The sequence below is a fragment of the Quercus suber genome, unplaced genomic scaffold (genome assembly GCF_002906115.3).
Source record: "Quercus suber isolate HL8 unplaced genomic scaffold, Cork oak 2.0 scaffold_13, whole genome shotgun sequence".
Lineage (NCBI taxonomy): Eukaryota > Viridiplantae > Streptophyta > Magnoliopsida > Fagales > Fagaceae > Quercus > Quercus suber.
This window is the reverse complement of record NW_027069478.1, coordinates 986,790-1,058,878: the sequence shown is the minus strand read 5'-3', so window position 1 is coordinate 1,058,878 and position 72,089 is coordinate 986,790. Positions and strand designations below refer to the sequence as shown.

Below are 72,089 nucleotides of genomic sequence, written 5' to 3'. Positions count from 1 at the left end.
TGCTTCAAAAAAAAAAAGGATAAGGATAAGGGTTTTTTCTCTTTAAAAAAAAATTTAAGGTTTAAAAAAAAATCCAACTTAACGTGAAGGAGTGGGGAAAAAAAAAAGAGATCTTGCAAAAGAGATTTATTTTATTTTATTTTTATTTTTTATGATGCGATAACGATAATAATTTAAAATGTTGTGAAAATGTTATGGACATATCATTTCTCTATTTTTAAAGGTCAACACCTTCCATTTATCATAATTCAGGGTTGCTACATTTTTCGAAGCACAAAAATACATAAATATGTGATAAGATTTGTGTGACTTAAATAATTTTTTCGTATATAAATCTTATCATATCCCATTTCGCTTATTTGAAATTGGGTATTGTACATTTTAAAGTATAAACATTTCTGTCAAAGTAACAACCTAAAAATTTTCATAAATTATTCCATCAAAAGACCCATCAATCCCAATTGAAAGCATATATTGCTTATGTAAAGCTTACCCATCTAAAAAGGGCCAACACTACAAAAGAGAAAAAACCACAATTACAATATACAGATCACATGAATGAATACAAATATTTTGTACAATATCTTGTGTTCCACTTTATAATCTACCAATCATAATGTTCTTTGTTTTTTATTTTTATTTATTTATTTATTTATTTTATATTTTTTTTCATTTTAAACTTGACTTATCTATCTTCTAGAGCAACACACTCTCTACCTAAATTAAAACATTAGCATTCCATGCCTCAAAATCTTTTTAGCCGAACCTACATCAAATTTTATATTTGTTGGCACTACCACCTCCATCTACATTGAATCTCCCTCACCACCATAATACTGGGGAAAAAGAACCACAATAGGATTACCAAATCAGAAAATATATAATAAAACATTACTTAAGTGGAAAAATAAATTAGATATAGGATTAGGCTAGTGAATTTATTGAAATAAATAAATTCATTAAAACTTACACACCTGGTAAATTCTTTTGTGGACGCCCATCATAGGCTAGCCTTAGGTGAAGGATACTTGCACCACAAATTAATATGACTACAGTAAATTAGTAATAACATAAAAGATTTTAAAATGTTTTCTCAAGGCACAAACTTTGTGCCAAGTATCAATTCAACGCAATTTGGGTATATGTGTAATGTGGAAATATAAATAATATAAATGAAAATTACATCAAATCACAATCAAAATTTAATATAGGCAAAAATGTGTAATGTCTTAGACTTTAGTTTCAAAATAGATTATTGTTAGATTAAGGGTATTTTTGATATTTTTTGAAACCATAACAAATTTTCTGGATCCTTTTTAATATATAGAGATATATATTAGTTATTATGAAGACTTGAATCTCGATCCTTACCTTTTACTTCCCATAAGCATTTAAACTTATGTAGTGACCGTCATGCCCTTAGCACACGGTGGTATATTTTGGGAGTTTAAAAGGGAGATTATATTAATTGAGCTAAACCTTTAATGAGAATATAAGAACAAAGTCAACAAACAATGCCAACAGCATCTACATTAAGCACATGTAAAATATCCATCGGAGGAATAGACAACGATAGAAAAGCTTGGTCTTTGAGATTAGATTGTCATGACTTATAAAGTCTGGTTTTAAAATTAAAAATTAAAAATAAATATAGAAAAATAGCTCAATTTTAAACATTTAAACTCTAAAATCACCCACATAAGTCAAGCTAAAGATGTATAAACATAGTAACCGTGTAAATATACCTTGATCATTTCTATTATTAGTTGTAACATGAACAGTTCTATTACTAGTTAAAAAAAAAAAAAAAATGCATTGGGGGGGAGCCCAACCTTACGTAGTGGGCCTAGGGCCCTATTTGAAGATTACTGTGTGTCCGAAGAGAAGGAATCGGTTGAGATGGAGTCCATCTGGAAGAAAGATACTTGGAAATGAAGGAGGAGTACAATCCGAAGAGGTCACCAGTGGTCCGAAGAGGTCTTACTCCTCGGATACGAATAGTCTTGATCAATCAAACTCGTGGAAGGTCCGAATGATCTTCCTAGCAACCCCAATGATAAAGATAAGCTCTGGGTATGTTTGGAGACGATAAGAACGAAGAAATATCTAAAGGAAAAGCTGCTATCACCGTATTAAAAGCACTGCAGCAACTTTTCTGGTCTCATTTATGTGGAGAAGACCCCTGAACAGTGTAACCTCAGCTACCGCCACTCACAAAAAGCTAAAGAAGATACATGACGTGACATATACTCTAGTAGGTACACAGATGAAGAACAAGTGGACGATGGGGATGATGGGAAAGGATGCTATATAAAGAAGAAGAGCTCCTGATAAAGGGAGAGGAAAAAGACGATAACGAAGAAAAAAAGGCTTTACTGTAGCTCTAAGAACTGTAATCACTATTCAATTTATCATAAACCTATTCGAACTTCAATTTATTTCGTCTTTACGTATATCTTTATACTGGTTTATACTTGGAGGTTGTAATCAACCGTTGGTAATTCCATAATCAACTTAGCTCTATTACCCACGCTCTACAAATTTATTGTTTTGGACTTGGACCACAAATCCTAACCCCACAATCCAATTAATGGGAGCCCTTAAAGCATTTATTAATGTAGTATTTTAAGAAAATTTTGATATTACTTTCATGAAAAATATAAAAAGTTGTCAACAATATCATTTACCTTCATCCAATATTTCCTTTTTAAAACTATCTTACTCAAAAATTGATGGACAATGTTTGATACACTCCATCCACTATGTCCTCTTTAAAACTATTTTACTCAAAAATTGATGGACAATGTTTGACACGCTCCATCCACATATGTATAATCAATGATACGATGAATTTAACTTTTTCTAATAGCCATAAACTTGACAATTGGCATTATCTTCTTTTGGAATCCAATCTGACTCAATAATACTTGAAAATAGAAAAATATCTGAGTGGGGATCAACAATCTTTCTCCTCCAAACAGCCCATCATGTCTTTTATCTTTTAATATAATGCACCCAATAGGCCATGTGATGGAAATGCCTCCTTAGTCTAGGTGACCCTACCTCTTTATTACTTTTCCTTAGAGCATCCACATCAGTCCATGCAAAAATTTTATAAATTTATACATCTAAAACCTACTTTTTATATTTTACACACATACTTTTACAAAGCACTCACATCAGTTTGTCTATTATACATATCAATTTCTTAAAATAATCATTTTATTATTATTTTATTATATACCACTTCTTTAATATCTATATCTCCCTCATCTCAAATCTCTGCCCCTCTCTCATCCCAAACCCCCTGCCTTCACACACGCACACACCGTCACAAAGCCAAACCTCCATGGCTAGAGCTCCATGGCCATGGTTGAACATCACATAACCATCACAAAGGCACAAACCCACATAAATTAAACTCCTGCACAGCGAGAAGAACACCGATCTGAAACTCCGATCCAGTTACACTCTGATCCAACTACACTCCGATCCAAGCACGGCGCCGATCTGAAACTCCGATTCAAGCATAGTAAGAAGAACACCGATCCAAACACGCTGATCCAAGCACTCCGATACAAGCACGCTGATTTGAAACTCCGATCCAAGCACACTGATCCGCCACAAGCGCCGATCCACTCTCTCTGTCTCCGTCGGGGTGTCCGTGTGTGGGTGTGTTTTGTGGTGTCTGTGGTTGATTTTGTTGTTGATTTTTGATTTTTGTGGTTGATTTTTGATTTTGTCTGTGGGAGTGTGTGTTTCAGAGGAAGAGGAAGAAGCATGAGGGCATTGGTTTTGCGCAAATGGTGAAGAGAGAGAAAAAAAAGAAGTGAAAAAGAAAAAAGAAGTGAAAACGAAAAAAGAAGTTTTTATATTGTAAAATGATAATATTATTTTAATGTTTACACGAGCTACAATGCCTATGTAAATATATGACCAATTTTACACATTTTTACACCCACTGATGTGGGTGTTTTTTTACTCAAAATGTGTAAAATTTACACTGTAAATATATTTTAGAAGATTTTAGAGGATCTGATGTTGAATGCTTTTAACCTATCAACTTTCCCTACAAATGTATAATAACAACTCATATGAACAACTTGAGCAATAGTAAAACAAATCCACTGCTGGGGTTCATAGATCATGTAGGCAAAGTTCCGAAATGCTTGACTAATAACTACCCTATTATCCTGAGCCTATAAAGGGCAATCGAGTAGGGTCTTAAAATTAAATGCACTCTTTTCAATCAGATCCACTTCCCCTCTAGAAAGACAGGAGGCCCTAAAAATTGACGAACTCCCAACCATAATCTCCACCGCTGTGTCAATTTCCTTATGTTTCTTGTAGCCAACCACACACATATATTTATATATATATATATATATATATATAGAGCCCTAGTCCCTAAACAAAATGTGACCAAATTCACCGAAATATTAAAGAAAAGCAAAAAAACATGTAGTGGCCCTTACGTCTATGGTGTGTGGACCACTAGTTGTGGCTTATAATTATGTCATTTTCTTTCTTCTTCAAAATATAGGTCTGAAATAAAGTGTTAATGATTGGAATATATGAATTAACAACTGATTTGATGAGAGGGGCTACAATTAAGAATTCTCCGAAGAAGTTGCAATTTTATAATTGGGAAAACATTTTCTTACTCTGCAGCAGAAGAAAGCAATATATATATATATATGGTTCATATTGAACCTTTTGTTTAGTGGAAAAGGGGTGCAAATCTAGGGTCCAAAATAGGTCACCCATATTAATATTCAGCCACAGTGCAAATTTTTTTGTGGTGTTTATTAAGTGGGTCATTTCTTAGCATGTGCCATGTTATGGCACATGCAGACAAGCATTGGTGTTTGAAAGTACTTTTTTTTTTTTTTTTTTTTTTTTTTTTTTTGCACCTTGCGTGTGTTTCTTCATTCCTTCGCAATTTTCAAGTATATCATTCCTCACTTACATACTTATATTCTGCTTTCTTTAGATTTGGATTATGAAGAATTCTCACAATTCCAACATGGCATCAGGTCATCCTCCTCACCCATATATGTGGGGCCCAACACAGGTATAGACCAGTATCAGGGCAGTATAAGTTTCTATATGATTTGCAATAATTACTCTACTAGCTTTGTGCGTTGAGGAACAAAGTTATAAAACATCATTCTAGAATGGCTTTTGTTACTGAAACCCTTAGATGAAAGATGTTGTTATTTGCTAATTGTTTCAATAACCATGTTTCCCAGCATAGTGCTTCCCAAAATGAAAATGACTTGAGTTTCGCTAGTCATTTTGAAATAATAGATTATTGCAATGTAGATATGTTTGCAATAACTTGATATGAATTATTTTTAAATCTATTGCAATGACAAAAATATTAACATACAATAGCATATAAATTATTTTACAAACTATTTTAATGAAAAATATTGAGATAGCATTGCAATAACGATATCAATTATTTTACAATCTATTACAACAACAAATATTAAGATATCATTGCAATAACATAATATCAATTATTTTATAATCTATTATAATGAAAAATATAAAATAATTATCTATTATAAAAAAAATTCACATACGAGTGATTAGACACCATTTTAGGTTACTACAAATGGAAAAAGTAAGAGAAAATGCTTTCATACTACGATTAGGAAAAGGAAAAAGAAAAATAAAAAGAATAAGGGGAAGCGGAAGAAGCAAATTTATAGAGCATTTATAAGAAACATTGAGAGAAAAGAAAAGAAAGAAATTTGAGCAGAGAAGACTAAGAGAAAGAGAGACATAGCCAGTTAGAGAAGACTGAGAGAGAGAAGACTGACAAAACCTCTAGTTCTTGGTACTAAGCTCTCTCTTTCTCTTCCTTTTATAAGTTTGAAAATCTTATTAAGAGGAAGTGAGTCCTCATGTAAAAAAGAGTGATACAATCATACAATAATGGTTAAATGAATAAAATTAACCTTTTTATTATTATTTTATTCTATTTTTTGGGTAAAGATTTATAATTTGCATTTATTATAATTTGGGATTTCTACTTTTTCCAGTAAATAAATAAATAAAACCTAAGGTCACGTGTGTACTCAGAGGCTCTTCTATTTTTTGGGTAAAGATTTATAATTTGCATTTATTATAATTTGGGATTTATACTTTTTCCAATAAATAAATAAATAAAAACCTAAGGGTGTAATGAAATTTAAAAAAAAAAAATGAAAAAAAAGGAGGACAGAAGAAACAAATACATCGTGATGAAGTAAAAAAAAAAAAAATCCGTGGGGTGACTTTTGTAGATTGGAGGAGTTTTAAAACTAACAAAAAAGAGTAATCATATTTTATAGAGAGTTAATTAGTAGAAGTAGGAATTTAAATTAACGTAAAAGTAGGAGTTTATTAGAAACAGGAATGTGTAAAAGTATGAATTTATTATTTTTGTCAATTTACTATTTTAATCCAATTTTTAAGTTTTAGATAGGGGTTGTAGGGACTGGGTTTTATACACTATTCCTAAGGGATAAGTGGATTCTAGCCCAGCAAGCCCAATACAATAAATTTGTAGAGAATGGGTAGAAAAACTGAGTTTTGATGAGTGTAACAACAGTTGAAGATAATTTAAAGAAAGAATTAGTAAAACAAATGTGGACTTGGGCAAACAATTCAATCCTCGGCACTAATCCAAGGAACTTCAACTTATTATTTGTTGAGTGGCAATGGTTATGATTACAAAGTTAGTTCAAATTGCTACAATGTTTTCTCTGATAAAATCCCGATCCCTTTTCTCACTTTTTCCTTATATACTACTTTCCTCCTTCATCTCCACCATACACGTGCATGTCAAATTTGTTGTTGTTAGTTTTTGTCACATCAACCTCCTCCCAAAATTCTTAGGTAGTAGCTAAGTCTAAAAAGCCACTGTTCAGGTATCATTTCCACATTAATGCAGTCATAGTGTTAGTTGTGAAGCATTTAATGTGAAGGCAGCAGCTTTTCTTGGAATTGCTCTAACGCCATGCTTCAGTGTGCTTACTTGCTGTACTTATCTTTTTCCTTGGAGTACTTTGAAAGATTGTCTTTGCCAGTAAGTCACTTTACTTCTACCTCAGCCTTGGTTAGCCAAGAACAGAGTTGTCCTCGGCACGGTTTTCTGGGTTGCCATGATCACCACTATCTTCTTCATATGCGATTATGGGTCTCAACATGAGTTTCAGGCCCAGTACAGAAGGTGGATGCATATCACTGGACTCTATGACCCCACATGGGTATTTTTGACAGAAAAAAGAAAAAAAAAAGAAAAAAAAGCAATAACTAACTTTTTTTTTTTCTAATTTACTATTTTAACCTCATTTTTAAGTTGATGGTTAATTAATTTAAAGATATTTTTGACAAAAAAAAAAGTAATAACTAACTTTTTAAATCATCTTAATATATACAGATAATGTGTAAGTACCTGAGAGAGAAAAGAAGAGCTGCTTTCTAACTTGCGGCGATTGCATATGAACACAACATTCCTATTTCCATCTATTGCGGAGTTGAATGCAAACTGGAATAGTAACGAACTCTTTCCACTGCAAAAATTAAATTTTACGCATTTTATCAAATACAAAGTTCAAACTCAAAAAATCATAGATAAATAGAGAGCACTTACCAAGAAGGAGGTCCGGAGAGAAGCATAATTGGGTCTGGGTCTGAGTCGGACTTCTTGTGGCTATTGGGCTGCTCTATTTGGCTCGCCAAGAAGAATCTCTCTACCATTTTGCACAGAGTTTAGCTCAAACTCTCACAGCTCTTTCAGGGGTTTGTGTAGATAGTACCAAATCTTATTTATTTATTTATTTTATAAGTCTAGACTCTAGGCAAACAGAAGAATTATTGGGTTGGCCCGACAACCAAGATGACAGTATAATTGGCCCAAATATTTAAAGCTCGGGGTCTCAACAGAGCAATGGAAGGTTAATGGTTAATTTCGCATGTAATACTTGCGGATGACACTTTTATCTTAGCGAGTTTGGAGGAGCTCCTTCATCTTTGTTGTATCCTGCACTACTTTGAGGCAATTTCTGTGCTCAAAATTAGCTTGAGTATGAGTGAGATTGTCCTAGTGGGTACAGTTCATGATGTGAACAACTTAGCTAGGATCATGTTTTAAAAACTATACGGTCAAATAACCGTTTTTGGTCCCAGTTCCTGGTTCCCGGTTTTTCCTTTTTTTTTTTTTTTTTTTTTTTTTTTAAATTTTAATTTTAGTTCAGTTTTGACAGGTTTTAGGAGGTTTTATCAGACTGAATTGGTGTTCAGTTCCTAGTTGAACTAGTTTGACCAGTCGGGCTATTCGGTTTTTAAAACTATGGCTAGGATTTTGAATTGTTGTGTGGGTGCTTTTCCTATAACTTGTTTACTACACATGATTTATATATTTCTTTTTTCTTTCTTTTTTCGGTAATCCATGATATAATATTAAACTAGAAATTTACAAGTCTATTACAAAACATGCTAAATTTATATATTTCACCTTGCCGTTTTGGTTCCTATAATACGTTCTTACTGTATGAACGTGGAAACACCTGTTGGCACTTGTACTTCTATTTCAGCACAAAGTTTTGGTGGTTCAACACTATTCTTTCATATGCAAAGGTTTATTTTCAAAATAAGATTATGACTAATGAAGGAATTGATTTGGGAGGCGTTCTTTGAATATTTGGAATTTAGTCTTTTTATGTTTAATGTGGCTACTGAGAAAGGAGCGAAATAATTTGAAGATACAAATAGATTAAAGAATTAATTGAAATCATTGCTAATTCAAAATCCATTTGATTGGTCTTGTGTATGGGATCATGTAAACGTTGTGATATTCTTCGTGAAAAACATAGTTTTGAAGTTATAGAAGCACTAAAAAATAATGAAATTTCAACTGGTTGTGACTTGAATCAAGAAATGAGTCTAAAAAGACTTAGAGATACATGTTGGAGTTCTCATTATAGTGCACTTGTTAATCTTATTCACATGTTTCTTTTGTAATTGATGTGATTGAAACTATTATAGAAGATGGTTTAGATTTTGATCAGAGAGCAGAAGCAAATATCTTAATTGGTTTACTCCAAACATTTGAATTTGCGTTTGATTTACATCTGATGAAAGGTGTGCTTGGCATAAGTTATGAGTTGTCACAGGCATTACAACGAAAAGATCAAGATATTGGGAATGCTATGAAGTTGGTTGACATTTCAAAGCAACATTTACAGGTCATGAGAGATGATGGGTGGAACTCTTTGCTAGAGGAGGTTTTTGCATTTTGTACGAAAAATAATATTGATGTCCCTGATATGAATGATTTATATCAACCTCGGTCATGACGAAAAGGTCAAAACATGAAAAATTGACATCATTATCAAGTGGAGCTTTTTTATACTATTATAGATATGCAACTTTAGGAACTTAATAGTCGTTTTGAAAATTCTAAATTATTACTTTGTGTTGCGTGTTTGAACCCAGATAACTTATTTTCAACATTCAACAAGGAGAAATTGATTTGGCTTGCTCAGTTTTATCCAAGTGATTTTTCAACAATTCAAGTTTCTTTCTTTAATTAACCAACTTGAGACACACATCCATGATATGCGGTCCACTGAAGAGTTTTTAGCACTTAGGGTCCGTTTGGTTCCCGTAAAATATTTTCCAGAAAATACCTATTTTTCGGAAATGCTATTTTCCGGAAAAGGAAAATATTTTTAAGTGTTTTGTTGTTTTATGAAAATTGGTGTGGAAAATATTTTCATGTGTTTGGTTCTATTAGAAAAATGTTATTTTCCTACAACAAATTCCGGCAACAACAACACAACAACAACAACAACAACAACCAGTTCATCAAAAAAAAAAAAAAACAACAACAGCAATCAAACTTAAAAAAAAAAAAAAAAAAACTGAGAGATCGACGATCTGGGTCGACGACAATCGACGATCGACGGTGCGGCGCGGTGCGAAGAGCGCTAGGTTCTGGGTTCGACGGCTTCTGGGTTCGCCGGTGGGAGATCGAAGGCGAGATCGCGATATCGAAGGCTAGATCGCGAGATCGCGCGGAGGTGATCGAAGGCGATCGCTGGGGAGATTGGCGGTAGTGCGATCGAAGGCGAGATCGGCGCGGTGCTCGGGGTTCGCCGGCGACGTCTCCGGCGTGTCTGGGTTCAATCCAGCGGTGCTGGTGCTCTCTTTCTCTCTTTCTCTCTCTCTGTCTTCATGCTCTCTCTTTCCCTCTATTTTTTGGAAGTCATTTGAAGTGAAAATGATTCCATAAATCATTTTCACCTTTGACTCACGGTCAACTGAAAATGATTTCCGGAAAATTGCTTTTTTCGGCGCAACCAAACACCCGAAAATATAGAAAACCATTTCCGGAAATGAATTTCACCCAATTCAAACGCAACCTTAAAGGAATTGGACAGCTTGCTAAAAAGATGGTAGAAATGAAAAATGATGTTTCATATCCATTGGTTTACTCATTAGTGACCTTGGTATTGATCTTACTAGTTACAATAACTACAGTTGAAAGAGCTTTTTCAGTAATGAACATAATTAAAAATCGATTATGCAATCAAATAAGAGATCAGTGGATGAATGATTGCTTAGTCACATATATTGAGAAAGATATATTTAAGATTATTGAGCATGAAGAAATAATGCAGCAATTTCAAACTATGAAAAATCGTCAAGGGCAATTGAGTAAATTAAGCTAGGTGTGAAAAAATAAATTAAAATTTACATTTTATGTTTGATTCCGTATGACAATTACATTAACATATAGTTGTTTATTTATTTTGTTATTAATATTGATTAATTTTTTTAGATTAATTTTTTACTTTCAATCTTGTCTTTTAATCTTACCCCGTGCTTATAATCATCATCGAGAATAAAGCAATAATAACATATAAATTATAACGATGTAACTCAAATTGATATTCTTGTAGTGTTTTTACTAAACTATGTGCCTAAACAGCAGGTAAAGTGGTATGTTTCCAAATCTAGATTCCTATTACCTTACTTACTCAATGAACAATATAGTGTTCCTCTCAAAAAATTAAATAGAAGAAGAATGTAGTGAATACAAGGAGTCAGTGAAGAGTACTCACTACTCACCTTGGTCATTATGCTAGCATGAGAATATTCAAATTCATTATGATATGTTGGATAATAATAAATTTAGTGAAACAAAATTTTTTACACTTTTTTTTTTATAATTACAGATAAAATTTTGTTATGATTAATCTATAGTGTGTGTATATATATATTATATCTAAAAACTTAAACGTAGCATTTGTTGTTGCTACACTTCTATTGAGCCACATCATCACTTAATTTCTTCCTCTTATTTTCTCTTTCTAAACTTTTATTCTCCCAATTCTTTAAAAAAAAAAAAAAAAATTTCTTCTCCCTAATGTCCACATTAACTATTTCACTTCCTTCAATCTTTCCGCTCACTCTTTAACTCTTTTTCTCCTCACTACTCTCTACTCTACCTCTTTATCTCGCCACTATTCTCTACTTTATTGTTACACTTCCTCATGATTTTCTCTTTCTTATATTTTGACTTTTCTTCTCCCTATTTTATTTTGTATAAATTTGATATCATTTCTCTCATTCAATTCATATTTTCCCCACCAAAAACTGTGAGTACTCTCTCTCTCTCTCTCTCTCTCTCTCTCTACTTTCTTGTGGATTTTTGTTCTTTCTTATAATTTTGATTAAGGTTGGTGGTTTTTATTATTATTTATAAATATGTGTTTTGGTATTGTGTTTTTTTTTTAATTTCTCATTACAAAATCTTCTCTTTCCCTTTTATAGTTTTGATTGAATTTTGATTTAGGTTAATAATAAATTTTTTTTTTTTGGAAATAGGAATTTGAGTTAGGTCAAAACACAATCTACATGGCTATTGTAGGGACAAGGCCCAAAACGGTATATTAGACCTTGGGCCTTATCCGAGAACGTTGAAATGTCCAAGGAGAGCCAAATAGTAGAGGGATTCTAGCTCAGTGCTTCATGAGTAAAAAAGAAGTAGAAGGTGGTCCGAGGAGGAATATCTCCTTGGCCATGAAGAACATTACTCCAATACATATTCCAACAACAAGAAAGACCTCAATAGACACCAGTGTCAGAAGCATGTTATATAAACATGCGAGAAGGAAGGAGACCCAAACATATCAAAGGAAAGGGTGCAACCTCCGCATTAAATGCACTGCAGTTACTTTTCTGGCCACATTTATGTGGAGAAAACTCCTGAACAGTGTTTTCTTGGTCACCGCAACTCACAGAGAGGCCAAAGGAGATGTCTGATGAGAGAAGTACTCAAGTAGCAACTCAAATTATCGATAAGTATAGAGTAAAGATTGTCCTAGAGGGACTATATAATAAGAGAGACCTTCCGTGAAGAAAGGGGAGAAAGGAACACTGTAACAACCAGAATTGCACTTGAAATCAGTTCCATTGATCTATGCAAATATTTGCCTCCTCGAACAATGCATTCATCCAATCTTACATGTTTTGTTCTTGCATGATTGTCCTTCAAATCCATCATAGCTGTTGTTAGATTCACTAAGGCCCAGTTCTTTGACCCACTCTCTATAAATTTTTTTTATTGGGCTCATTGACCCATAATTCCATACATATTAAGCTTGAGCTGTAAACCGTGCCCCTACAACTATGAATTTGAATATGCCTACCAACTTTTTGAGTAATAAATTATTATAAAGTCCCTTTTATTTCATTTTAATTTTGGTTAAGATAATATTGTAATTTGGTGATGAATTATTATGATGATCTCATTATTCCTTAAGAGATGAGAATTTTGAATAATAAATTTGAAACTTATAAAGTTTAGTTGTATATTAAAATATAACACACTACAATAGAAGTTAGAAAAATATAGTTCACCTTAAAAAAATATTACTCAAACATACAAAATATGACAGTATGACATATTTGTACTTTGTAGAGATAAAAAGATTAAAAAAAAAATTACTTGTAGAAATCTTTTGAAAAAATAAATAATACTTGAAGTAATTGTTACTTTTTATATATTACACTTCATTAGATAATATTTATATATTCTCATACATCATATATAAGCAAGCTCCATAAGATCTAGTTGAATAGATGATACGTCATAATCCTGGGTTAGCGACTCTTATATAATAAAAGTGATATCATAAATGAATCTACACGAAAATGAAGACGTTTTAATCACAACATAAAATCTGAATAAATTTGTGAAAAGTATTGAGAAACATAGAGTTTGCTTGACATTGTTACAATGACAGCTATTAGGTCTTGTTAGGGAGTATCCTAAAGGTACAAGTTAAAAATTAATAAATGTTCAATTATGAGTTATAATACATATTATTCAAAGAAGAAATATACTCATTAATGATTCTTTGGGTTACAACCACAAATTCATTATGTTGTGTGCATTTTCTATTTGTAACATTTTTAGATCTTTACCTTTTTAGTTTTTCAGTATTCCAATCTATAATCATTCTAAAACCCAAAAAAAAAAAAAAAAAAAAAATTTAATCTTTTCGACCCACTGTAATATCCTCCTTATCAATACAAGTTAATTTTCAATAACTTCTTACTCACTTTTGAAAAAATTATTAAATTGCTATTTTTATTATTCAAAGATACTGTTCAATAATTTGAGATAAGTGTTGGTAAACCAATTAAGATTAAAGAAGTTCTTATGTACGCCCCAAAAAAATTGAGAAGGAAATGTGTGTTTTACCTAGCATGTTTTACTTGTGTTTTTACAATTTGAAAACATGACTTTAAATCATGTTTTTTTTAGTTATAAATTATATATCTTTTTTTTTTTTTTTTTTTTCCTGTTGAGAGGACTTAAAAATTAAATCATAGTATATGATGATGCCAAAAAATCACCAGTGAGCCACACAATATTCGCACACTATGAATGTAACCTACACAACACAAGAAATGAGAAAGAGCTTAACAAAGAGCACCGATGTGGTGCCGGCCAAATACTCTCCGAATGTCAAGTTAGAATCTTTTACAACTCCAGAGTGTTAGAGAGGGTCAATTATGCGTACCTCGATTTGTGAGGGTATTGGTGCTTTTATAGTAGTCGAAAGTTGACCTCTTTTACTTGGAGTTGAAGTCATTTCCTTGTAGAAATCCTCTTGAGAAGTCCAAAATGTGATGGACAAATCTTTTGCTTATAGAGAAGATCCTCATTAATGCGCGCCGCTAATAGAATCCTCTTTCTGCTAAGATTCTATTTTCCTTAAGATACTATGGTGTGTGTCGCAAGTATTCTCATCTAGGGATTCTGCCTAACATGTGGCAAGCAGACCCGTCTAGGTTGTATCTGTTGACGATGGATCCGTCCCCAAAAATGTCTTGCACACAACGGGCCAGTCTGTCGTCAGCCCATGGATGAGGAACCGTCCAGCCCACTTTGCAAGGACCCGTCAATCTTATATTTCGCCTCTTCAATATATATAAAACAAGCGATGTGTAAAACAAGTTTAAAGTTTTTGCGAAATTGAAATAGACTAAACTATAATGTTGATCTCTATAATTAACCTATTGAGCGCTTTTAGTCTCTGAAGTTTCAAGTGAGCATTACTGGTTCTTGAAGTTTCAACAGTAAACATTAATAATCCTTCCATAAACTTCTGATAGTTTCTTTGTCTGTGTTTAACAGAATAATAATGTGGCAATTTTTAATGATGTGACAACTTTTTATCATTAAAAAATTACACATTAGCTTGATTCTCCCAAAATCAAGCCTAGTTCTATTTGGATCTTCCATTTAGTAACCAAACAAAACTACTACTTATAATCTCCAATCATTGATATCTGACGTTCTCAAATCAAACCCATTTCCATGTGGGTCTTTACGATGATTTTCTTTGCAACAAAACAGAAATAAAACTAATTATTCTTGGATCTTACATCAATTTTCTTAGCAATTCGCATCTTACAAGACTTACATTGACCTACTCGCTTCTCCAAGCTGTAGTACCACCCCACTCTCTCTAAAACAAAGAATTTAAAATTAAAACCCCAATTTGAATAAAAAAGAACAAATAACAAGAATAGGACCATATGCGATAAAATAAAAAAGACGGAGATACACTTTTGATCGTCCACTAGAAAATATATTATAAAGGGAGATGCCTTCCAAATGTTGATGTTAGACTAACTGATCTTGAAGATTCCAATGTTCTTCGGAGAATTATATGAGTTGCGGTTTTTCTTTCATTATCCTAATAATTATTACTACTATTATGTTAAATCTCTAAACCTGGAGAATGTTTTCAATATGTATTTGATTTTCAACAAGTACTACAGCTTGCCAAGCGGTGGGGAATCTAATAGCTAGAAACTAAGAAGGTAGGCGGTGGTAAATTTGGCAAGTCAGATCTCAACAATTGGAGAATGTTGGTAGAAGTTTTGTTAGTGTTTGGTTACCAAGAAAATTAACGCAAGATACAAATAGAATTGGGTTTGATTGGTGAACCAAGCTTAATCCTATTTTGATGTGTAATTTTTTAATGATAAAAAATTGTCACATCATTAATAAAATTACCATGTCATTGTTCGGTTAAACATATAGACAAAAAAACTAATGGAAATCAATGGAAAAACTAGGCTCATTATTAAAATTTCAGGAACCAATAGCACTCTCTCTCCCAAAAAAAAATAATAATAATAGTATTCACTTGAAACTTCTTGGACTAAAAATACTCAATAGGTAAATTTTAATGACCAACATTATAGTTTCTCCGTCAAATATGCAAATTTTAGAGTAGACACAAGTCTCATCTCTTCAAGTCTCTTCAACATCATGGTGAAGCGCAAGGTGAATGGAGCAAAAAACAAAAATTCCAATATGGGACCACAACCACGCCGTTATGTTGGGAATGCTCAGTGGAATATTGAAGGGTATTCAAGGGGTGAGCCGGCCAGGCTTTCAAGAGAGATCAGAAGGAAAAGTTCACCACCTAAGGTGAGGAATGGGGCCCAAGGTGCTTGTAGTGTCATGGAGTTGGAAGGTTTTAAAGAGTTAAAGGGCCTAACATTTCAAGTCTAAGCCCAACATTGTCTGAGAATGGGAAGAAGGTCATTACGATGGAAAAGGCAAAATTGGCTACTAAGCCCAGCCCACAAGCTTCAATTAAAGTAAGAAAGCTCTAGCCCGGTCTAGGACAAACTCCAATGTCGCTGACAGTAAGGGTAGTTCCCCTGTTCTTCAAGCCACCAACAACTCTCTGTGTTCCACATCGGTGCCAAACCTTGCTCCTCCCAATGGCAAGTCCAATCAGGAAGCAGCTACGGAAGCCCAACCCGCTATCATCGAAGTGGAGATTCCGAGGATCGCGCTTGTCGAAGCTCGCGAACATGATGGTGGAGACTTCGAGGTTCACGCCTATCAAAAACTGTGTGCATCCGAGCTGGGTCTGGAGATGGTTCGATCAACGGAGGTAGAGAGCGTGGTTGATGACGCCTCCGTGAACTGTAGCAGGTACTGAGGGCGAATTTGTTCTGGTGGTCCCTGCGTGGAAGAGCATGTGCAATCCGTTGTGGGTATGGTTATTGGAGGTACTGGGTATAAGTGCAACTCTGAAGATGGATTGGAAGCTAATAGGTGGGTTTTGAGGTAGTGGTAAAGATCCTATGTCCTGCTGATGAGTGTTTGACCCTTGCTCTTATATCCATTATGAATATTATTGCCTGGAATTGTAGAGGCGTGCAGAAGCCTACCTTTAAAAGTTATGTTAGAGAGTTGGTCCGCAATCATGATCTAGCTATTTTAATAGTGATGGAGACTCGGGTTAGGGGAGACAGAGCTAAGGAGATCACGGACAAGTTGCTGTTTGATGGAGATATTCACACCGATACAATTGCTTATGCGGGTGGTTTATAGCTGTTGTGGAATGAAGATAGAGTGGAGATATCCTAGTTAGCAAACACGGAGCAGGAAATTCATGTGATTGTTAAGGTACGGTCCTTTAACCTTTATTGGTTATTATCTACGATTTATACTAGTCCCAGGTGTGCTGAAAGGCAGGTTTTATGGGGTAATCTTAAGATGATGCTGAGGTTCATGATATGCCGTGGATTATGGCGGGTGATTTTAATGAGCCGCTAATGGAGGGAGATAAATTTGGAGGAAGGGGGTTGAGTGTAAATAAAGCTCTTCAGTTTAAGGAGTGTTTGGATGCCTGTAACATGATTGATTTAGGTTTCTCGGGTACACAGTTTACCTAGACTAACAGAAGGGAGATTCAGGCTCTTATACAGGAGAGGATTGATAGGTTTTCTGTTAACTCTCAATTGTGTCTGATGTATCCTTAGGCTCATGTGGTCCATCTCACAAGGTGCCATTCTAATCACTCTCGGTTTTGATGGAGTTGCAGCCTAGAGTCCATGAGAATAGGAGAAAATTATTTAAGCTTCAAACTTGTTGGCTGTCTAATTGCACCTTCCCTACCATTGTTAATCAGGCTTGGAGGCAGAGTATGGGTTTGGTGTAGGCTATTGAGACATTCACTAATGAGGCAACCATGTGGAACAAGAGCAGTTTGGTAATGTTTGCTAGGAAAAAGACTATCATGGCAAGGTTAAATGGCATCCAGAGAACTATGGCTGTGCAACCGTGGTTTTTCTTCTTAACCTGGAGAATGATCTCCTTAGGGACCTCGATACTGTACTAAATCAGGAAGATGAAATTTGGGCGTTAAAATCTAGAGTTAATTGGATGATTCAAGGGATAGGAATACGACTTTCTATNCTCCTAGGATTTCTGCTTGGCAGACTAGGTTATCAGAGGAAGAAAAATGTGGTATTAGTGGAGAGGTGTCAGAATAGGAAATTAAGGCCGCTTTATGGTCTGTAAAAGCCTTTAAGGCTCTTGGGCCGGATGGACTGCATGCGGGGTTTTTCCAAAGGTTCTGTCTTACTGTGGGTAGTTCAATTATCAATGAAGTAAAAAAAGTCTTTACTGATAGGAGAGTTCCGGAGTATCTTAATAGTACTCATATTGCCCTTATTCCTAAGATTCAAGGTCCAGAGACACTCAGTAATTATAGACCCATCAGCCTATGTAACACGGTGTATAAAATTGTGTCAAAAATTATTGTTGCCAGGTTAGGGCCGTTTCTGGACAAGCTCATCTCCCTGTGCCATTCAGCTTTTGTTCCGGGTAGAAAGGGTATTGATAATGCTATAATAGAGCAGGAAGTCATCCACTCTCTTAGTAAAAAGAAAGGGAAAGTTGGGTACATGGCTTTGAAGATTGACCTTGAGAAGGTGTATGATAAATTGGAGTGGAGTTTCATTCGAGATATGCTTATTAGAGTTAATTTGCCTACTGACCTGATCGATACTATCATGAGTTGTATGACAACGGTTTCTACTTCGATTGTCTTCAATGGGGAAGTGTTGGAGCCGATATACCCTTCAAGAGGGATAAGGCAAGGGGATCCCCTTTCTCCCTATCTATTCATTCTGTGCATGGATTTTCTTGGGCAGCTTACTGAGGAAAAATGTAGTGCTAAGCTTTGGAGTTCGATCAAAGTTGCTCAAAGAGGCCCCTCAGTATCCCATTTGATGTTTGCGGACGACTTGGTTCTGTTTCCCAAAGTAGATAATGATAACTGCTGCGCTGTAAGGGATGTGCTTGATGAGTTTTGCAAGATGTCAGGGCAAACAATCAGTGAAGCCAAGTTGAGGGTTTTCTTTTCTCCAAATGTTGATATGGATGATAGGGAGGCTTTTTGTGACATCCTTGGCTTTGCTTCCACTCCCTACCTAGGAAAGTATTTGGCTATTCCTATTAGACAGCCGGGCACGTCTTCTTGAGAGTATAATTTTATTCTTGACTGAGTAAAACAGAAATTAGCGGGTTGGAAAGCAAATTTGCTTTCTTTGGCAGGGCATGCGGTTCTTATCCAAGCCTCATCAGCGGCTATTCCTTCCTATGTAATGCAGTGTGCTACTCTTCCAGGAAGAGTTTTGGATGGTATAGATTGGGTGAACCGAAATTTTTTGTGGGGTACTACGGAGAATCAAAGGAAGATGCACTGGGTTGGGTGGCAAAAAGTTACTAGAGCTAAGGATGAAGGAGGCCTTGGTCTTTAAACGGCAAGAGGGAGGAACACTACTCTCCTTGCAAAACTGAATTGGAGGTTGCACACAGAGCAAGATATGCTTTGGGCTAGGGTATTAAAGCAAAAATACTATTCTGGTAGGAGAATAAGGGCCTTAAATGCAGATCGCTTTCTGTGCTCTCAGGTATGGACAGCTATGAATAGAGTAGGGAGGTTTTCAATAAAGGTAGTATGTGGCTGGTGGGTAGAGATAGTAATCAGAGTTTCTGGCTTGGAAATTGGATCAAAGGGGGTCCCATTCGTCATAGAATTCTAGGTCCTTTGACCCGTGAAGCTGAATTACTTGAGGTGAAGGATGTTTTGACTTACTCGGGTTAGGATTGGGGTCGTATTCCTTTTGTCCTGCCTGTGGACATTAAGAATTTGATCCTAGCTACTCCGGTGTCTATCACAAGCAGAGGGACTAACAGATTAGTTTGGGCTAGCAGTACCAGAGGTGGGTTCGATGTTAAAAGTGCTTATAAATTGGCTGATCATACTAATTATATGCCTTATTTGTCTACGGGGTGGATTTGGAGAATCAATACCTTACCTAGAATTGAAACCTTTATTTGGAGATGTGTGCATGATAGCATTGTGTTAAAGGCTACCTTGTTAGGTGGGGGAAGGGGGATGATGAATTATGCCCTATTTGTCAAGAAGATAAGGAATCAATCTTACATGCTCTACGAGATTGTGCTCGGGTTAGGGCTATTTGGTTGCAACTGGGTGTTAGATACACAAATCAAGCCTTTTGGAGTAGCGATCTTCAAGAGTGGTTACCTATGAATGGGAGTAAGGGCAGTAGGGCATTGTATGGTAGAAATCATTGGAGCATGCTTTTTTCCTTTACTATTTTGATGATTTGGAAAGATAGGAATCAGACGGTATTCTCTAGGAAACCTCAGAATCTGAAGCTCTTAACTGAAATTGAGAATCTATTCACTGAGTTCATGTACTGTGTTAGCTCTCCAAGGTGTCCCGTGCCAAGAGTGGTTGTTGCATGTCGCTGGGAGAAGCCTCCTAAGGGATGGATCAAGTTAAATACAGATGGGTGTGCGGCAAGTAGTACGGGCTTGGCTGGTTGTGGAGGAGTTGTGTGTGACAGTCATGGGGAGTGGATTTCTGGATTTTCAAGGCATATAGGGAGCACAAATAGTTTTGTGGCTGAATTATGGGGTTTAAGGGATGGATTATTGCTGTGTAGTAACTTGATGATTCCCTCTCTTATTGTAGAAATGGATGCTAAATCCATTGTGGATATTTTTTGTAAGACAGGTTATGTCAATGATGTGATCTCTCCCATCTTGGATGATTGCAAGTTGCTCATCACCAAGTTTCAGCTGGTGCATTTTAAACACTGTTTCTGTTAGTCGAATCAATGTGCAGACGAACTTGCAAGGTTAGGTGCTGCTCAAGACTTAGATTTTAGAATTTTTGAAAGTCCGCCTGTGGACGTTTTTGTGTTCTTTGAACAACGTAACAATGGTTTGTACTTTAACAGACTATGTCCTGTTTCTGTTGTTTCTCCTTAGTTTATGATATCATCTCTTTTACCAAAATTAAAAAATAAAAAATAAAGATTTTAAAATCATATACTTTTTATTGAAAATTAAAAAAGGAGTAAAAATTGTTAGTTACTTTTTTATTTTTCTATAAAAAATTTCTTAAAATAATTTACTAATATACACTCTAAGCTGTCAAATTGAAGTTAGTGACATGATTATGTATTGTTCCACATAATTTTACATATACTTTTAATGATAATTTTACTACTAACTTTTTATTAACAGATTTTTAATACACAGTTTTTGTCAATCAAACACATCTTTTGTTCTTATCAAAATTTTCTATTGAATTGTTTTTATCAATTTAATACATGTCTCGGTTTTGTATTTGTTATCAGTTATGTAATAATATAGTATTCTTATTATATTTTACAACTAAAATCCTACAAATCTTTTGTTCTTATCAACTAAAATGAATTTCCTTCTCAAAAAAAAAAAAAAAAACTAAAATGAATAAAAATCTATATTACATCATCCTGTTGAGACAAAATCAAACACGTCGATCTTCAAGTCGCGATGTGTTTATCTCCGTTGGATTTTGCTAAAAATCATATATCCTAAACATAAGGCGTCTTAAATGCCCCAGGCTTCCTATAAGCAATTCAAGCACCCCCCCCTCCCCCCCCCCCCCCCCCCCCCCTTCTTTTTCTTTTAAATTTTTTTATTTGGGTGGTTCTTAATTATTGAATTGAGGCTTCCATATTTTACTTGGAATAAATGCTCTATTTCTCAAATAGTTTTATGAATCTACTACAAAATCAAAGTGGCAATTTCCTTTGAAGATTGATCTGTTATGCCATGACCATCACCAAAGTTAATCACTTCGTCTTGAGTAACAATAATACACTAAAAACATAGTGTATAAAGCAGTGGCGTAACCAAGATTTGACCTTTAGCGCATCTCCAGCAGCTTCTTCAAATTTTTGTACTATTTGGAGAATGAACAGTGATATTTAATTTTTACATATTCACTTTTTCAAATACACTTCCAACAGATTCTCTATTCCATTCTTTATTTTATTTAAATATTATTTCTTCATTCATTCTTTATTATTTTTTTATCATCATTTATTCTTTTTTTAACAACTATATTTTATGAGATGTGTTACATCCACAACATTTTACGCAATACTTTCACAACAAATTTTATGTAAAAAGTTGTTACTAGTTCTAATTTGAATTCACTACTGAAATTATTTTTTTTCTCGCCAATATTAACTTATAACAACCTGTTACTTAAAATTTATTGTGAAAATATAGTGGTAGAATTTCTTAATTAGAATTTTTTATTCTTTCATGTCATTCCCCTCCAGACACGTGTCCTCCACCCCCTTCTTTTATTTCTTTTTCTCCTCTTCAAGAACGTTCCAGCAAAATCATTTCCTCTTCACATCAGAGAGAGAGAGAGGAGAGATCGGCCTGGGCTTCCACCGCCGCTTCGCTGCCACTCGTCATCCTCCCCACCACCAGGCTGGGTCAGATCAGCTTTGTCTCTCTTTTTTTTTTTTTTCTTTTTTTTTTAATCTTGTTCTGATTCAATTTGTTGTTACAATGGAGCTTAGATAGGCTTTCATGCTCTTGATCTGTTGTTTTTGTTTTGATTTTAGATTTGTTGTTCTAATTAAATTTGTATTTTTCCTTGTTCTTGATTTGTTATTGTGTTGGTGTTTTGATTGGGTTACTGTTTGAGAGAGAGAGATGAACAAAGAAGAGAGGAGGAAAGAGAAAGAATTTTTTTTATTCAGCCGGGTATTTTTTAAGATGAAATAATGGTTTGGAGTTGCTACAGTGTTCTCTAAATTAAGAGAATTACTGTAGCAACTTCAAAAATTTTTTTGGAGAATCTGTGCATTTAGAGAGCTGCTGGAGCGTGAACAGTGGCATTTGGTGCTCCAAATTTAGATATACAGGAGCTGTTGGAGATGCTCTTAGAGGGGCAAGATTTATAACTAATATACATATATGTCTCGTGCTTTGGAATCCTTATATTTTGATTTAACTCATATTGCATATTAAATGAAATTTTAGTCCTTTAAAAAAAAAAAAAGTAAACATATTGTATATGTAGCATACAACACAAACATTACGTATTCAGAATATTAACCAAACTTGACAATTAAATGCTAGTAATATGAATAGTAAGTGATCTTTCAATATTAAAAAATCCCCTAAAATCATAGCATATTGTGCGGGTCGCAAATGAGGCCTATGGGCTCAGCCCCACTTGGGCTCACAACTTATTTGTTTGTTGGGCTGAATTTCCTACTATGGGTCGTTCTCCAACTAAAGACTCAATGAGATCACTTTTCTCTTCCTCGGCAACACACTACTTCCTCTTCCTCCCCTCAGATATTCTCTCCATTTCACTTTCCTATTCCCACTATTCTCTACCCTCTTTTCAACCAACCCTTCTCTCTTATCCTCCCCTCCTATTTATAGTTCTCAGCTCAGATGTAGGTTATCAATGCTCTCATAGTTTGTGCCACAGAGGGTCTAGTAAGATTTTCTCTAAGTGGGAGGTCAGGTATGGGTGGCTTTGGGACTTGGTTCCCACCCCTGTCGGCAGCTCGGCAGAGTCGGTGCGCGCTTAGTGCTACGGAGGGTCCAATCAGGGGGATGGTAAGTGAGACTCTAGGCTTGGGTGGCTTTGGGACTTGGTGCCCACTTCAGTTTAGAGCTAGGCAGTGGCGCTTAGAGGGACTTCTCTGAGCAAAACAAAGATGATGCGCCGTTCAGTGACCTTTCCGAACATGCTCGGTAAAAATATGCCGAGCATAACTTTAGTAGTGAAGCTCGGGCCCCCGGACTGCGATAGTGAGGGTTGGGCCTTAGGGCGAATGAGAGTTGGGCCCAATTACTGTGCATTCGGAGTGGAGGCTAGGGGCTGAGTGGGCCCAACAGTTTGGATGCCGCACATTAGCCCCCCCTTGATTTATGCTCGGCGCCCGGCGTGAATCAAGGAACTTCAAAGAGCGCACGTTACGTGTTCAGTGAAGCGATGTCTGGGGCGTTGCAGGGTTCCATTAATGCGCCCTAAAAAGGCGCGCTGGATCTGGCCAAGCGTTACAACCCTCATCATTGCCTGACGCTTCTTGAACTGAGGAGGCGCAGTTTGTATCGGGTGTTGGAGTCATCATAGCTTGTTAATCAATCTCCATAATGGCTGGTTAACTGCTGCCCATCCGTTTTGGGTTCACTATAAAAGGTACTTTCAAAACTATTCCTTTACTTTACAAACTCTGAATTCTGCAACTTCTTCTCTGCCGCGCATTCATCTGCGTCTTCATACTCCAGCCCAGAAATTTCTCTCTCCTTAGAACCCACAGTAAGTTTTCTACACTTCTTTTTTCCATATCTCCACTTCGTCTTAAATTTTAGGGTCCTAGGATGGGGTATTCATATCTTTTAGATACAGCTGCGGCCTTAGCTACCTTTAGGCAGGCCTTCGACATCCCCAACGATGTGGAGGTTGCGTATTGTCACAAAAGCGAGATGGCACTTCATAGAGGGGGCAATACTGCCTTCTTCCCTTTAATGGCCATCTTGGAGGGTGGGGTGAGGTTTCCCATAGACCCCCTGATAATAGACACACTTAGGTACTACAGCCTGTGCCCAGACCAACTTCCTCCCAATTTTTACCGTCTAGTGAGTTGTGTGAGTAGATTAAACCAGACCTTCAGTTTACAGCTAAACCAGCATGATATAAACCATATGTACAGTCTATGTGGAAGTAAGAAAACGAATTACTACCTCAAAGTGAGAGACATGAGGGTACGGCTGATATCCTACCTGCCCGATTCAAATAGAAATTCTGCTGGAGAGTTCGTTTTGGTGCGCGGCAATTGGTTTGTCGGCGAATTTCCTTTTCCGCTTACTAGGCGAGAAGTGGGTTCGTCCTGATCATTAATTCTCTTTTTTCTTTTCATTATTATGTACATTTTTTTTTTTGAGTTTATGCTCGGATATACATGCACGAGCACTTTGCGTACTCTGATTTTCATTTCTATTGGTTATTTCAGATGGCAAGGTGTTCGCCCCAGACGTTAGAGCCGTGCATGTAAGGGATCTTAACTTCATCCTCAGATCCGAGATCTTCGTTCACACAGACGGGCAGCTTCGGGCCTCTCATCTTATACTCGGAGTCGACCCCGTGTATACCACTTGGCAGAATTTTAGTCAATCTCTGCTAGTTGACAGCCCCCTTCTCTCTTACATAGACATTCGGCACGCAAACTTTCTTCCCCCCAAGTTCACAGCAGGCGAGGCACGCGAACTCGGTCCCCGGCACATTTGTTCTGACGAGATTCCACCCGTGAGGGACCAATCAGCCGAACGTGTCTCCCGAGCACAAAGAGAACGTGCACACGAACAGATCGAGCAAGAAGCCCCCACCCAACAAGAAGTTCAAGTTGACCAGGAACCCCCACCCACAGATACAGAAGTCGTTGGCGAGTCATCAGGCGAAGTTATGGTGACTCGAAAGGTAATGTCAATCACTCGTTTTGTCCCCGGAGCCCGGTCTGCCGGGAATCAGCAGCAACAAGAACAAACTCAAGGTCGCACCCAGCCTAGTCCACCATCGCCGACAGCTCCTACACGGCAAAGAAAGAGGCCGCGCACTACCGAACAAACTCCAGCCGACCCAGTTTATGCGCGGTCAAAAACGCCCCCTCGTCCCTCGAGCGGCATCGTGATTCGCGAACTCGCGACCCAGACGGGGTTGAACGTGGTGTCTTCTTCCTGTGCCGTGCCCGCGTGGCAGCCCTCCTTTATGCTGGATGGCAAACCTCTTCCCTCGGATGCTTGTGTACACGTCTGGGGGAAAGGGACCGGTGGCCACATCGCCCAGACTTTGGCTCGGGGGCTTCTTCTGCCCGAGGATGTGCGTGCCTTCGAAGATGGCACCGACAAATCGATGGGGCGACGGCTGCAATGGCACACTGTCGCGGTAAGACCAAGCCTTTTTTTTTTTTTTAACGTTTTCGTACATATTCTTTGCCAGGCTGCACAGCTGGCCTACATCCTTGACCGTCTCGTCACAGATCTGGCGGAGGATGCTGGCCGAGAGAGAGCTCTGAAGGACATGGCCGAGGTAACCGCGAAGGAGAAAGCGGTGGCTGCTGCGATATCCGAGAAGAAGGCTGCTGCTGCAGAGAAGGCGAGGCTGGCCGTGGAGAAAAGGTATAAGGAACTGGAAGTTCAGCTGGGGGAGACCGAGCTCAAGTTGGGAGAAGCTGAGAGTAAGCTCAGTGCACGGTCCGAGGAGCTGGGTGATATGAGGGCGGCTTTGGAGGAGAGCGAGAACAAGTGGTACTAGGAGGGATTCGCGGATGCGGAGAACTCGGTAGAGCCGGTCATTCACGAGGCACGGCGGCTTGGCTTCGAGGAGGGTTGGTTGGCCGCTCTGCAGGCTTTGGGGGTCCTCGAGGATTCTCCTTTGAGGAACCCCGACCAGATCCCATTTCCAGTCCCCCCGCCGGAGCCGATGACCGCAGCCGGACGTGCTGACGAGGCAGAAACGACCAGCCTAAGGGAATTGGTGGAACAGATTGATTCCCACGTGGGGATGGAAGAGCCAGAAGTGGTCAGCCATCCTTGCCTTGGAGATCAGCTCGGCCAAGTTCCCGTTCACAATCCCGTCCAGCAGCAACCGTTCGAGTCCGAGGCCTAAGAACGCCCTGCAACCTCCGCATCATGATTATCGAACTTTGCCCCATTTGCTTTAAAGAGACTTTCTTTGTTTACTTTCCTGTCTTGGTTTGCCCATATCACCGGGTTGTGGTGATTAAACAATTTTAATTTTTGCTGGTCTTGAAACTCAAATGGCCGCCTTGTTTTGCGGCCGAGACAATGATTTTCTAATGTTTGCAATTAATTCTTGCTGTTTCTCTATTCTTTCGTTCCGTATTTGTGCGATACCTACCGGTAGGCCAAGTCCTGTTTCGTCATGAAGCGGGGATTTGGCCTGTTTACCGGCTTTATAGATCGAGCCGAGAGACAGGCTTCTGTCCCTAAGATAGGAATAATAAGGTTTACACCTGCTCGGCGATACGGATTGAGCCGAGAGATAGGCTTCTGCCCTTAAGATAGAAATGGTAAGGCTTACACCTGCTCGGCGATATGGATCGAGCCGAGAGACAGGCTTCTGCCCTTAAGATAGAAATGATAAGGTTTACTCCTGCTCGGCGGTATGGATTGAGCCGAGAGACAGGCCTCTGTCCTTAAGATAGAAATGATAAGGCTTACACCTACTCGGCGATATGGGTCGAGCCGAGAGACATGCTTCTGCCCTTAAGATAGAAATGATAAGGTTTACACCTGCTCAGCGATATGGATCGAGCCGAGAGACAGGCTTCTGTCTTTAAGATAGAAATGATAAGGTTTACACTTGCTCGGCGATATGGGTCGAGCCGAGAGACAGGCTTCTGCCCTTAAGATAGAAATGATAAGGTTTACACCTGCTCGGCGATATGGATCGAGCCGAGAGACAGGCTTCTATCTTTAAGATAGAAATAATAAGGTTTACACCTGCTCGGCGATATGGATTGAGCCGAGAGATAGGCTTCTGCCCTTAAGATAGAAATGATAAGGTTTACACCTGCTCGACGATATGGATCGAGCCGAGAGACAGGCTTCTGTCCTTAAGATAGAAATGATAAGGTTTACACCTGCTCGGCGATATGGATCGAGCCGAGAGACAGGCTTCTGCCCTTAAGATAGAAATGATAAGGTTTACACCTGCTCGGCGATATGGATCGAGCCGAGAGACAAGCTTCTGTCCTTAAGATAGAAATAATAAGGCTGCCATAGTTTCGTAAAATGGGATATCAGTAATCAGCATGAACCGTCATTTTCATTAGCCTTTATACAACAGCGATGCTTCAACCATATGCCCCCACTTCTTTCTCTCTCCCTTCCCCTTTTTTTTTTTTTTTTTTTTTACATGGCCGATCAGTGATAGAACTTTTTTAGGTTATGAACGTTCCACGGCCGCGACAAAGGTCTCTCGTCTAGGTCTTCCAAATAATATGCTCCCGCACCTGCGATTGCAGTTACCCTGTAGGGCCCTTCCCACGTTTGAGCTAGCTTCCCAGAGTTGGTATCTCGCATACCCCCCAAAGCCTTTCTCAGGACCAAGTCTCCCGCGTTGAATTCCCTGAGTCTTATGCCTTGGTTGTATCTTCTAGCGAGCCTTTGCTGGTACTCTGCGAGTCGCACGGTGGCCATCTCACGGCATTCCTCCAAGCTATCCAAAAGCCCGACCATCATTTCCTCGTTTTGCTCGGGGTCAAACCCTGCGACCCGTGCGCTACATAAGTTTACCTCGGTTGGTATGACGGCTTCTGATCCGTAAGTCAAGGAAAATGGGCTTTCCCCCGTGGATCTCCTGGGGGTAGTTCGGTAAGCCCAGAGTACGTTCGGCAGCTCCTCGGCCCAACCGCCCTTTGCGCCGTCTAGCCTTCTCTTTAATCCGTTCAGTATTACTTTGTTCGTAGCTTCTGCCAATCCATTACTCTGAGGGTACGCCGGGGTAGAATACTTGTTTTTTATGCCGAGGTCCTCGCAGAAAATGCGGAAAGCTCTACTGTCGAACTGTAACCCATTATCGGATATTAACGACTCCGGCACCCCAAACCTGGTCACTATATTCTTCCAAACGAATCTCTTCACATTTGTGTCCCGGATATTCGCGAGGGCCTCGGCCTCGGCCCACTTGGTGAAGTAATCGACGGCGACAATTACGAACCGGCAGTTCCCCGTAGCCCGCGGAAATGGACCGAGGATATCCAGCCCCCATTGTGCAAACGGCCAGGGCGGCTAATCGGATTGAGTTGACCGGCGGGTTGGTGAATCAAAGGGGCATGCTTTTGGCATTGATCACATTTTAGAACGTATTCGGCGGCGTCCCTTTGCATCTTTGGCCACCAAAACCCCTGGGTCATCGCCCGATGTGCCAGGGAACGCCCCCCCACGTGGCTCCCGCATATCCCATCGTGAAGCTCGGCTAAAATCTCGAGAACTTTCTCGGGGGGCAAGCATAACAAGTATGGGCCTCCGAAAGATCTTCGGTACAACCTACCGTCTGCTGATAACCAATAGCGGGCTGCCTTCCTACGTATCTTACTGGCCTCCTTTTCATCCTCCGGGACTATATTCTCGGCCAGGAAAGCTACGATGGGATCAATCCAACACGGCGCAGGTGATGAAACTGTGTCGACGCTATCCACCCTGATTGTAACCTCATCGGGGACCTGGATGCTTGGTTCAGCTATAAACTCCACCCTGATCAGCCGAGGCACGTCTTCGACGCTTGATGATGCCAGCGTGGCTAAGGAGTCGGCGTGCCTGTTCTGTGCCCGTCCCACTTGGGACACTTTCACCGAGACGAATTTGCTTATGATCATTTTTGCCGTGCACAAGTACGCCTTCATCCGAGGATCTCTAGCTTCAAAACTTCGCTGGACTTGATTGACGATCAGCCGAGAATCTGAATGTATTTCCACGCTCCGAGCACCAAGCTTCAATGCTGTTCTTAGTCCGGCGAGCAAGGCCTCATACTCGGCCTCATTGTTGGAGGCCTTAAATCCCAACCTAAAAGAGTGCTCCAGCCGAATCCCTTCGGGAGAGAAGATAACGATCCCGGCACCGGCTCCCTGGGAACTTGAGGCTCCGTCCACGAAAACCTTCCATGAGCAAGCTTCTACGTGGCAGATCATCTCTCTGCCATTTCTGGGGGAGAATTCAGCGACAAAATCTGCAAGGACCTAGCCCTTCACCGAATGTCGTGGTCGGTACGGTATGTCGAAGGAACCTAGCCTAGTTCCCCATTTGGCTATCCGTCCTGTGAAGTCAGATCTTCTCAAAAGTGACTGTAAAGGATACTCGGTTAACACATAGACCGTGTGGGCTTGGAAATAGTGCGGCAGCTTCCTCGTGGCATGGATAAGGGCCAACACTAACTTCTCCAGAGGCAAATACCTCTTCTCGGCATCGACCAAGGTCTTGCTGATATAGTACACGAGTTGCTGGATCCCCCCATCCTTCAACAGCACGACACTCACGGCATGATCGGATACTGCCAAGTACATAAATAAATCTTCACCCGGCTCTGGCGCGGCTAGCATGGGTGCCCTTGCCAAGTACTCCTTCAAGTCCCGAAAGGCCTTGTCGCATTCTTCGCTCCACAAAAACCCTGTCCACTTCTTCAAAAGCTGATAAAATGGGCGGCAATGATCCGCAAACTTGGAGATGAACCGGTTAAGTGCGGCTAGCATCCCGGTTAGAACCTGTACCTCCTTCGGATTGCTCGGTGGATTCAGCCTCTTTATTGCTTCGATTTGATCGGGATTGACCTCTATTCCCCGGCTCGTGATCAGGTATCCTAAGAATTTCCCAGCCCCCACTCCGAACGCGCACTTCTCGGCATTAAGGCGCAGCTTGTGTCGCCTTAGTGTTTCGAATACTTCCTGGAGATCGACCGTGTGTTGTTCCTCCCGTTTGCTCTTTACCACCATATCGTCAATGTAGACTTCGACCGTGCATCCTATTTTGTCGCGGAACATTCTCGTCATCATCCGCTGATAAGTTGCCCCGGCATTCTTCAACCCAAACGGCATCACCGTGTAATGATAATTGGCCTCCGGGGAGATGAAAGCCGTTTTTTCCTGGTCCTCAGCTGCCAGGGCGATCTGGTGGTACCCCTGAAAAGCGTCTAGAAAACTCATCCTCGGATGACCGTACGTGGCGTCAACCAACTAATCAATTTTGGGTACGGGGAACGGGTCCTTTGGGCATGCTCGGTTCAGGTCTGTAAAATCCATGCAAACCCTCCACCTGCCATTCTTCTTTTTCACCACGACGGTGTTTGCCAGCCACTCGGGGAAATAAGTTTCCTTTATTGCTCCCGACTCCTTCAACCTTTGAACTTCTTCCTTTACAGCCTCGGCATGCTCCTTGGACGATCTCCTTGGCCTCTGTTTCTTAGACGGATACGAGGAATCAACGTTGAGTCTATGAACGATGAACTCGGAATCCACCCCGGGCACCTCATATGGGCTCCAAGCAAACACGTCCACGTTTCGTATTAACAGTAACAACATTTTTACCCTATCTTCAACATCCATACTTTCCCCTACATAAAAACACCTATCGGAATCCGGGAGTATCCGTACCTTCATCATTTCTTCGGCGCGCCTGTCCCCCTTCTCACCTCGGGGACTCTGTAGTTGCTATAACGGGATATTTTACTGCGCCTCTTCTTCCTCGGTACTCTTTCTTCGTTTGAGCGACTCCCTCCTCCAGTCAACTAGTGTGACCAAACATTGTCTCGCCGTCTGCTGGCTTCCTCTTACCACCGTCACACCTTGCTCGGATGGGAACTTTACCTTCACGTGCAGAGTGGACGGCACAGCCCCCATTTCATGGATCCACGGTCTTCCTAATATCGCAGTGTACGGGGAGAAGGAAGCTACCACTATAAAGGTTACCACCACCTCCTTACCTTCCATGTTTATGGGCAAAGAGATCTGCCCTTCAGGGATCACTGTCTTGCCGTCAAAACCGACCAAAGGTGTGCCATATTTGGAGAGGTCCGCACTCCTCAATCCAAGTCCTCGGAACAAGTCTGGGTACATCACGTCTACTCCGCTTCCCTGATCTATCATCACCCTTTTTACCAGGAAACCGCCTATACGGGCATTGACTACCAGCGCGTCGTCGTGTGGTTGGACCGTTCCCTCCAAATCGCTGTCATCGAAGGCGATCGGTTCTTTGGTGGGCTTCATCCTCTTCCAATATGACGGCCCGTCCTGACTTTCTGCCGCCGTTGCTAGTGCCCACACCCCTTTCCCTCTTGCCGTGGAACATTTCTTGGTAGGGGCGTGCATGACTTCAATTATCCCGAGGGGGGGGGGTGGGAGCAAGTTGCCCTTATGTGGAGTGCCTTGCCCCGCTCCTCGGTCCCCTGCATCCGTCACAAACTCCTTTAAGTACCCGGCTCCGGCCAGCTGCCGAAGATGATCTTTCAATACTCGGCATTGCTCGGTGGTATGTCCTTTATCTTTATGGTAAGTGCAGTACAAGTTCTGGTTCCTTCTCGTTGGATCACCACCCATCCTGTTCGGCCACCTAAAGTAGGGTTGATGCTTGATCTTGTCTAGAATCTTATGCACTGGCTCTTTGAACGCCACATTTACTTCCCCTGCCGGCGCCTCTGATCCCTGCATCCTCACGTTCCCTCGTATCCTCGGTGGGAAACTGTTCTGCCGGGGATGATTTATCATTGGCGCTTTACCTTTGTTTTGCAGCCGGTCATCCTCTAGCCGTTTATACTCTTCTATGCGCCTCATTAGCTGCCTCATGTCCTCGGGAGGTTTCTTAGTCAGTGATTCCCTTAGGCCTGAATCCTCGGGCAACCCCATCTTAAAAGTACTCGCAGCAATTTTTTCGTTCCCTCCACCGATCTCGTTGTAAAGCTCCCAATACCGACTGGCGTAATTACGAAGGGTTTCTCCCACCCTCATCTTCATTGACAGTAGTGCATCTACCGGTTGTGGTACACGGCTACAAGTAACAAATCTGACTCCGAACTCCTGTATCAATTCGGCGAAACCGCGGATGGAGCCCTTCTGTAAACCATTGAACCACCTGAGAGCGGTAGGGCCCAGGCTTGAGGGAAACACCTTGCACATCAGCGCGTCATTCCGGGTATGCAATGACATCATTTGGATGTAGTGGCTGACATGTTCCACCGGGTCGGTCTTCCCGTCATAAGAGTTGAACGGGGGGCGTGTGAATCTGTCCGGCATTGGGGCGTGCTCGATGTCAGTTGAGAACGGCGACCGAGCAGCTTGGCGCAACGTACGGCTCATTGCGTCCATGGCCGCGTTGTGGTTTCGCTTTTCTTCCGGAGAATCCGAACCCTGATCTGGATACTCCCGTGATCGTGAGCGTTCTCGACGCTGACCCTTGTGTAGGTGAGATTCTCGCGAAGGCGAGCGCTCTCGGTGACGGCGGTAACCAGATTGTTCGGACCCTGCTCCTTGTCGCTCCTCCCCGGCACCCGGTCTTCTTGCTCGGTTGTCCTGATTCATTCTCTGGTGCCTGTCTTCTGCCTCCAACTCTAAATCTCTCGCCATCCTTCACAAACGCTCAAGCTCCTCGTCTCTTTCATCAAACCGCCTACGCCCCGAGGCACCGGATACCGTCCGTTGCGTTTGGTACGAGCCCTCTCCGAGTCCGGGACTTTCTTCTGCCTCTCCTGACGCCTGTCTTGGCGCCCCTTCTGCCTTCGTTCTCGCCACGACAACCCCCGAGAGGATCCGACCGAGCCGCTTTCGGCGTAACTCCCCGAACGGGTTCCGGACCTCTATCTCGTGTGCAAGCCTCAGCTGAACCACAGCAGCGTAGGAATTTCCCACAGACGGCGCCAATTGTGCGGGTCACAAATGAGGCCTATGGGCTCAGCCCCACTTGGGCTCACAACTTATTTGTTTGTTGGGTTGAATTTCCTACTATGGGTCGTTCTCCAACTAAAGACTCAATGAGATCACTTTTCTCTTCCTCGGCAACACACTACTTCCTCTTCCTCCCCTCAGATATTCTCTCCATTTCACTTTCCTATTCCCACTATTCTCTACCCTCTTTTCAACCAACCCTTCTCTCTTATCCTCCCCTCCTATTTATAGTTCTCAGCTCAGACGTAGGTTATCAATGCTCTCATAGTTTGTGCCACAGAGGGTCCAGTAAGATTTTCTTTAAGTGGGAGGTCAGGTATGGGTGGCTTTGGGACTTGGTTCCCACCCCCGTCGGCAGCTCGGCAGAGTCGGCCCGCGCTTAGTGCTACGGAGGGTCCAATCAGAGGGATGGTAAGTGAGAATCTAGGCTTGGGTGGCTTTGGGACTTGGTGCCCACTTCAGTTTGGAGCTAGGCAGTGGCGCTTAGAGGGACTTCTCTGAGCAAAACAAAGATGATGCGCCGTTCAGTGACCTTTCCGAACATGCTCGGTAAAAATATGCCGAGCATAACTTTAGTAGTGAAGCTCGGGCCCCCGGACTGCGATAGTGAGGGTTGGGCCTTAGGGCGAATGAGAGTTGGGCCCAATTACTGTGCATTCGGAGTGGAGGCTAGGGGCTGAGTGGGCCCAACAGTTTGGATGCCGCACACATATCATTATATTGTGCATATTTTATTAGTATTTGTGGTGGGTCAAAATTGGCTAAGCTAGATTTCAACCTCCCACAATTTACTTATAGAGATGGGATGCCAATCAACCTCAGTAACCCTTTTTTAAACAAGTCAAGTGATAATAGAATGTGTGCTTGGTATATATGTAAGTCAGGAAAAAACTGAATAATACAGGTCTTGGATCGATTTAACAATGCTCCTCGGTTTCAGTCTGAGGTGAAGGTTTACACTTGTTCTTGTATGACAATACTCTCACTTTCTTTTTCTCTCTATTTCTCTTCCTTGCAATTCTTTGATCCCCCTCTTTGTAGGGATCTCTTTCTTTTATATAGTCATCCAGGTTGTATCCTGGCCTTCCACTTGGAGGGCCAAGGCTCATTTCCTCTGATATGTGTCCCATTAGGGGCTTACTAGAAGGTTTCTTTGTTAGGTTGTGAGCTGTGATGACATTGTTCAGGCGTCACTCCACCATTAATGCGGTCAGCTAAGTGGGTGCAGAGCATTGAATGCGAAAGTGATGGATGCTTTGTCAATACTCTTCCTTCATTTGCTTAATGACAAACCTTCATTCCTTTCCTCGGTTGCGTGTATGGTGGTCTTTAGAATTAGATCTTAGCCCTTCTGGGGACGTATCATTATCCTCGGGATTCTTTGGCACTCCAATCTTCTTGGGTTTGTGGTTGTGTTATGAAATTTGCTCTGAAGACTCCTTGACTTTCTCGAGTGTGTCCCTTTGGTCTTGACCTTTTCTTGTTCATTCCTGTTCTTAGTTTCTTGCCCTTCTATAGTTTTTTTTAAATACAACTAAGTTGTATTGTAATTTTTTTTTTCATAGTTGAAATTCTATTTATAATTCTCATACAATGATTTTTAAAACATCAATGAACCTAAAATATCGTTTTTGTTAAACTTATAATATGATTAGATTATAACAATTTTACACCATATAATAACTATTTGTGCAATCACATTTTTAGAGTTCAACTTGAAAATAATATCAAATTATAGAATTTGTCATGTAATTGTTCCCAAATTTTATTGCTTAATAGTTAATACTTTTGAAATGAAACTTTTCTTTTTTTGGGTGGAATTTTCGTCTCTTCAAATAACTTTTTCTTCTTTATTTATTTTTTTTTATCATTGTTTTTCTTTTGTAACTTTTGAACTTTAAAAAAATATTGATAGGGTAAAAAAAGAAAAGATATGAAGATAAAACAATTGACTTTGACTTATAAAAAAGATATGGAGGTATATCCAAAAAGAAAAAAAAAGATGTACGTGGTTGCTTACTATGGCTCCACCACTCTTTCGTCTCTTTTACAATTTTTTTTGAAGCATGTAGAGCTGAGGTGAGTTTTCAATGCAACTCAATTATTCACGCACTATTTTCTCACAGTTCTTCTTAGCAGACAATGAATAATACAGGTCTTGGATCGATTTAACAATGCTCCTCGGTTTCAGTCTGAGGTGAAGGTTTACACTTGTTCTTGTATGACAATACTCTCACTTTCTTTTTCTCTCTATTTCTCTTCCTTGCAATTCTTTGATCCCCCTCTTTGTAGGGATCTCTTTCTTTTATATAGTCATCCAGGTTGTATCCTGGCCTTCCACTTGGAGGGCCAAGGCTCATTTCCTCTGATATGTGTCCCATTAGGGGCTTACTAGAAGGTTTCTTTGTTAGGTTGTGAGCTGTGATGACATTGTTCAGGCGTCACTCCACCATTAATGCGGTCAGCTAAGTGGGTGCAGAGCATTGAATGCGAAAGTGATGGATGCTTTGTCAATACTCTTCCTTCATTTGCTTAATGACAAACCTTCATTCCTTTCCTCGGTTGCGTGTATGGTGGTCTTTAGAATTAGATCTTAGCCCTTCTGGGGACGTATCATTATCCTCGGGATTCTTTGGCACTCCAATCTTCTTGGGTTTGTGGTTGTGTTATGAAATTTGCTCTGAAGACTCCTTGACTTTCTCGAGTGTGTCCCTTTGGTCTTGACCTTTTCTTGTTCATTCCTGTTCTTAGTTTCTTGCCCTTCTATAGTTTTTTTTAAATACAACTAAGTTGTATTGTAATTTTTTTTTTCATAGTTGAAATTCTATTTATAATTCTCATACAATGATTTTTAAAACATCAATGAACCTAAAATATCGTTTTTGTTAAACTTATAATATGATTAGATTATAACAATTTTACACCATATAATAACTATTTGTGCAATCACATTTTTAGAGTTCAACTTGAAAATAATATCAAATTATAGAATTTGTCATGTAATTGTTCCCAAATTTTATTGCTTAATAGTTAATACTTTTGAAATGAAACTTTTCTTTTTTTGGGTGGAATTTTCGTCTCTTCAAATAACTTTTTCTTCTTTATTTATTTTTTTTTATCATTGTTTTTCTTTTGTAACTTTTGAACTTTAAAAAAATATTGATAGGGTAAAAAAAGAAAAGATATGAAGATAAAACAATTGACTTTGACTTATAAAAAAGATATGGAGGTATATCCAAAAAGAAAAAAAAAGATGTACGTGGTTGCTTACTATGGCTCCACCACTCTTTCGTCTCTTTTACAATTTTTTTTGAAGCATGTAGAGCTGAGGTGAGTTTTCAATGCAACTCAATTATTCACGCACTATTTTCTCACAGTTCTTCTTAGCAGACAAAAAACTATTAGAAAGGGGGGAATTTTGGGCAGGGTCATAGGGGAAGTTGCCCCTTCTCGGCCCTCCTGCCTCCGCCTCTGGTATAAAGAGGGATTCAACCAAAACTACTACCGGTTTTTTATTTTTATGTTTTTATGATTGCTAATAAAATTGCAATTCACTTACAAAAATACTCGTTATATTGCAATTTTATTAGATGCACAATGCAAATGTAAACACTTTATGGCAATTTTGTAACATTTAGTTATTTTTTAAAAGATGCATTAAAATATTTCTTTAATGATAATTTGTAGTTCAGGAATAGGGGAGAAAAACTATAGAATCATGAGTACCCCTATAAACGCATACTCTCACATACACTTACGCATTTACTGTACTTTCAAAAGATTTTATAATTATCCCTGGTAAAAATACCAAAAAATACTAATAAGTTGTTTTTTATTTTTTTGAGAAGAATTTGGCAAGAAAATTTAATTATTGTTTCTTAATAACACAATATGTTAGATAAATATTAAATCAAAATCGAATCACGGATGGGCCATATTATGTAGAATCTAAACAAATCTTATGCGTAATATTTTATTACGTGCTGATAGAAGCTAGAGATGGACAGGTCAAAGGAAACTAGGGCCGTATTGGCGGACCACTCCGATGGGAACGGGGGGACAGTGGCATACAGCTATATAGGTTGTGGAAGATCTCCGGCCATACCGAACCAGATCTGATTCATGTGGGTCCCTTCAAATATTTATTGGTATGTACGGAAAAGAAAGAAGGAACACGTCGAACTCTCCCGACCCTGGCTGGGCCCTTTTCATGAACCCTCTCTTGCAAAATTGCTATCTCCCATATAGACGTGTTTCATAATGGTGGAGTTAGTGAGATTGTGTGCCTCTGTGGTCACCCTAGTGTCACTATCAAACCCAGCTGGAGCTTTTGACACTTGTCGACTATGGGGTGGTCCATTTCCAGACTCTTCCTTTATTAGAAGGCCCCCGAACCCGAACCTCACTCAGGCCCATCTATACACACACACACATTTGCCCATGTATATTTGGCCTAGGCGTGTCTAAGGAGTGAGTTTGGATGAGTTTGGGGTATGTATAATTGGGTTGGGTATATAAAACCTATTTACTTATTAAAATTTATTTAACTAATTATTTTTAAGTGAAATTTAACTCAATCCAATTATTATGAGTAAACTCTAACTTACCAAATTACCTAATTATCAAAATTACTAAAATGCCATTAAAGTAAAAATTCTAACATTTTCTTAGATTCCCTTTTCCACTATCTCTAGTCTCCAATTTCGGGATTAAAAAATTCCATATAAGTACATTCACATCAGCAATTATATTAAAAATCCAAATAAAAAATATTTTCTTTTCTTTTCTATTTTCTCTCACTTTCTTGGCAACCAAACAGTGCAACAAATACAAAGAAATGTCATTTCAAGCTCAAAACTTTCCTCAGGCCAAATGAAGTACATTACTTACTCACGATTCATTAATGAAATTCAGTAAAAAAAATTTTTAATTATTGTTTGCCACATGTTGAAGTTATGTTAAAGTGTGCAGAGGAATGTGTGATCCTAAACGATTTGCTTAAGCAGTAATCCACGAGTTGGTCATAAGTATGCGTGAATGTAGGCCCACAATTTTTTTTTATTTAAAAAAAAAAATTTTCCCCTTCACATCTACAATATTTTTATATTATCTTTTATTTAACATTTTAAAATTACTAACTACTAAATTTATTACAATAGATTTAATGATATGTCTACAATATTTTTACAACAAATTCTAAGTGGCAGGTTGTTACTAGTTGTTATTGTTGGGGCAAAAAAGCAATCTTAATGCTAAGTTCAAATTTTAACCAATAACAACTAACAACTTGTGATTTGCTGTAAAAATATTGTAGACGTAACATCTCTCATAATCAATATAAGATTACATGATATCACGCTTATCAATTTTATGTGGCACATAGTTTACAATTTATTGAATTGACAAATTATGAGTGATGAATCATCATTTTCATATGGTTGTCAATGACATAACTAATTGTGAAATAAACTATAAACTAGACTTTTACATTCTTTATTAGAGTTTTTTATTTTTTATTTTTGGAGAATGCATTCTTTATTAGAGTTGATTCTTAAGTTTGGGTGATAATTGATAAATGGTTGAAGTATTAAATCAAGTCATTAAAAGATAGTTGTCCAACGATTGAGATTTTTGGACTTTAAAGTTTAAATTTCAAGGCTAAGTTTTTCAATTATTAATTGTGTTAATTATTAAAAGAGCGTTATTTTTTAAGGACATTACATAAAAGTTTTAAGTTTGAAGGTTTAAGATTAATTATCTTATCATTTACTCAATTTTTTTACTTTTTTTTTTCCATACGCAGCTTCCATTCACACATGTATACTGAATATGGTGAAAGCTTTTAATTTTTGGATAAAGTAAATATGGTAAAAGCTATTCCTAAAGATATTAAATAAACAGACAGTCAAAATATATATATATATATATATTAAATAAACTCTACTCGTATTAAGGAACAATTATGTTATTGGAATAACTTGTTGAGTTATCAAGTTATAAGCAGTAAATAATAATTTTCACATGGACCCACGATTAACATAGAAATGGAAATTTAAGCCAATAGGTAGTACCCACCCCACATAACATTGATAATGATATTATCTAAAAACTAGAAATTAGTGGAACACTAGCTTTTGTATCTACCTGTCATGTGAAGCAATCCCAAACAATTGCTAGATCATTTGATATGATGTATGCCTCTTTTCATTTATGCCTATTGCCGACTATACGGCAAAACCTAGACACCAGATTCCTATGATGTGGTCATATAAAATAAACGTGAGTGTTAATTCCATGACTATAATAACTGGTATATTGTGAGTATCCTAGATATATATTTTGAGATTTTTAAGGTGTTTTTGAATTTTATTTAACAGAACTCATGCACTCATCCGTTTCTTCCCTTGTTTAAATTACTTCTTAAAAAAAGAAAAAGAAAAGGCTAAGGTTCAGTCCACTAATCTATTCTCTTAGCTTGTTCTTCAATTTTCAAATTAGTTATTGAGGTTTAATTTTTATATATTTAGTCATTCACATTATCAATGAATCAATCTAGTCATTTTCCCAAAATCTAATAGCAAATGAAGTTGTTTAAACTTATATATATATATATATATATATATATATAGAATAATACTCATTAAATAACAAGATCTACTAAATGGCGCATCTTGTGAATGTTTTTGTTAATTTTTTAACCAAAAAAGAAAAACTTATATATATATATATATATATATATAGAATAATACTCATTAAATAACAAGATCTACTAAATGGCGCATCTTGTGAATGTTTTTGTTAATTTTTTAACCAAAAAAGAAAAAAAAAAGAATGTTTAAATAATGCTGTTGGCTAATAAATTTGGACAAATGACCAAATTGATTCATCTTTCAAGAAGTAAGAGACTAAATTGATAAAAATTAAAATTTATAGACTTAATTGACAGTTGAAGCTAAAGTCAAAGGAGTAGATTGAATTTTAGTAATTAAAAAAAAAACCCTGGTCTATACCGTTTCAATTGTCGACTGTTAATAATAACGCCCAAAAAAAAAAAAAAAATCGTTGTTTCGCAAAAAAAGAAAAAGAAATAATAATAAGTCTTGGTTACCTTCCTACTATTCTCTTATCTGCGAAGTTACGACAAATTCAAAGTCAATATTCAATAGATTTTGCCAGTTGTTTCTCGGTAATGAATTAAAGCGGTCGGTGTGTCTTTTTTTAAGTACCTGTCCCAACTATCATATGAAAAGGTTTTATTTATTTATTTATTTATAGTGTAGGCGGTGATTAAACCGCAAATTTCTTATACAACTATTAGAGACTTTACTAGTTGAGCTAACTAGAACTCACAAAAAGATTGATTACTTACAATTTATATCGGTTAACTCCTAGAAATGTCGATCTTTGAAGCCAAAATTTCTCCCTATTTGATTTGATTTGCATTTATTTAATTTGATTTTTTAATTTTTAATGAGGACATAATAATTAAACCCCAAATCAAGCCTACACCAAACAAACATTGTGAAAGTTATAAATGAGTATGCTAGACCTAGATAGATGCAAGTTATATTTTTGCAAGCAATGCAATGAGATCACTAGGGAGTTCTCATATATATGAGAACTCCCTAGTGATCTCATTCCATCTCTACCAACTCCCTCGCTTCATTGCATCTTTTTTATATACAGGGAGAAGTTGGTAACTTTTTTGTTTTTTCATAAAAAGTTTTTTAAAATAGTTTACTAATGTATACTTTAAGGGTACATATTAATAAAACCCTATATATATATATATACACACACACACACACGAGACTAGAGAGTTGGTAGAGATGGAATAACCCTACAGTTGAGTTGTCCTGCTAAACCAACAATAAATATGCTTGATATTATTAAAGAAAAACAATAAGTATGCTTGTACAATGCATAGATTAAGTAACTATATGCCTCTTATCAAAAAGAAAAAAGAAAAGAGAGAGAGAGAGAGTAAAATATGCCCATCTTATAATGTATATATAGATTAATGATAAATTATATATAAATTAAAAAAATTTACTAATTAATATCTTGAAATTGAATAATAAATAAATAAATTATATCTTAAATTATGTGATAGAAGTACATATTGTAATACCATGTTTTTATGAAAACAAAAAATTATGGTACAAGATTAAACTAATTTAAGTAGAAAATAATTCTTCTCTTAATATAAGTTATAGAATTTTAATTAGAAAAGTATTTTAAATTTTTTGAAACTTTGGTTCTAAAATTTCTCCTAAAGTAAATTATATCAATAATTAGTGAAATATATGCCGAAAACACATTATATGATATGTACAATTTACATTGAGCTACTTGGCCACAACTACGTTGTGTAAAATGTAATTTTTATTATAAAGGATATTATAATGATATATATATATATATATATCTATATCTATATCTATATCATATATGTACATATTTTTCATTTATGCACATCTCCTTCCTACAATATAGTAAGGGGAAAAAAAAATCCCATTTCCTATGGTCCAGGTTTTCTCCAAAAAAAAAAAAAAAACTTTTAGTATATATCCTAGAAAACATGACTATGTTCCAAAACACTTGTGTTGTGAGTCTAATTTAATCTAATTTGTATAAATTTATTTTATTTATCCAAATAAATTAGATTCTCGGAGAAAAAAAGTTTGGATTAGGATTAGTTATATAGATAAGATTATATGGAGTTTGTATTTATCTTTATCTATTTTAGGTGTCCTTTTATAAATCTAGTTTTTTTTTTTTTTTTTTTTCCTTTTAAAATTTTTTTATGGGGGTATAAATTTTGATGTTGACAATGATAAATTACAAAGGAATCGGCTTGTGCTCATGTGCGGTTGAGGTCTTGTTTCAAATAAATAAATTTGGTTTGGGATTATTTTAATTAATAGATTATAAAGAGTAAGTATTTATCTTTATCTATTTTAAATATCTATCTTTTAATTAATGAATAAAGAATGGACACCAATTGTCAAAGTACAAATGGTTAGCTAGTCTAAATAGACGTTACTAGAATTCAGCAAAAAAGAAAAAAAGAAAAAAAAAGACGTTACTAGAGTTCTAAACCCCTTCGAAGTAGTTTTATTTATCAAATTTAGAGGGTTTCCGTTCCTCCAAGCAACTTATAAAAATTGGGCCCATAAAACTTGTGGCTGAGTGCTGAATGAATCTATAAGACATTCTTGGGTTGGGTATCCCGTCAAATAACAGAAGTCCACATATTTATACAAGTTGGTTCGCACGGATAAATCTGTTCATAAAGCACAGCATCACAGGACAGTTAATTTGTATAATTCTAGAGCAGAGCAATGAATTGGAATTGAGAAATATGGCTACTAAATCTTGAACTGTCAAAGAGGATTCTTGATTAAGTTGACACCCTATATGCGTTGAAGGTATCTACATAAAACAATCCCATAGTATTCTAGATGAGTACGAGTCTTCAACATACCATACTTGTAGATCATATAATGGTGACATCTGTCTCGTTCTCATTTTCTGTCTTTTATGAATTTCACTCCTATAAAGAGGTGAACCTCCTCGTCCATCCCTCTATGACTAAAAAACACTAAAAACTTGTAAGCTACCATATTCATTACTTTGTTACAAAGGAGAACGAGAGCTAAGTCATTGAGAGAGAGAGAGAGAGAGAGAGAGAGAGAGAGATGGGTGCAAGTGTTATCTATGTGTTTATCTTTCTCCTTACTCTACTCTTATATGTTTTTCTAAGAAAGAACAAGAAAGAATCCCAACAAATAGCTAAGCTTCCACCAGGTTCAATGGGTTGGCCATACATAGGAGAGACTCTTCAACTTTACTCTCAAGACCCAAATGTTTTCTTTGCAGAAAAACAGAAAAGGTACTTCTTTGTTTTTATTCATATTGAATCTTTATATATATATATATATATATATTTTGAACGTAAAAATGAATTTGAACACGTGGTGATGAATGATATATATGACATGGGTGTTTTAATTTTTTTACAGGTATGGTGAAATTTTCAAGACTCATTTTCTTGGGTGTCCATGTGTCATGCTGGCGAGCCCTGAGGCAGCTCGGTTTGTGTTAGTCACAGAGGCCCATTTGTTCAAACCAACATACCCCAAAAGCAAAGAGCGTTTAATTGGTCCTTCTGCCATCTTTTTCCACCAAGGGAAGTACCATACTCGTCTAAGAAGGCTTGTCCAGGGATCTTTGTCCCTAGATGCAATCAAAAACTTGGTGGAGGGTCTTGGAGCCATAGCTGCTTCTACCTTTGACTCATGGGCAGGCGGCCATGTCGTTAACACTTACCAAGAAATGAAAAAGGTAAGTCCGCTGGCTCAATGTTGTTTGTTTATACAAATAGTTCAATCAAAACCTTTTATGGTGTACTGTTGCATTCGTGCACATTTGACTTAGGCATTTGTGGCACTCCTAAAGTTGGTATTATTTGATGCCTCATTTAAGTATTACAAAGATACACGAGCGTCTAGAAATCTTAAAACATTATATTAAGATAATTACAGAGAGAAATTCTTGAAAAGTAATCTTAGATGGTTACGAAACTTGAACAATATTTTGTGGACCACATGAATTGGAAGTTATATGGATCTCTAAAAGGTTTAATTTATACTTGTACTATTGTTGAATAATCATTAATTGGTCCATCCTTGAACACTTGCAGCTTTCTTTTGACGTTGGTATACTCATAATTTTTGGCAATTTGGAGGCTCGCTATAGAGAGGAGTTGAAGAAGAATTACTTAATAGTAGACACAGGCTACAATTCCTTTCCAAATAACATCCCAGGAACTCGATACAAAATGGCACTACAGGTAAGCAATCTAGTAAATTAAAATTAAATTATATAGTACAACTATTTGGTAGACCAAGAACATTTCCAATTGACTATATATGTTCTATTTTTCTATGTTTTTGTTGGATTCTCTGTAGGCAAGAGAGAGGCTCACTAAGATTATCAGTGATATAATTTCTGAAAGGAAGGAAAAGAAATTACTTGAAAAGGATCTTTTGGGTTCTCTATTGAACTCCAAAGACGAAAATGGACAGATACTTATGGTGGATCAAATCATGGACAACATTATTGGAGTGTTATTTGCAGCTCGAGACACTACAGCTAGTGTCATGACATGGATTGTCAAGTACCTCCATGATAACCCGAAACTTCTAGAGGCTGTAAAGGTATGATACCGATAGGCAACTATTTGTGATCCCAAATGGTGTAGAACAAGCTATTATTTCTCGCCCCCACTTGTCGTCTTTTTTTAGTTTTGAGTTTGACATTGGTGACTCCGTGGTCCTATTGACGATTATGAAATGCTCTCCTTGCAGGCTGAACAGAATGCAATTCGTAGACAAAATGATGAAGCTAGCCAACCATTGAGATGGAGTCAAATAAGGAACATGCCTCTAAGTTCAAAGGTATGCAGGGTCATATACAGGTCATCATGTATCACTTGCTTTCAAAAGTATGGGCATAAACTCTAAAAAGAGGAGAAAAGAAAAAAAAAGAAAAAAAGTGAACGCAAGAGCTCATGAATCTCACAAGACCTTAGAACCACTGAGACAACCTCTTATGGATCAATATTTTTCTCTTACAGTATTAATATATGTCATTCATAAAAAAATTTGCATAGAAATAAGATTAAAAAATTAATGGCAAAATATCCTCTTGCATTCGTTTAAATCAACAATTTTACATTAATATTCATAATTGATGCGGAAATATCAACATTTTAAATGTGTCCACATTTTAATACATGAAAATGGAGGTGAGAAATCGAGTATAAGACTTTTATTGTGATTTAGAAAATGTGAACACAAAAAAAAAGAAAAAGAAAGAAGTATGTGGCTACAAGTAGTCCTAGCAATCGTGTGCGGGTAGTGGGCCAGATATTTAGTAGCTAAAATGTGAATGAGAAGTTCAATGGCAAGACATTGAAGGAGATGCATCGTGCATTTTAAAAATCTACTATAAAGTAAAGACTAAGAAACAAAAAAAAAAAAAAAAAAAAAAAAAAAAAAAAAAAAAAAAAAAAAAAAAAAAAAAAAAAAAAAAAAAAAAAAAAAATCCAATATGCACCCTCACATATAGAAATCTATAAAATACATATTCTTTGTAGAAATCAATTTTGATCTTATTAATTGCAACAAGGCATGTTATTTTGTTGCATGAGTGATTGGCTAACAGTAGGGAACTATGATGTTCCTCAGGTAGTAATGGAGAGCTTGAGAATGGCAAGCATCATATCTTTCACCTTCAGAGAAGCAGTGGCTGACGTGGAATATAAGGGTAAGAGGAATGCTAGAGATTTTTATGAAACTAAAAAACAAAATAAAAGAATAGGATCCTTTAGCAAAATATGAAACTAAAAAACAAAATAAAAGAATAGGATCCTTTAGCAAAATGAAATGCCAACATGCAATAATAATCTACTATATTCGATATATGCATTCTCCTTCTCACAATGTATGAATTTTATAATTGTGTGAGATATAAACATTGTGAAAAAGAAGATGCCTACATTCAATGTACAAGAAACCTCCGATTTCAGATGGAGTGGTTAATTTGGAACTTCATTGGAGGGAACGACTAACAAAAGAATTTATGACAGGTTATTTAATTCCAAAAGGTTGGAAAGTGATGCCTTTGTTTAGAAACTTTCATCACAATCCACAGTTTTTCCCTGATCCTCAAAAATTTGATCCTTCGAGATTTGAGGTATGAGTTAACATTGTTTCAAGGCTAAAGCTAGTTAAATTACAATTTTTAGGGTTAAGGTATTTCTATGTTTCTACACAGATTAGTTATTTATTTATTTTTCCTCCCTTTTTTTGTTTATTGTTTTTCTAGGTTGCCCCAAAACCCAATACATTTATGCCGTTTGGCAATGGAGCCCATGCCTGTCCAGGAAATGAGCTTGCAAAGATGGAAATGTTGATCGTGATCCACCATTTAGTTACCAAGTTCAGGTATTGTACAAAAGGAAATATACCTAAATTACAAGAATAAATTATGAAATAACAACCAAGCAAAATAGGCTTATACGATTTCCTCCAATATGAAAATAATGATCCTGTCAGGTGCAGTAACGCAAACTTGTAACCTATGTAGGGGCATTACTGGCGGAACCTTGGATTCTAAAAAATTATTAAAAAAAAAAAAAAACCATATTAAAAGTTTAAATTCTCAAAAAAAGAAAAAGAAAAAGAAAAAAAGCATAACACTTTAAAGTATGAACAATCATAATTTTTTCCCGTAATCCACTTGTTTGACAAGAGCCATGCTAAGAGAAATTATTTGGAGCACTTGGAATAATATAGCTTCCTATGATCCATATTTATGTAAAAGAAATGTGTAATACACAGAATATACTAAATAATTTCACCGTATAAATGTTACTCTATATATGTGCGTATAATTAATTCGGAAAGAGGCTGCTTAAAAAAAGGTTAAAATTATTTGACAAGGGCATTTTGTTGAATATTTGCAGGTGGGAAGTGGTGGGATCAGAAAGTGGGATTCAGTATAGTCCATTCCCAGTGCCTATGCAAGGACTCCCAGCCAAATTTTGGAAGGAATCTAGCAACTAACAAGCAGCATGGTTTAATTAGAAATTGGCAAATCTTTTAGATGAAGATGTCATCCCTTTCCAAATCCATCTTCTTTCATTTTTAGTATTGTATAATTTTGCTAGGCATTTTTCATTTTGTACTCCTTTTTAGTCCATTCCCCTTATGGGTTTTGTACTAAATTCAATTGTACCAAATTTTATATTATATTCCTTCTTGTTCACTATCAAAAATAGATCCAATATTCCAATATTCTAATTATATTTATGTAAAACTGAGAGGAGTACTCACAGGCTTTGTCAAGTGGTGCATAGTTGTCTTTTTTTTTTTTTAATTACTAATTGGTCCTTCAACTATTGAATAAAGATCAATTTGGTTTAATAATTCAATTTAGCCACTAGAATTTTAAAATGAAGTCAATTTCATCTTTAAATATTCTACCCGTATAATTCACAAAATTACTGTACGGACAATGGAGCACACGTGGAAATGTTATTAAGGAAAGTGTATAAATTCAAAACTAAACCAATTTCATCTATTAATTTTGTTAAAATTTAAATTGAAAGTTAAAGGATAACCAACAGTTGAGAGACTAAATTGAACTTTGAACTCTGCCTAATATTGGAGGGCCTAATTATCAATTTAACATTTTAATTGATTCTGTTTAATACTAAAAAAAATCCCACCCCCTTTTTTTTTTCTTCATGATTATTATAGGCTTCTATATTTTGACTCTAATTAACTTTTAAATAAGATGTTACTGGAAAAAGTATTTTTGGTCATGGACCCTACCAAGATGTGTTTTTCGTTAACTACCAGAAAGTATATTTGGTTGGTTGGTAAGTATTATTAAGAAATGAAACACACACACACACACACACTGAGTTTGTTAATTACAATTGAGCATTATATGGACCCTACCAGGATGTGGCTACTGGAGCTTGATGGCCATAAAATCTGATTTGATTTTCTTTCTCCAGATTATGATATTGTTATCTGTGTGAGTCAATCCCACAGGTCATTAAGAAGAGAGGATAGCTATTTTGTTCTGATCAAGACAGAGCACACCCAAAATTTAAGTTAAATAAACATAAAATTATAAAAAATTTCACACCCTCTCACATTGAGCTTATCACATGACCAATGTAAGAGATAATGTGAAATTTTCAGTGGGTTTTTTAGTTTCTGAAGACAGTTTGTTTTGTTCTTCCTTTTAAACTTATGAGCTCACTTATGAGTTTCACTTTCCCTCATGGTTTCCTTCTTAGTTCTTACAATTATTTAACCACATGATTGAATTTAGTTATCCTTGAAAATGATAACAATGACTTTGTTGTATTACTGAACACAATCATGTGATTAAGTTTAATTCAGGAATTTAAAGTACAATACTTTAGTTTTGTTCCATAAAACACTTTTTTTTACAACTTGTTAAGATGTCAAATTGTGAATTGTGAAACTTCATTTTCATATATCTCATCACTAGCATCAATATCATATATACCAATCAAACTAAAGTTGTGAAAATGATTGTATATTATTTTTATTATAATGCCAAGTTGCCAACCAAATCCTAATAAACCACTGGCCTTGTGAGTTATGTCTGATAGATGACATGACATTGAGTCGTTGATCAGCACATTAAGCCAATACCCAATTATTTGGCAATCCAGTTCCATCTTTAACAAGAAATAGGAGTATAGATTGTTCCAAATACAATGTAGCCCATATATTTACAGTGTATTTGTTTTGCTGAGTGAAGTGAATGAACTATCTTCACCGAATTCTCTTGTTAGTGTTATATGAATCCAACTTCAGAATAAAAGCATCATCTCTAACTTCACCATTTATCCACAAATTATGGGCTAGCACTATTAAGCACCCTATTCATAAACAAGAAGACTCAATACAAAATTTCCTACTTTTTGACAAGTTGAGCTTATCCTAGAATATGCCAGATGCATTCCTTTACTTTGTCTATTTCTAAATTCTAACAGAGAGAACTCTGCTTTATCAGATCATCTTCAAAAATAATTCACAGGAAATGACCTCTAATAATCATAGGTTTGCATATCATTGAAATTATGATACATACTTTCTGTCTTGATCTGTAGACAAATTTTTTACTATATCTCAAACATATCAATATTTTCACTCAGGCACCACTGCAACCTTAGTCTAATCAAATAAGCTCCCTATTTGTTTAAAATTAGATAGTTTACTCATATGGAATGCCAGATGCATTCCTTTACTTTGTCTATTTCTAAATTCTAACAGAGAGAACTCCGCTTTATCAGATCATCTTCAAAAATAATTCACAGGCAATGACCTCTAATAATCATAGGTTTGCATATCATTGAAATTATGATACATACTTTCTGTCTTGATCTGTAGACAATTTTTTTACTATATCTCAAACATATCAATATTTTCACTCAGGCACCACTGCAACCTTAGTCTAATCAAATAAGCTCCCTATTTGTTTAAAATTAGATAGTTTACTCATATGGAATGCCAGATGCATTCCTTTACTTTGTCTATTTCTAAATTCTAACAGAGAGAACTCCGCTTTATCAGATCATCTTCTATCCTACAGAACTCACTCTAGTCAGGAAAATTCTGTTGTTTTTTCCAGTGAATAGGAACAAGGATGTCAACCACCCCAAGTTTTCCCAATAATTATAGGCATCCAAGTCATGTATAACTGTACAGACCTACTTATATTATAGACAGAGCCATGGTTCAAATAAGCTAGAAGCCACATTTGCATCAATTTAACCTTAAAGTGAATATATTACATAATGCATAGTAGCAAATGAATAAACCTTTAATAGTATTGATCAAATAGCAAATGAGCAGCACTTGAAGACAGTATGGTTTACACTTAAGAAAAAATGTTTCCTAAGTAATTGATCAGATCTGCATCCAGTTGAAGTTCCCCATTATTATTCTACAGGTACAAGCACTTGAATCATAACCAGATAAGTTAAAGCATATTAAGATGCAGGAGATGTGTATTTACGAATGGCTGCAGTAATCCTTTCTTTGTCTCTGGTTGGGAATGCTTCCAGGAGGACTCCATCTTTATAGAAATGGAAGAGGGGCACTGACTGCATGAGTACATGTCCATTTTAATCTCAGTGAATCATGAAGTAGGGAAAGAATATAAGTTGATCAGGGTATCCCATGAACAGAATATATCAAATTGCACTTGGATTCATTCTAGCCTAAAGTTAAAGCTAAAGTAGCATTAATCAAAAAAGGTAAAAAATATTCAGGATTCTTTGACAACTTTATGTAAAATACTTTCACTCTCTCTCATTCCTCAGTTTGCCTTGCTACGACATTCTTTTATACACCTGAATGAGGGTACTGATATAGTTTCGACTGAATCTCATCTTAGAAAATACGATTGGAGAGTAAGCTCATTAAAAGATTAAATGAAAGCTAACAGTATGAACCGACTTGAAGCTTATGTTCCTACTGACAATAAATCAAATTGAGCCCACATGCAGAAAACAGCATCCCAAGCAATCAAAACAAGTCCAAATTAGTACTATCTGCGTTGCTTCCTGCAAATTCACTGAAATTTAAATAAGATTGGACTGAAAATTTATTATAAGATAAAATTACCTTGATTCTAAGTCGATCTGCAACCTCAGATTGCTCATCATACTCATCAATTACCTGCAGTAGATAGCGTTGCAACTTCTTATTCTGAGTTGATTAAGGATATAATAGACATGCTTAATTTGATGAGACAATGTAAAGATCATTACATCAATTTTTCCCTCTTCTTTTAAAGGGTTGCCTGGTGAGGCTGGGGGGAAACTAGAGAAGGTGTTTTACATTTCATTACCCTTTCCATATTTATTAATTATTCTATGCAAACCATACATGTTCAAGTGTTCAACTAGTATAATACTCACATTGTGCTTTAAGAAGATTACTGGAGCATCTTGATCACCAGATCCCCTACATAATTTTCCAAATCCTTGCTCTATGTACTTGCAACTTCCACAAGAAGGGCGATAAAAATCTACCACAACTAAAGAATCTGTTTCTTTAGCCTTTTCAAGAACTCTGGATAGTTCCTCATCGGTCTTAAATTCTCTAACACATTCAGCAGGACAGAGATCATCATCTTCATCTGACAGTTCTCCCTGATTCCCCTCAGCCACTCTGATTCTTTCAGCTTGGAATGTGTCCAAAGTTTTAATAGTAGATGGGATTTTAGCCCTAATGAGACACAATCTAACCTTACTTCTATCATGAAGAAAGCTGGGAACTATACAGGGAAATCTAGAATCAAGGTGTCCATTAGTATTTTTTCCAAAACCAAAATATGCCTTGCAATAACGAATACTCTGCCTTTGCATGACAACATAGAGCAAACCTCCAAAACAACAATCTATATGCCACTTAAACTGATGGTTTTCCAAGGTAAATTTTTGGCATAGGTCAGTTAATGCTTAATATCACAGATCTTCGATCTAATCCTTATTTTCATTTAAGCCCATTGCCTGCATAATATAAACTGATAAGCATCAAAGTGAGAAACAAATTTCATAAACATCATAGTATTTTCCTAGTTACAAAAAATACAGGATTTGTATAATAAGATAGGATTTTGGACTTTGGACTGGTCTAGAATACTGATTACTGTATATTCAATGAATTTGGAAAGTCTTCATCAATGGAGCAAAAAAATACTATAAAACAATCCGATCAATAAATATCCTATTGACTCTCACAGACAACAAAGGTGAACCACCAGATCTCACAACATCCACTTAGAATAAAAAATTGGCACAAGAAAACATCTGTAGTTTGTTTCTTTTTCCTAACATAGCATATGATGCCAGAATATTCAAGAAGCAGCCACTTGCTGCTGTTGATACTGCCCCCACCAAAAAAGATCATATAAATGAAAACATTTACAGGTTATTGATTTTGGTGGAAACCCTGCATATTTTTATACCCAAAAAAAAAAAAAAAAAAAAAAACAAAACCATAATCATTCTCAATTCTAAGAATGTCTTACTATAAATATGGCCTACGACACATACATTCACTTTCAACAACAAGCGGTCCACAAAGAAGCAAGAATAGTAGCTAATCATATATACTATAAATCTGTCAGACAAACTCAAATGATTTTAACTTTAAATGTATGATCAGAACTGAGAAATACTGAATGGTTTTTCTTGTGAACAGAATATAAGGAACTCGTAGAGAGATTTTGTGCTTACCTCCGCGCGAGTTTTTAGGATAGCAGCTGAAGAATTAGCTTCGAATGAGAACAAGACACGTTACTACCATATCCACTTTGTACCTCTTGACGGGAGAATGTGCAGAATAGCTGTGCAAAGCCTTTGTATATAGTTAGTTAGGCAACGTTTGAAACTATAAGGGAAACTAGACATCTCGAGTTTTAGAAACTCGAGATCCATATGCATAAATCTCGAGTTTTAGAAACTCGAGTTCCATGCAAAAAAAAATTTTAGCTTTATCGCTCCTATAGTGGCGTTTTTAAGTCCTATAGTGACGTTTTAAAGCCCTATAGCGACGTTTTCCTGCAAAAATTTTTTCGTAAGTATTCAGTACAGGTTCTGGGAGGCCTATAGTGGCGTTTTTAAGTCCTATAGTGACGTTTTAAAGCCCTATAGCGACGTTTTTCTGCTAAATTTTTTTATAACTCCATTTTGAAGGCCTATAGTGACGTTTTTAAGTCCCTATAGCGGCGTTTTTCGGAACTCGAGTCTTTAAAACTCGATTTTTACTTGAATTTTTTTCCACCTCAAAGCTATCCGCTTACAAAGCGAGACTTAAAAACTCGAGTTTGATCATAGAACTCGAGTTTTAGACACTCGAGACGTTACTTTTCAACATTGTTTTGAAACGTGACAAGTATCTAAATTTTTTTATATTTATGGTTAAATGGAAATAAAATTCCCTCTTGACCCATAACTTATATCCTTAACGCAAAAAGTCAAAGAATAAATAAATAAATAAATAAATATATGTATTCATAACTTATATCCTTAACGCAAAAAGTCAAAGAATAAATAAATAAATAAATATACGTGTATATATATATATATGGGTTAAATTTAAGTTACACTTGGTATAATTTTAAAGTTACACCTTAAAGTTACATCATTCAATAACTTATTATTAAATTAATATTTCAAAATTCAACCGTTAAACTACATGTTCTATTTGTTCTTAACATGTGTGCCAATTTTTATATTAATCGGATGCTATTTACTATTTGATTCATAAACTTATCTTTTATGTATTATTTTAAATTACAAAAACTTGAATTTTACACCAGGTGTAATTCTAAGCAATATTACACCACTCAATATTTTTTTAATTGAACGCATATTGACAAATCTATCGTTAAATTACATTATCTTTGTATATTTTTCATGCTTGCAAAATTTCGAGGTGATCAAAAATTAATAGCCATGTCATCAATCAATTGTTAAAATTCAAATTTTTATAGTTTAAAATAATGCATAAAAGATGAATTTATAGATCAAATGGTAAATAGCATCTGATTGATATGAAAATTGGCATGTATGTTAAAAACATATAGAACATGTAATTTAACGGTTGGATTTTCAAAATATTAATTCAATAACAAGTTATTGGGTGTGTAACATTACTTAGAGTTACACCAGTTGTAACTTGATCCCAACCCATATATATATATACACACATATAGACCTTTTATTTTAAAATTATTTGGCCAAACATACTCTTTTTTTTTTTTAAAGTATGTAGTCAAATTCCATATTTTTGGAACTCTTGATTTTAAAGTAGAACTCGAAATTGCTATGTGTAGTAAAACTCAATACGAGTAATATCAAGTTTCAAAATAAGAGTATTTTGTTAGATATTTTGAAAGTAACTATTTTACTACACATTTAAAAAAATAAAAAGGTATTTAGCCATTTTTTTTCTTATACAGGCATGAACTATTAGTCACGTGACCACTTCAGAGTGTGGCTTGATAGTATGAGTCTTCATATTACTTTACTTGGTGAGCAATTTGAGTGATAGTTTTATTAAAATTTCAGTGGCACATAATATTATCCATTCACTTAACGTGAGATCAATATATTATAAAGCCACGTTAGAGACCCCTTTTTCATTTTAAAAAAATGATTAGTCACGTGCTCTAAAGCTTAAATTAAAATATGTTTTGGGCTAGATAAATATATATCTTGGACCCAGGGCAAGATACTCTGTTGTTAAGTGGGACACTTTTTGTTATTTGAATCCAGATTGACCCAAGAAGACAATGTGCAGAACATTATACATTTATACAAATACAATCATGTTATGGGCTTGGCACACCTAAAAAATCATTAAGCCCATCACCCATTTGATATACGACCCAATCTGACCAAAAGCAAACAAAAACTTATCGGTCCGATCCAAGACCATATCCGCTCCGACAAAACTACGAATCGGCTGCTCCATCCTTCTTTGTTGACAGAAAAAGCATAGTATTTTTCAGTTAACAAAAATTGGTGATTACTTGAGATTCTTTAGAACTATCACAAATAGTAAGGATATTAAGAAATCATTAATTACTTAATATCCTTATTTAATATATTAAGTAATCACAAATTACTTCTCAAACCTAGTGACAGTACTAGTTTCATAAAAGGGTGAATTTGGGTTAATCCACTCACTCTCTTTAGGATTAAGAATTTTCAGAACACTGGTGATATTTGAAAAGAAAAATGATGGTTGTGCTTTATTTTTATTTTTAATTTTTGAGAATAATGGTTGTGCAGCTATACATTTTAATTTAATTGGTAAAAATTTTATATACTACATGTTTTGCCTTGCATGTCACTTATGTGTTATTTCTGAGTTAGTAACAACTACACCTATATGTCAGGATTAAGATTCTTTAGAAGATTAGATGTTCTTGGAAAGGAAAAAAAAATGATTGTGCTTTATTAGTTAATTCAATTATATAATTCAATTTCTTTCTCAAAAAAAAAAAAATTATATGATTCAATTTAATAGGAAAGCCTAATACATTACCAGTTTTATCCTTTTACAAATAATAGACTAAAAATTGAGAGATAACAAACTCATTATCTCTTGCATGACACTTACGGGGTTTGGCTCCAATACTCATGTGTATTGAATTAATTTATTTCAATCAAATTTATTAGGTAGTTCAGAGCACTCACATGATAAGCGAGTTCTATGCGTGAGACTCATCATCGGACCCACCTCTAATGCCAGAAGAGAGGACAAGACAACGTGGTAGCACACAATTGGGTAGGAAAAAAAATGTGCATTGGGCTTTTGCTTTTGGCACACGATAGAGTAGGCACAGCATCTACTGTACAACATGTTATCTAATCCGCGAAAGGAAAATACCAGAAAATGGAAAACGTCGTTAGATTGGGATGCGTGCTGTGTGTCCCCATATATCATTAATTTCGTCAGCTCATCTAGCGGCTCCCTCTTTTCTCTCTCTCACAGTCTCAACCTCCACCGCATCAAATATTAAATGTTAAAACCCCCCTAGAACTAGTTACACACATAAACAACATTTTCCACCGAAGAAGAAGAAGAGCTTAGCAATTTTCTAAGCTGTTGTAATAATAAGCTATGTCTACCAATCAAGAGCTAAAGTCCGATGTTTTGATGGAACAGATGAAACAACACCTGTCTTCTGATGCCGGTAAACAACTCGTTAAGAAAATCAACCTCGTTTATCAGATCAACATCGCTCCTAAGGTACCCACCACTTTTCTCGCTCGCACCCAATTCCTTTTTCTACTTTTATTGTACGCCCAGTTTTGTTCTTATTTAAATTCATCTTGTTTTGTTTTTTTGGTCAATTGTAGAAACTTGGATTCAATGAGGTTGTTTATACCGTTGATCTGAAGAAAGGAGAGGTCACCAAAGGTTTGGGATTCTGATTTCGGATTTGTTTTTTTGTTGTTCCTAATTGATTGATATTGGTTGTATTGCAAACATGAATTGTTCAATTTTGTGAAATGGTAATTGCTCTAGACAATAAGAAAGACTAGAATTGCTATAGTTTAGATTTCCTAGTTAAATTCAAACATGTGGCCTTCGAAATTGTAATTTTTTTTTTTTTTTTGGAATGACGTGGAACCTCACCAAGGCAGGGCCTTTAGACTCACCCATCAGAACTGTGAATTAAGTAATGCAGAGGAACTCCTTGTTGGGATTGATAAGGAGCCAAAGGGCATTGATCAATAAACCAATAAGAAACATGGTTGTATTGTATTGCTTAATAAGCCATATGGTTGAATTTAATTGAAAATATGAAGTACGGTATCTAAGGAACTATATCTGTACCTAAGTTAGCCCTCATAACATATAATAGGATGAATTGGGCATAGGAGTTCGATGCTGTAATCACCAACTGTTGGTGTCATTTTTTTGGTTTATATTTGCTCTAGAACCTTATTTTTTGTAGAATGGTAATTGATCTGCTATTTTGGTTATATTTCCATTCATTCTTTGAAGTCTATTGAATTATAGGGCCATATGAAGGAGGAAAGCCAGATGCCACGTTTTCCTTCAAGGATGACGATTTTGTTAAGGTTGCCTTGGGAAAGATGAATCCTCAAATTGCTTTCATGAGGTGTGGCCTTGCACTGTGTTTTAAGTGTTTGTTTAGTCTATAGCTTATTTTCATTGGTTCTATTTTGCCTAAAAATAAGCTGGGCAAAAGTACAGCTCTGCATTCCCAGATGAAAATCAGCTAAACCAAACAAGCAGTAATTCTATTTGCTACATTTTTGTTGCCGTTTGTCTATATTTACGTTGTTTTGTGATATGTAATGAATGCAGGGGTGCAATGAAAATCAAGGGAAGTCTGAGTGCAGCACAGAAATTCACTCCTGACATTTTCCCCAAGCCTTCGAAGATGTGAAAAGATATGCATGAGAGCTATTGCATTACTGTTTCTATCTCTACTAAATGGTAGAGCTTTAGACTTATCATTTCACCTCTGAATTAGGGAACCAGAAATCAATATGAAATCTTTTATTAATATCTGTCTTTAATATATGCACAATCTTTCTTATGTTATATGATCTTGAAAATTGAAATATAAAGAATCTTTCTTATGTTATATGAGGATTATGGATCTGGAAAATTGAAATACAAAGTTGGATGATGCCATCCATTTTGGATGTACTTATTTCATTGATTGAATCCATATGTGCTGTATATTTGTTGTCTTTGATGCCTAAACTTCAATACGGATCTGTTAAGTTCCAATCTTTCCACCCCAAAATAACCTATTGTAGAATTGATAGTTTTGTCAAGTCAAACATTGGATTAGATTTCTGCATGATGTGATTGCTAGTTATGATATATTTTCTGCAGACTTTATGTCCGTGTGCACTATCTTCATGAACGAAGTGTATTGTTCTTTCTAAAGTCTTTTTGAGGTTTTCACTTTGAGAGGTTGTCAACACCACAAACTTTTTTCTCACACTGTGGGGCTGCAATTTCTACCCAGGCTAGAGTACAAGTTTCACTGACTTTAACTAGCATTTTTTGGTGTTAACCACACACCAGACTCTTGAAATAGTTGGCTAGCCTACTATGCTGTTGGCATCCAGCGTGTGTTACCCATTGAAATCAAAGTGGACTACAAAGATTGTTGGGTAGGGGGCTTCAAATTTCTAGCCTACAACACAACTTAAAAAGTTAAAACCATCTAGCCTATCTTAGAGATGAACTTTTTCTTACTGTTCCATAAATCTCCAAAGCCTTTCTTTTGGAGATACTGACTCCACTGTCTTTGCTCTTCATCTCGCTTTTCTTATTCCTGAATAATTAACCCTGCCTCTGAAATGAATAAATCAGGCTAATTTTCAATGTCAAGATTCTTTCTTTTGCATTTAAAAGAATGTTGAGCATAGTTGTTCATCAACTAACCATCTCCTCTCTGGGACCTTTGATATTGCTGAAATTATTACTACTTTGGCATCAAATTGTAGTTTCTGACAAGTAATTGATGATCAAGATGACTATATGAGCGGGACAAAAAATGAAATAGATGCAGCAAACACAGAAAATGAAATAAACCTAGGAATCAAAACTTAGAATTGCTTAGAATCATCATTAAGTAAGAGAGAACAAATCTAGGAAGCAACACTTCGGGTTGTCTAGAATAAGCACTAAGTTATTGAAGGAAAAACTTTAAAAATAAATGCTATTACTCTAGTAAACTATGAACAGTCTCCATTCAAGTACAATCAACGGCTTATATTAGATTATCGACTTAACCCTAATTTGAATGACTTAGGAAAGCTCAATTTTTGAATTATTAAAATATCCTTGATTCAAGAAAATTAAGTAAAATACTAATTAACAAGTCGTATCTAAAATAAAAACCCGTCAAGGTGCAATCTAATGGTTGGAGGCTTGAAATGAGTTTTAGATCCAAATATCCTGGGTTTAATACCCACTAGGAGCTCTCCTGGATTACTTGATACACAATTTTAGTGGGTGGGGTTGTGTATTTGTGGTTTAGTCTCCAATAGTAGATCCAAAGGGCTCTACCTTGGAGAAGTTCCACATCATTAAAAAAAAAAATTATATCTAAAATAAAATATGGTTAATTGCACTTTTTACCCTTTAACTATTGGGTCAATCCACCCTCACAGTTGACAATTTCGACGAGTTGGTTGATCCTCGTAGTCTGTACGAGTGTTGCCTTGGACGTGAGCCTTTTGCGTACGTTTCAAAGAAAATCACCTTGGAAGAGAAGAGTAGGTTTTTAATTCTTCATCCTTTCTATTTTTCCTTATAGAATTTCACCCTCCTAACCTTCTTTCTGCATAAATAGCCACTAGGTATAGCAAAGACAAGTATGCTCATGTCATGAACTTGAAGAATGAACCCCTATCTCACATTACCCCTGGATCAAAGAGATGCAAGCTAGATGAAGGGAAGGACGAGATTCTTGCCCCCCTGTCGCTTTTGGGTACTCCATCTTCTCCTACACCTTCTCTCGAGATGATGACCTTCAGTCCTCCGACCACACGCTCTAAAGGGAAGGCCAAGGTTGGCAAGAGTGTTTGGGACAACCTTGCTACTGCCTTTGGATGAGCTCATAATGTCATCACTGACGATGAGCTTAAGGGTCTCTCGTCCATCCCTTCTCACAAACTGGTTAGCCGCCATATTCACAAACTAGTGCAGGTATTTTACTCAACGTTTCTTCATTACTCATTAAGTAGTTACGCCTGTTGAAAATTACTAACCTTTCTTTCCTTTTTTTCAGGTTCTTGGTGAGTCCCTTCGTTTGACGGCAGACTACTTAAACAGCGAGGAGAACGTAGTAATGGCCAACTCTAAGGTTGATTCTGTTAAGGCCGAAAGCTCAAAGTTGAGGAATGATTTGATTGAAGCTATGGACCAATCGACTGAGGCCTAGGAGAAGGTGAAAGAATTGAGGGAAGCACTGAAAGTTGAGAAAAAGCTCATCATTCAGAAAGACAAGGAAGTTCAAGTTGTCCTCCTAAGAACGGATGAGGAACGTGAGAAGGTGATTGTCAGGTTCTTGGAGTTTGATCGCTTCTCCGATATGTAGTTCGAGCAGTACTTCAAGGGTTCCAAGCTTTTTCGTTTATGGATGATGAAGCACCATAGCCATGTAGCTGATTTTGCAAATTTGGACTTTGAAGCTATTGATACTGAAATCCTTGCTGACGAGGCTAATGAGAAGGAAGGTGAGACTATTGCTGAAGCTACCGATGTTGTTGAAGGAAAGTGTGCTACTACAGGAGGAGCTACTGACGAGGCTCAGACAGAGGTGGGCCGTGTTGAGGAGATTGTCAGTGCTCCTTGAAGTAAAAATTTAAGTAAATTTTTATTTTTGTTCCATTTTAAAGACAATGGATGCCTCCGGTTTTGAGGCTTTTATTTTAGAAACAACGCATTTATCTTGTTTTGAACTTTGAAGTTCTTCTACTTATGATTCATGCTTGCTCTTTTATTACCCTGCTTAAGAACTTAACTCGTCATTTGAGTTTTCACCATGTTCTGTGATTTTAGCTCATCGTCATAGTCATTACCACGTTCATGATTTTCACTATATTTTGTGATTTTAACTCATCTTGTGAGTTTTTATCACGTCTATGACTTTCAACTCGTCATTTTGAGTTTTTACCGTATGTTGTGATTTTAACTCATCTTGTGAGTTTCTACCAGATTTTGTGATTTTGACTTTTCTTTTGAGTTTTTACCACACTTATGATTTTCACTCGTCATTTGAGCTTTTACCATTCGTTCTTATCACATTTGTGATTTGAATTTGTTGCTATATTTCAGATACTTCCTTTTCGTCATTGAACTTAGCTTTGACACTCTATCAAACTTTGAAAAAAGGGATGGTTGAACAAGCCTTATTATTTCATGCATTCCTCGTATATGAGGACATTACAAAGAAACAGCAAATTGAAAATAGCTTTATCAAAATACTTGAAGGAAAAGTAATACTTAGAAAAAACAATTAAATCTCAATTATCTAATGTGTCGTCAAGCAAGGCGCTCTTACAAACAGAACGTATTAGACCAGGCAATAGCTTTTACTGATAGTACTTCTTAAGATGTTCCACGTTCCAAGGACGTGGAAGTGAATTGCCTTCCAAATCCTTCACATAGTAGCTTCCTCGTCTGGAGTAATGGACGACCTTTTATGGGCCTTTCCAAGTAGGCCCTAACTTCCCTTGTGCTGGATCCCTAGAAGCTTGTGAGACTTTCCGCAACACCATGTCGTCAGGGTTGAACCTTTTGAGCGTTAGCCTCTGATTATAGTACTTCTCTATTTTTTTGCTGGTATAGAGCCATTCTTAAGGCTGCCTCGTCTTTGACTTTAGCCAAACAATCCAAGTTGAGCCTCAGTTCGTCATTGTTTGTACATTTGTTATAATGAGCTTGCCTAAGACTGGAGTCTCCTACCTCGGCTGGGATAACTGCTTTAGTGTTGAAGGCCAACTTGAATGGAGTTTCTCCTATTGGTGTTCGCATTGTTGTCTTGTAAGCCTATAATACTCCAGGCAACTCTTTAGGCCATGCACCCTTTGCCCCCTGTTGAGGTCCAAAATTTCACAACAAAACCCATTCCATAAAAAATAAAGAAGGCCCAATTCATGCAGCAAGAAGAATCGACATCAAGGCCCTATTTATGTTCAGATTTCCAGCTAAAAAGGCCATTAAAAAGATTCAGCAAATTCCAGTGAAAGAACTGGGCCGGGATCCCCAGAGGCTGCTAGAGGCTCGGGATCCTCGGGACGCACAACATGCTCTAAGTAAGATTGAAACGGATCAAAGCATAAAGGATGAAGGACAAACAAGGCTCAAGCGCCCAATCATGCGTCAGAAAGTGTAAAACAAACATTCATGAACAAAGGAGTTGCACCTCAAGGAACCAAGAATGAAAAAACCATAAGTAGAAGTGGCTGGGGAGGAGCTTTCAACCCAGTAGTAAAAGATTTCGATTATTTAGGAAAAATGACAAGGATGGAAGGCAGCCAAAAGCTGAAAAAGTGAAGAGGGCCAAAATAGCTAGAATCAGCAACCTAAGTGGACCTTGGAATAGAACATTAACTAAGGGCTTTCAGCTTGGTTGGACCAAAAGGAAGAAACTATGAGAAAAAAGGAAAGGACTAGCCCCTGCGTAACTGACACAGTACGAGCTCTGAGGGGCAAAAGAGAGAAATTGCTAGTATCTTAGAGCCCTAGAGTCGCACTATAAAAGGAAGAGAAAACCCATGCTGAGGGACATTCATTCATCACCATTTTAATCTGAGAAAAGATATCACAATAGAGCCATAGGAAAAGCTCTGTAAAATCAAAAGAAAACAGAGGAATCGCTCCTGGTATCCCAGAGACAGCCACTATAGCACATGCTCGGATTCAACAAATTCAAATTTTGCAAGTCTTGGAAGTTTGAATAGCTATCAAAGTTTGAAAGTTTTGAACTTAGTTGAACCTTGTATCACGTGAATATAGAACTATTGGAAAATCTCTATAAAATCAAAAGAAAACAGAGGAACTGCTCCCGGTATCCCACAGACAGCCACTATAGCACATACTCGGATTCAACAAATTCAAACTTTGCAAGTCTTGGAAGCTTGAATAGCTATCAAAGTCTGTAATTTTTAAACTGAGTTGAACCTTGTATCACGTCTTAGTGAGCATATTGTAATCCACAATCAAGAAAAATAATGAAATACCTCATATTGATTTGAGGATCTCTAACAATTATTTCATGTATTTCTTTATTACATTGTCTTCCTTTACTGTTTCTTGCTAAAATCCTTCTCACCTAACTATCTTGGAAGGCAAAACCCAAGCAAAGCCACTCAGACTTGGGATCCCACAAGTCTTGTGCAAAAGCACCAAGTCTGTGAGAATTGGGACCAGGATCCTCGTGGCAGAATCATTCTCATAAAACTCATTTACATATATGTATATGTATTAAAATGTATATCCTAATCTAAGAAACTAACAATTATTTGAAAATATGTGTAGTGTGTTTTTTATGTAGCACCCATAGAGGTAAAGGGAAAAGACAAAACTCTATTACATAATAAACATGGAAAAGATCATATAGTTCAGAGAACCAGAGCATTTTGGGTTCTTACAAGCCTAGTACGCCTCGGGATCCCACGACAGTATGCCCGGGATCCCACGACAGTACACCCCGGGGTACCAAGAGGAATTGCATTTTTCATCTTGAGGAGCTTTATGTGACTTGCGCACAACTTGGTTCATAATCAGCCCCATTTAGCTGCGGTGAACCAAGCCCAGTCTACCAAAACAACAAGTATTTGGGCCCGAGATCCTTGTCTCTACTTGGGCCTATGTGCTAAGAAAAAAAGCACTCTCACACACCTTCTACTTGGGCCTACTTTTGTATCCCTAGTTCTACGCAAAACTCCTTGAATTTTCGACTATCAAACTATCAACCATTATCAAATATGATCGTCCTAGGGATCTCAAATCTACAGACAATATTCTTCCAGATGAAGGTATCTTTTCTTTGGTGATTACCGCTAGTGGTTCCGCTTCGACCCACTTGGTGAAGTAATTAATGGCTACGAGCAGGAACTTCACTTACCTCTTTCCCAAAGGGAGTGGACCAACGATATCTATACCCCACGTGGAGAATGGGCATGGTGAAGAGATGCTTGTCAGTAATTCCCCAAGTATATGCTGCACGTTGCCGAACCGCTAACAATTATCGCATTTCTTCACAAGTTTAGCTACATCCTTCTACATAGTTGGCCAAAAGTAGCCTACACTAACCGTCTTTCCCACCAGAGATCGAGGTCCGGAGTGGTTACCACACACACCTTCGTGTATTTCTCATAGCACATACGTTGCTTTGTCAGGGGTCAAGCATTTTAGGTATGGCATTGAGAATCCTCTTTTGTAGAGTTCTTCGTTCAAAATAGTGAACCTTGCTGCTCGGACTCTAACCTTCTTCGTCTCTGACGAGTCAGATGGGAGTTGGCCATCTCTGATGTAGGATATGATTGGATTCATCCAGTTGCTTGGTTTCTGAATTGAAAGGGCCTGCAGTTCGTCAATAATGGGGATTGTTTGAACTTCCATGAGCAAGCATAACATTGCTGAAGCATCTTCAGTTGATGCAAGCCTAGCAACCTCGTCAACAGCTGAATTTTCTTCCCTTGGGATTAGCTCGAGTTTCACATCATCAAACTTGTCAATGAGCTGGCTTGTCAGCTGTAGGTATTTCTTCTTCCTTTTCTCTTTTGCTTCATATTTGTTTGTTATTTGCCTAACAATCAGCTTAGAATCAGTCTTCAATCTCAAATTTCTTACTCTTAAAGCTCTTACAACCATCAAGCTGGCAAGGACTGCCTTATACTTTGCCTCATTGTTTGTTGCTAGAAACTGGAGTTGAACCCCATACTTAAGCATGTCATTCTCTGGCAACATCATTATGACACTAATGCCTCCGAGTCCTGTGACAGACGAGCCATCTGAGCAAGTTGTCCAATATTCTACTTCCTGATTAGGGTATGGAAGAGTGAATTCCGCAATGAAATCCGCTAAAGCTTGTGCCTTGATTGCTGTTCTTAGCCTGTGCTTAAAGTTAAATTGGCTTAGCTCAACTACCCATTGGACCATACGACCTGCATCATCTGGTTTGCTCATTACTTTTAAGATTGGTTGATCTGTCATAACTATAATGGTATAAGCCTGGAAGTATAAACGAAGCTTTCTCGAAGCCACGATTAATGAGAAGGCCATCTTCTCCATGCGTGGATACTTTGCTTCGGCACCCTGAAAAGCTTAACTTGTGTAATACATTGGTCTTTGTATCTTAGATTCCTCATGGATCAAAGCAGAACTAATGGCTATTTGTGACACAGTTAAGTATAAAAACAGATTTTCCCCTTCCACTGATGGGCTTAGTAATGGAGGCTTGACCAGATACTCCTTAATGCTCTGAAAGGCTACCTTACACTCGTCCGTCCACTAAAAATCCTATTTAAGAATTTTAAAGAAAGGAAGACACTTGTCAGTGGCCTTCGAGACAAACCTGTATAAGGCTGCTGCTCGCCTTATCAGTCTTTGCACTTCCTTGACTATCTTGAGAGAAACCGTGTCAGGTATGACTTTGACCTTCTCTAGGTTTGCTTCAATTCCTCGTTAAGATTTTATGAAGCCTAGGAATTTTCCTGATGAGACTCCAAAAAAGCACTTCGCAGGGTTAAGCTTCATTTTATACTTTCTCAAAGTATCGAATGCCTCTTGAAGGTTTGCAAGATGGGTTTTAGCTTTCCTGCTTTTTACAAGCATATTATCTACATAGACTTCCATATTCCTCCATATCTGCTTACTAAACATATAATTCACCAATCTTTGATAGGTGGCACCTGCGTTTTTCAATCTGAACGACATGACTTTGTAGCAATATAGGGCTTGGCTAGTGATGAATGCAGTTTTCTCCTGATCTTCTTCCTTCATTAGGATTTGGTTATAACCTGAAAAAGCATCCATGAAGGTTAGTAGTTCATGGCTAGCCGTTGAATCAACAAGCTGGTCAATTCTAGTAAGGGGAAAACTGTATTTGGGACATGCATTGTTCAAATTAGTGAAGTCTGTACACATTCTCCATTCTCCATTGGATTTCTTTACCATAACAGCGTTTGTAAGCCATTTTGGATAGTAGACTTCCCTAATGAATCTAGCAATTAGAATTTTTTCTACCTCTTCCATGATTGCTTTGTTTCGCTCTGGAGAGAATACTCGTCTCTTCTGTTGAATGAGCTTTTTTGTTAGGTTGACATTAAGACTTTGTTCTATCACTTGTCTATTGATACCTGGCATGTCCTTATGGCTCCATGCAAAGACATCCAAGTTTTTTTTCAAAAACTTCACCAATTTTTCCCTCAAAGTCTATTGAAGCTCTTTTCCTACCTTAGTGGTTTTGGATGGGTCTTCTTCTACTAGCACAACATTTTCCACCTCCTCCATGGGTTTGGTAGTTTCTTCTTCTACCATCCAAGTGTGATTCTCTTTAGACGTCAGGACTGCTTGGTAACATTCCCAAGTTAAAAGTTGGTCCCCTGTGATTTCTCCAGTTTCATAAGGGGTTGGGAATTTCACTTTCAAGCAATATGTGGAAGCCACTGCCTTAAGGTGATTAAGGGTTGGTTGTCCAAGAATCACATTGTAAGACGAAGGGCAATCGATGATCAAGAAGTCTACCATCTTCATCACTTGAGCAAGGTAGTTCCTTGTTGTAATCTGTAATGAAATGATGTCCTTTGGATAAACACGGTCTCCGCTGAAGCTGACCAACCAAGATCCAAAAAGCTTGAGGTGTTTTGAATCCAACTTCATCTGCTAGAAATCCGTCATGTACATTGCATCTGCCGAGCTTCCATTATCCACCAGCACTCTTCAGGTGTTGAACCCTTCAATGGTTAGCATAATGACAAGGGGATCATCATGGGGCTGCGTGACCCCATTCACATCTTGCTCGGAGAAGATAATGTTGTCATTCCTAGTGTGACGATATTTTGCCATTGGGTGCTTGACATGGACGTTGTTCACCTGCCTCTGAATTGCTTTCCTCAGGGACTTGTATGATCCTCCAACGACTGGTCCTCCAATGATTGTCATTATCTCTCCCACGATAGGTTTGAGATTGTCCCGATCTTCCTCTCTTTGGTTGTCAATGGGTTTCTCCTCTGTTCGCTGGTGAGCTTGATAGTCTCTTTTAACTAACTTTTGGAGCTTCCCCCTTTGGATCAACTCCTCTACCTGTCTTTCAAATCTTGACATTCGTCTGTATAATGTCCATGGTCCTTATCGAAGCGGCAGTACTTCTTCGGATCTCTTCGCTTTGAGGATGAGCTCAGTGGTTTAGGCCATTTCAAGGCAGGGCCGTCCTTTATTTGCATGAGAATCTTGTCTACATGCACTATCAAATGGGTGAAATTCAACTTCTTCTTCGATGATGCCTCCAGACTACTTTTGCTAGTCTTGGCCTCCGTAAGATTATCTTTGCGCTCCTTCTTTTTGCTTTGGGACTCTGTGCCTTTGTCTTTCTTTCATTTTCCCGTCAGTCCTTTTGCCGTTAACGCATCTTCCCCATTCATGTATTTTTGTGCTTTAAACTGCAGATTTGTCATTAAGGTTGGAGGAGTTTTCCCTAGGGAGAAAACAAGGTCAGGGTTGATCAGCCCAGCCTGGAAGGTCATCATTATCACTTGCTTGTCAGCCTCATCAATTTTTAGGACTGCTTTGTTAAATCGCTTCATATATTCCCTCAAGGTCTCTTCTTCCTACTGTTTCACAGTTAGCAGATAGGAAGTGGGCCTCTTATAGCGTTGGCCTCCAATGAAGTGACGGACGAAGGAGTCACTCAGCTGGTCAAAGTTTGCAATGGATGCTGCGGGCAGTTTACTGAACCATACCCGTGTTGCTCCCTTAAGGGTTGCTGGGAATGTCCTGTAAATAACTTCATCTGGGGTCTACTGGAGGCTCAGAATTGTTTTGAATGCTCCTATATGGTCCAGAGGGTCCTTAGTGCCATCGTAGACCTCTAGCTGAAGGAGACGAAATTTGGGAGGTAAGGGGTACTCCAAAACACTAGTTGTGAAGGGTGAGTTGGTCCTCTTAATCATGCCATCCAGGTTTATTAATGTCTTCCCCTTTATGGCATTCTTGACCTCATCCAACTCCTTTTCTCATGTTTTTCATCATTTGGTCACTACCATGAGTTGACTGCACGGTATGTTTTGAAGTATCCCTTCTTCTATTCTTTAGACTATAGGCCTCGTCATTGTTGTCATTGCGATTACGTCGAGACTGCGACATAGTCAGAGTCCCAGGGCACGCCTTTTGCTTCAATTCTTTGTTTTGTTTCATCAATTCTTGCACGTTAGCAGTTAGTGCTTGAATTTGTTGGGCCATTACCACCGAATCCAGCAATGTGGTATAAGTTGAGTCCATCGGTCTTAAGGAGCTTAGTCAATAGAGAATTCAACGGCTTATTGATGATTTTTCCCCATAGACAGCACCAGATTGATGGAGCAAGAATTTGCCTTGTTAATATGCCTCTCGTTAGTATGATGGACGACTTGTAAAACTTGTATCACAGAAAGCACTCAATAGATAAGGGCATCGGTTTGGGGCCTACTAAGGACCCTCCGATGCTTAAGTTAGCTAATTCTCTCTAGAAAAACTGTAATTTTTGTAGCAGTTGTGTGTTCATGTCCTGTTACCTGTTTTTCTTGGCTTTATATAGCCTTAGGCTGAGTTAATACTTAGTATAACGTTATATTGCAACTGGGTAATCAATGCTTAATGATTGCAAATTAAACTCCAACGTTTTCTGTTTGACCAGAACTTAATTTTGCATTATTGGACACTGGTAACAATTTTGTGCTATTCATTGCTTGGTCATTGATTGCTGCCTAGAGTTAATGCACATACGCTCGTCTATACCCTTACTCATCATTGTAATGGACGACCATTTATATGCTACTTGTCAAGAATTATGTTAAATGGAGCAAAATCTTCCTTAATTTTTGTTTTAAAATTGGATATGAGAAAAGTTAATTGGATATTCTTATCCCACCTTGTTATAAACAATCTTCACAGAATTAGACTTTAGCCTCTTCCGCATTAAAATTTTGAGAGCCATCAACCACCCAACTATATCAATTGGGCTTCGAGTTACACTGGCCATTGTATTTTCAAATTTGGACAGTGCAGGCCTTAAGCAAGAAGGGTGCCAGAATTTCAAGATTGGATTTTCAGGGACCACATAAGCTACAGCTGTAATGAGTTTTAAGCAGCCTAGGACCAAGTTAGATTTTTTTTTAATTTCTAATCTTCTTCCAAAGTGGAAAGGAAGCCGAGGTTTACCTTATATTTTCCAACAAAATGAATTCTGATTTGTTTAAAAAGCCCAACCCATTAATAAGGTTACATAGTTTAGACTCTACCTCTGGACCTTCTGTTCAACCATTAAACATTGACAAGGTTAGGTTTGAGACTGCTAAACAACTCCAAGCCCATGCCTATCAACAAATTAGATGGTCTGTTTTGAGGGTTTAATGGTTTACCGTTTATGGCCTGATAGGTTGGTTGGTGCCATGAGAAGCTTCCAATAAATGTGAATCAACAAATAGATGCACCTATACTTAAATCTACATCTTTTAGAGATTCATTGTTTGATAGAATGTAATCCCTGAATGTTGATTTCAGAAATAGGTGCCTTTAAGAATTAGATTCATTGTTCAAAAATAGATTTAAGAAAAAAAAAATCAGTAATGTTGATTTCAATTAGCTCAACTCGTAAAGTTTTTTAACATTAAATAAAAGATCTTGGGAAACTAATTGGTACCTTAGGTCTGATGATAAATAACAAACACTATGGAGTGAAACTCATAGATTACATTCCTATCCTATCTATTAGAAATATTCCTAAATTGATCCTAATTGATACCCTGCCGTCGTAGTATCCTAATTTGACTAGGAAAACTTAAAAACACCTAAAATTAAGGAAATAAAATCCTAAATGCTAAAAGAATGAAAATTATGTAAAAATTCAAAAATTAACAAATGATAAAATTTAATCTCTCATCTTGTCCTACATCATATCCCTCCACTTGAATGAAACCTGACCTCGAGTTTTCCTATAGAAATTCAAATATTCCACTCCAAATAGAAAGATACTTCAATAACTTGATTTGGTTCTGAAACTTGTACTCTTGAGATACTTTCATTGGCTCTCAATTTGTTTGCAACATCAATTAACAAAGGATTGAAGACAAAATCATAATTTTCTATTTCAAGAAAATCAACAAATTGTGTAGTCATCTTTAGCAAAACAACTAGGTAATAATTTCCATCTCATGATTTCCACCATTCTCCTCTATCAACTTAATCTACTTTTCTTTGATCTCTTCATCAACTTCTTGAAGAGTATTATCTTCTAGTTTTAATTCAACAACTTGTTGCAAGTCTTGATCTTTTTCAACCACTTCAAGATTTTTTTCAATTGATGGTTGAAGGTAGAGTCCATTATTATAATTCCTTAGTCTAAACTTTTTGACCAATAATCTTACTTTATATATGACAAAATTACACCGCACTACAAAAACTATACCTATAGTGGCATTCGTGAAACACCACTATAGGCCCATTTGGGCTATAGCAGCATTTTCTATATTGGCGGTTACAAACGTCGCTATCGTACCATAACTATAGACCTATAGTGATGTTTTACAAAAACGCCACTATAGGTCCATACCTTATAATGACGTTTGTAAAATGCTGCTATAGGCCATTTTTTTTTTTAAAATTAGGCTATAGCAACGTTTTAAAATGCCACTATAGCCAAAAAGAAAAAAAAAAATTGATTACCAAAAATTAAGTTTATTTTTTATTTTTTAAAGTTTGAAAGCCTACATAAAATTTTGATTACACCTTTTTCATGATTTCATATAAATTAAATAGATTTTAAAATTTGTGCAACATAAAATTAAATGCTCTAAAATTTTAAAAATTTCATAAACAGATAAAATAAAAATAGAACAACAATAATAGATCTAAATAGACAAAAATTTGAAAAACTAGAAAAATCAAACACAAGCAGGATAAACATGATAAACAACCCAAAAACATCAAACAAAAACGATGAACAACCCAGAAAAATATATCGCTCCTCTAATTTGTTTGAAAGCATTTTTTTCATCATTGGCCATGAACAAGTTTTTCTTAACCTTATGTTTGTTCCCACCAATCTAAGGCATACCGATTAAGCTTTAACCTTTCTTTCCTCAAGAGTATTCATATAGTCAAAAAAATCCTCAAGAATATTTATATTGGTCCCCTTAATGGCTAAATTACTAAAAGAGGTATGATGTGGCAAATTTTAAGTAACGTAGCTTCAAATTTAATATTAAGAAATTAAATCACAAAATTAGACCCAATCAAACCCGTTTCTCACTAATCCATCAACAAACAATAAGGACCTATTTGACACAAATAAAAAGTTGAGGACCAAAATGAAATATTTGAAAGGTTGCGGACCATTTTGAAATATGAGGTGAAGGTTGAGGACCTAAAGAGTAATTAAACCTAAAAATAAAACACCCTAACTCATCTAACTAACATATATGGTTTTTTATTTATTTATTTTTATTTTTGGTAAACATGGTTTTTTATTTTTAAAAAATCAAACAGAAACACTACACGCCATGTAATAGAAACAAAGAGAAAATAAAATAGAGGTTTTTATATAAAATAAATAATTTTATTGTTTAAAAGAACAAAAATTGTTATGAAATTCAAATGTGGCAATCCAAGTGAGGCTTATTTTTCACAGATGATAAAATCCTCAACTCTTTTTTTTTTTTTTTTGAAATGATGACAATCCTCAACTTTAATGATTAAAAAAAAACTACGATAGTAGTAGATTTTTTTACATTGAGAGAGAGAGAGCTCAAAATCTCAATCTTCAACACCCATATCCATCTTTAATCTTTATGTCTAATTTACCTGTCAAATAATCCACATTAGGACGTTCAGTACTCTTGGTTGAATAACAGTGCAAATTCACAACAGCAATAGCTTAGAACTTTCAACAGAAATGATTAAATTAGAGAAGAAAAAAAAGATCTTTTCCATACTTCAATCAAGCAGATGTTATGAATCATGGGAGGCATCTCAACTTATTTTGTTCCCCACTACCAGATAAAGACAAGTTGACTCTGGTCTATTTGAACTTAATTAGTACGTAAGTCATTTCCAGGTCTAAGTTTAATTAGAATTAGGCGAATTTTTAGTTCAGCAGCCCACCCTTAATTTAAAAAAAAAAAAACCCACATATTATTGTGAGGGAAAAATTGTTGAGAGAACCACAATTTAGCTCCCTACAACTGTTTTTAAGAAAAACCTTAAGAGCATGAGGTCGAATATTGTAAAAGAACATGGTTCATTTCTTAAACTCTTAATTATTTATTTTTTGAAAAAATGTGAATGTGTTTTGAAAAGTGGAGGAAATACTAATAAAAAATTATTTTAATGAAATAGAATATAGAATAAAAAATCAAATGGCGTGGAGTTGGATGCCAATATGAGATATATTGGTACCATAACAAGCATTATTGCTGAATTTTGGGCTCTTAGGGATGGTCTCACGCTTGCCTCACGGCTAGGAATCACACACTTGGCCGTGGAGTTGGATGCCAAGGTGGTTGTGGACCTTATTCTCTCAAGGAAAACCCCTAACAACTCATATACATCACTCCTTAATTACTACAGGTACTACTCGGGCGGTTTCAGCAGACCGTGATCAGGCATGTGTTTAGGGAGTGAGGCTAACAAAGGAGCAAACAGCCTTGCTAAAGGAGCTTGTTCCTTAACTCCTGATTTTGTTGTACTTGATGTTCCTCCTGCCCCTGATCTAAATGTAATTGTAAATTCTGATGCAAATGGTTTGTACTTCTTAAGGCTGATAATCAATACTTCACCTTTTGTGGCTAGCTAATATAATTATCTCGTCTGTTGACAAAAAAGAAAAAAAAAGAAAAAAAAAAAATCAAATGGCGTGTGTTCTTAAAAGTGATTAACTAGAAAATAATCTCTTATTCTAAACAAGTCAATGTGAATGCTTTTTTTTGCTAAACAATGTGAATGCCCCTTGGTCTAAAGTGCGTTTTAATTTTAGACTCAAAGTTGAGTTGAAGGTCGAAACAT

General features: G+C 36.9%; 4 protein-coding genes across 5 annotated transcripts; 2 read left to right on the top strand and 2 right to left on the bottom strand.

Annotated features, from left to right (window-relative positions):
• Nucleotides 1-30,972: 30,972 nt before the first annotated feature.
• LOC112011063 (uncharacterized) lies at nucleotides 30,973-32,865 on the bottom strand. Its single transcript, XM_024043456.2, has one exon. The coding sequence runs from the start codon at nucleotides 32,863-32,865 to the stop codon at nucleotides 30,973-30,975; it is 1,893 nt and encodes a 630-aa protein (XP_023899224.2).
• Nucleotides 32,866-42,744: 9,879 nt separating this feature from the next.
• On the top strand, nucleotides 42,745-47,048 carry LOC112011065 (abscisic acid 8'-hydroxylase CYP707A1). The gene is made up of 9 exons (XM_065779748.1): nucleotides 42,745-43,078; nucleotides 43,209-43,530; nucleotides 43,889-44,038; nucleotides 44,157-44,405; nucleotides 44,556-44,645; nucleotides 45,438-45,516; nucleotides 45,839-45,945; nucleotides 46,078-46,196; nucleotides 46,718-47,048. The coding sequence occupies exons 1-9, from the start codon at nucleotides 42,885-42,887 to the stop codon at nucleotides 46,815-46,817; spliced, it is 1,410 nt and encodes a 469-aa protein (XP_065635820.1). The 5' UTR covers nucleotides 42,745-42,884; the 3' UTR covers nucleotides 46,818-47,048.
• A 2,506-nt stretch (nucleotides 47,049-49,554) lies between these two features.
• LOC136070174 (thioredoxin-like 4, chloroplastic) lies at nucleotides 49,555-52,127 on the bottom strand. 2 transcript variants are annotated; one of them, XM_065779738.1, is made up of 4 exons: nucleotides 52,049-52,127; nucleotides 50,726-51,319; nucleotides 50,430-50,483; nucleotides 49,555-49,906 (listed from the first exon to the last, which is right to left on the bottom strand). In XM_065779738.1, exons 2-4 carry the CDS (start codon nucleotides 51,173-51,175, stop codon nucleotides 49,793-49,795), a joined length of 618 nt encoding a protein of 205 aa, XP_065635810.1. In that variant the 5' UTR covers nucleotides 51,176-51,319; nucleotides 52,049-52,127; the 3' UTR covers nucleotides 49,555-49,792. The 2 variants fall into 2 exon arrangements, with proteins under 2 accessions (XP_065635810.1, XP_065635812.1); XM_065779740.1 differs by lacking the exon at nucleotides 52,049-52,127 and adding an exon at nucleotides 51,866-52,000.
• A 3,086-nt stretch (nucleotides 52,128-55,213) lies between these two features.
• On the top strand, nucleotides 55,214-57,007 carry LOC112002907 (sterol carrier protein 2). The gene is made up of 4 exons (XM_024035060.2): nucleotides 55,214-55,574; nucleotides 55,685-55,745; nucleotides 56,352-56,454; nucleotides 56,664-57,007. The coding sequence occupies exons 1-4, from the start codon at nucleotides 55,446-55,448 to the stop codon at nucleotides 56,743-56,745; spliced, it is 375 nt and encodes a 124-aa protein (XP_023890828.1). The 5' UTR covers nucleotides 55,214-55,445; the 3' UTR covers nucleotides 56,746-57,007.
• Nucleotides 57,008-72,089: the final 15,082 nt, after the last annotated feature.

Coding starts and splice junctions, on each gene's coding strand:
- LOC112011063 (XM_024043456.2), bottom strand. CDS start 32,865: ATGGCGAGAGATTTAGAGTTGGAGGCAGAAGACAGGCACCAGAGAATG.
- LOC112011065 (XM_065779748.1), top strand. CDS start 42,885: ATGGGTGCAAGTGTTATCTATGTGTTTATCTTTCTCCTTACTCTACTC. Junction 43,079..43,208: donor TTTGCAGAAAAACAGAAAAG/GTACTTCTTTGT, acceptor ATTTTTTTACAG/GTATGGTGAAATTTTCAAGA. Junction 44,039..44,156: donor GATACAAAATGGCACTACAG/GTAAGCAATCTA, acceptor GATTCTCTGTAG/GCAAGAGAGAGGCTCACTAA.
- LOC136070174 (XM_065779738.1), bottom strand. CDS start 51,175: ATGCAAAGGCAGAGTATTCGTTATTGCAAGGCATATTTTGGTTTTGGA. Junction 50,484..50,725: donor TAATCTTCTTAAAGCACAAT/GTGAGTATTATA, acceptor TATCTACTGCAG/GTAATTGATGAGTATGATGA. Junction 49,907..50,429: donor CAGATCGACTTAGAATCAAG/GTAATTTTATCT, acceptor GTACTCATGCAG/TCAGTGCCCCTCTTCCATTT.
- LOC112002907 (XM_024035060.2), top strand. CDS start 55,446: ATGTCTACCAATCAAGAGCTAAAGTCCGATGTTTTGATGGAACAGATG. Junction 55,575..55,684: donor AGATCAACATCGCTCCTAAG/GTACCCACCACT, acceptor GGTCAATTGTAG/AAACTTGGATTCAATGAGGT. Junction 55,746..56,351: donor GAAAGGAGAGGTCACCAAAG/GTTTGGGATTCT, acceptor ATTGAATTATAG/GGCCATATGAAGGAGGAAAG.